Source organism: Lynx canadensis, chromosome D1 (genome assembly GCF_007474595.2).
Source record: "Lynx canadensis isolate LIC74 chromosome D1, mLynCan4.pri.v2, whole genome shotgun sequence".
Taxonomy (NCBI): Eukaryota; Metazoa; Chordata; class Mammalia; order Carnivora; family Felidae; genus Lynx; species Lynx canadensis.
This window is the reverse complement of record NC_044312.2, coordinates 84,589,860-84,661,948: the sequence shown is the minus strand read 5'-3', so window position 1 is coordinate 84,661,948 and position 72,089 is coordinate 84,589,860. Positions and strand designations below refer to the sequence as shown.

Sequence of the window (72,089 nt, the reverse complement as noted above, 5' to 3'; positions counted from 1 at the left end):
CAAACAGAAAAAGATGCTTGCTTTTTTCACCAGTTAAATACAACTGGAACTTGTGCTTTACTTAACCAGATTTCCTGAGCAGTTATCCTGGACTCAGATGAATCCCAAAGAATGGACAGGGTATATGTGCATTTTAGGGTATATATTGGGGGAGAATGCAGAATGTTATTTGGGGAAGCATTGTAACAGCATAAATTCAGAATTAATCCAGTTTATTAGTGAACAAAGGTCAAATAGGAAAAGTCTTGACATGCCTGGGTGAGGTGTAAAACCCAGAGGTATTGAGCCAGGGTACCTGCCATGTGTATATCATGGGTCAAGAAGACCCCACAGCAGAGTTTAAAGGGAGAAGTCCAAGCCATAGCCAGGGTGAAGGGTACAGTTGGGTTTTAGAACTTAGAAATGGGAATGAGAACAGAGCCATGGCCCGAGTTAGCAAGGATGAGGAGGGGAGACTGAAAATTTCCTGAGTGAAATTTTTGCCTCTGTCCATTAGGATGGACAACATACCAAGCAGCCATGGATACAAGGAGAGCCATGGTTTCCTCATATTAGGATGACAAGTAATTTCCCTAGGATCTTAAATAATCCCGTAAGAGTAAAGGGGAGAGAAGGAACACTAAATTTGACAACCCAAAAGAAAATGAGTTTCAAATGGTAGTGTTTCAGTTAAGTTCTATTTAACAGGGCAGATTAAGTTTTTGCCTCTTAAGCACAAGACACAAATACAATTACATTTGTACTTCTGGATTTGGTGCAGTAGACTCCATCGCAAAGGACAAGAAAAAGGAAGAGAAGTGCTCACCTCAATGTGGGGAGAACCAAAGGGTCCAGAGAAGGGAATTTTGAAATTAATACATTGTGGATTCTCTGGGTACCTGGGTGGCTCAGTCGGTTAAGTGACTAACTCTTGATTTTAGCTCAGGTCATGATCTCACAGTTTGTGAGATGGAGCCCTGCATCAGACTTCAAGATTACAGCACGGAGCCTACTTAGGATTCTCTCTCTCCCCCTTTTTCTGCCCTTCCCCCACTCATGTGTGTGCATTCTTTCTTGCTCTCTCTCTCTCAATAAATTTTAAAAAATACACTGTAGATTCTCATGTACAAAAGCCCTTTCACTTACTCCTTAGCTTCTCTCCTTACTTTGAGAGAGGTCTGGAAAAAACAGTTGCTAGGGCCAGTTAGTTTTGGAAGCCCTGATTAAAATTTGGCAAGGCCTGAAGTTGACTGCCCATTTTCATGGTTTGAGAGCAGTTTTATATATTGATTGCACCTTTCAAGTTTAAAATACAACTTGTAGTAAACAGCATGGCTTTATTTAAAAATCTGAACAGATACCAGTGGTGGGATGGAGATTGGCAATGGCAATGGTACTTCTAAAGCATTGAACTCCTTTGATGTTTGCTTGCATTTTCCTTTTTTGTTACCCCCATGGCCAACTGCCAAGACAACAACTGAAATGAAAACAATACAGTTCCCAGAAATGAGGTCTGCTGTGTTTTCCCTGGCAAGGGAGGGTTCTATCATATGAGCCCAAATGTTGGAATGCATCTTAAGATTGATTGATTCAAACAATTGCTTGTTTTAATTTTAAAAAAAATCATTTATATTTATTTTGAGAGAAAGAGTGCGAGCAGCGAAGGGGCAGAGAGAGAGACAGAGACAGAGAGAATCCCATGCGGGCTCCACGCTGTCAGCACAGAGCCTGATACAGGGCTTGAACTGACGAACCATGAGACCATGACTTGAGCCGAAATCAAGAGTTGGATGCTCAACGGACTGAACCACCCAGGTGCCCCTGAAATTACATGTTTTATACATTACAATATAGGTCAATTGATAAAACCATGTTTTCTGTATTTGGGGCCAACTATCAAGTTTAAGAAAAAAAAATAGAAGAATTAGGAAATTGAAGAAGAACAATAATTTAATGAGATCAATTTTATGATTTGATAATCTATACATTAAAGAGTTATATTCAAAAAAATGTTTATTTTGAGAGAGAGAGCATGAGAGGGGAGGGGCAGAGAGAGAGGGAGAGAGACAATCCCAAGCAGACTCTATGCTCTCAGTGCAGAGCCTGACACAGGACTTGATCTCACACACAGGGCTCAACCTTATGAAGACCTGAGCCAAAATCAAGAGTTGGAAGCTTAACCAACCAAACCACTCAGGTGCCCCTAAAGAATTCTATTTTTAAAATACAGAGAGCACATAAACCAGTGCTATCAAATGGAAAGTTGGGAGATAAAAATATTATAGTAGATAAAGCTTGAGGCCAGTAGGAGGTCTCTATGTATTAATTAATTAGCCCAATTTGGGGGGAACATTTATAATGTACCAGACACTGTTCTCATATTTCGTGCCCCACGTTGGGCTTTCTGCTGTCAGTGCAGAGCCTGCTTTGGATCCTCTGTCTCCCTCTCTCTCTTCCCCTTCCCTGCTTGCGCTCTCTCTCTCAAAAATAAATGAAGATTAAGAAAAAAAAAAAGAAAGAAAACAGAGGTAGCAATACCAAAAATAACAAATAGTAGACACTAGTAGCAACTTCATCCTCTGAACTGGATTGAGGGTGCAGATCCAAGAGACTGTAAAGGGCCCTTTGAACAGACTACGGTTGGTGCAAATTGTTTTAAACTTTACAAACCCTTGCAAGATTTGGTTGAATCTTCAAAGGAGGGTCCTGATTATAATAAGAATAAAAATATCATTAACCACCATGTAAATAACAATAACTGGTAGCTCATATTTAAATGGTATTTTGAGAATTAATCAAATACTCTCATATTTATTATGTAATATGATTTTTAGAGAAGGGCTACTTATGATGGTAAGAAAACGGACATTGTACCCTGACTTTGCAGATGAGGTAAGTAAGATTCACTTAAGTTGAGATTAAGTGCAGTCTTTGAAATGCATCCTGTCACGCAGCCAGCATTAGTTTTAGTCAACAACATTGCAGCAACATCCTCTTGTATTGGGATCGGATTCAAAATTTAGAACTTATGGCAAAAACTGAGTAAAGTCAAAATGACTTTGAAAAATTTTCTATAATCAATCACCAGGAGGATCTGGCTTCTTTAAAAAATATAATTGTTTTATATATGAAATTCTAGTAAATTAAATGCACGCATCATGCAACTCTACTGAATTTCTGTAATACAGCTTAAAACCAAGGCCATTATTTATTTTGCAGAGAATATATTGTCTAGTGGTCTATGAACTCCCTTAATTTCTCTTCTAGGATTGTTCTCTGCTTAAACAGAATCTCCACTGCTCTAAATTTCAGAGAAATCCGAAGGGTTCTAGGATTCAGAGCCTGTGATCATCAAATAGGTTCATTATTGTAAAGAACTAATGACTCTTGTCTTAGCTTTGTTGCTAAACAATTCTTCACAGCACAGTTTTCCCTCACATATTTGGACTTCAGCTAACCCACATACTTTCTGGGAACTTTCCCAGATCTTTGAACATATATAGTAAAAGCAGAGGATTCACATATCTATTCTTTGCTGTTAGAAATTTAATGGTAGGAAATTTATCCACGTGACTTAGTTTCAGCATTTGATGTCTTATGAGTAAGGCAGCTAGGAACAACTGCAACTAAAAGAAGACTCTCAAATCCCACTTTGCTACCAGGGAATTATAAGAAATAGGAGTTCAGGGATTTTATTTTTTTGATGGTTTCTCCCCCCTAAAATTCTAGTACCCTCACCATTTTGAATCCTAAGCTATACCATTGTAATTTATGAAAGTTTTAGTTCTAAAAGACTTTTCTAATAGATGATTAAGTTCTTAAAACCAAGACTTTTTTTTAAGAAATCCAAAGATATTTCTAGAGCAGTTGTCAACAAAATTGACAAAATTAAACAATTCGAAGAGTAATAAAATCAATTGAGGATTTTAATTGTGGAGTTCAACTCTAATTTTTAAAATGTCTCAACTTGGATCATCTTAGGATAGGTTAGTAAAAAAGTACTGGAAAAAAAATACCCAGATTTTACCACTTACTGGCAGATTGGTTTTGGCAATTTATTTAAATTTTCCAAACTTCACATTCTTTCTCTTCTTTTTCTGTTTCCTTTCAAATAAATGGGGCAAATGACCTAGTGGGAAATGGTGATTTTTTTTCCTTTAATTTCCCCCTTCATCCTCATTTTAAGGTAGTAACCATGCTTTGTAATTTCTTGTTTTTGGTACATTTGTAATATATTCTATAGAAAGCAGAAGCTGGATCATGCTTTTTCTGTTCTGTTAAACTTTATTTTTTATGATCTCAAAGCCATAAATAGGATGTTAGTGTCCTGCTAGAGAGGGAGTCAGGAGTAGGTATATAAGTCAGAAATAAACTGAGCAGGGAGGGGAGCTTCTGAGAAATTGGGAAGACAGGAAAGTTTATGCCTCCCCAGAAAAGAGGGCACCTACGCTCAAGGATTCAGTTGCTTTGGGGATGATGGTGAAATCTCAGAGGACAATGGCTGCCACCTTGTAGGCCTCCCAGCCTTACTTAAGAGTCATATGACTGAAGCCTCACAGGGAAGCAGCAGGGCAACCTCTCTTGCCTACATGGATTGGGATCCTCATGGGTGCCTGTATGGCCACTGGTATGAATGGGTGACTGAAAACCAGATGGGCCTTCCCGAAGTCTTAGTGTCATTTTGATCCTGGTATTTTGCACACTCTGGAGCATGGGGAATGATCTAACAACAAACCAGGTTACATGACCTTTCAGCCTACTAAAGTGGGGACCACAGTCAATATTTGGTTGACTGAAAACACATTTTAATGAGGTATTTCTTACAGACCTCACATTATGGGCTGGGAATCTGACAAATAACTTGATATACAGTTGAGCCTTGAACAACATGGGAGTTATGAGTACTGACTGTCACAGAGTCAAAAATTCTTATATAATGTTGACTCCTCCAAAAACTTAACTACTAATAGCCTACTAACTACTAATAGCCTACTGTTGACTAGAAGCCTTACTGATAACATATACAGTTGGTTAACATGTATTTTGTATATTATGTGTATGATATAATGTATTCTTTCAATAAAGGAAACTAAAGAAAAGAAAATATTATTAAGAAAATTATAAGGAAGAGAAAATACATTTACAGTACTGTACTGTGTTTATAAAAAATAAATTCACATATAAATGGACCTTGACGGTTCAAATTTGTGTTGTTCAAGGATCAACTGTACATTGATTTTACCCCTCCTTCCTTCCTGTCCTTCCTTCTTTTTTCCTTCTTTTCTTTTTTTTGTGGAATCTTCCTGGAGTCCATCTGAATCATAATTATTGCTGACCTTCTGGACTGATTAGCTCAGTGGATTGGGGTATGTTGTTAAATGAGTCGTGGTCGCATTTTATTCATTTATTGCCCAGAAAGCTTTAAATGGAAAAAAGGACTAACCAACCATCAGACAGTCCTTTTATTGGATTCACAGACTCCCCACATAGGAATTGATTGGTCAAAGTGAATTTTAGAAGACAACTTGACGAATAACCATAACTCAAAGAGGTGTAAGTCTTGCCAGCAACAAATAAATGTCCCTACACAGAGAGCAGCATCAAGTTTCAGAAATGACAATTTCTTAATGTTAGTTGAAATAATGGTGCTTTTCCCCCTTAGGAGTCTTGATATTAATTAAAATAAAATTAACTGTTGTGGAATGTGATAGCTAAAGTTTTAGTCAGCTCAAAGTTTTGTGCTTCATCACCACCCCTACCTTCTGCTGACAGAATCCTCTTTCTCATGGAGAATCCATTACACATATTTTGGTGCAGAAGGATGGCCACAGAGCTAATCATAAGACCTAACCAATTAATTAGTACATTGCATCCACTCGCCATAGTGATTGATTCAAGGATGGCTATAAAACTGATGACATCAATTGGAAAATTCAAAAGAATTTTACAGTTGGATCTGTAGCTTTAAGTATTATGTAAAACTAGAATTAATTGACAGTTGTCATTTTTGCTACCACATGAGGAGAATTTATCTAAAGAAAAGACAACATTTGAGTCTCTAGATCCAACCTAGCTTAGGCTGGACTCCTTAGTTACATTATCAATATAAATTATACCCTCCATTTTTTTCTTGAACTTTTTTGAGATGACTTCTCTCACTTGTTTTCAACAGTGGCTGATTCATACACTCTGTCTTCTGTTTCCCTCTCTCTCTGTCCCTCCCTTACTCTCTCTCTTATAAATAAATAGATAAATAGATAGATAAATAAATAAATAAGTAAATAAATAAATAAATATTTATAAAAAGTGGGGGGTGGCGCCTGGGTGGCTCAGTCGGTTAAATGTGTCTTGATTTCAGCTCAGGTCATAATCTCACAGTTCGTGAGTTCAGAGTGGGGTCTGCTTGGGATTCTCTGTCTTCCTGTCTCTCTGCCCCTCCCCTGCTCATGTGCTGTCTCTCTCTAAAACATATATATATATATATTTTAAAAAGTGCCTGATTATAGAAATCACATCAAGTCAGGAAATTACTACAGTAAAACCTTGGGTTGCAAGTAACTTGTTCTGCGAGTGTTCTCCAAGATGAGCAAACATTTCTAATTAATTTTAACTTGATAAATGAGCTATGTCTTGCAATATGAGTAGTACAGGATGCTGAATGTCAATGATCACAACTGAGCCAAAGGCTCTTGAAATTCTCTTTGATACATGAATTACAAGCATGTTTCCAGAACGAATTATGCTCACAAACCAATATTCTATAAGGGAAAACTTAAGATTCCTTGAAAGCATTTCAAAACATTTGTAGCAAAAGGGCTGGTCCTTTTGGTAATAGCATATTTTAAATAATATAAACATTAAATCTGTCTTTCAGTAGCATGTCTAACCTTCTTTGCTTGTAAAGACTTCCAGTAGGGATAATTCTGTAGAACACAATGGAAATTTCTCTGCTCTTCTGCAGGTTTTGTAATTTCTGAAGTAGGAATTATTTCCATGAAGAAGGCTGCTGTGGACCCATAATGGTTTTCATAGAAGAAACTAGCTATGTATCAATTTGTGGTTATAACTAGGAGAAGTTTACGGTTGTTAAAAATGCTATGGGTGTATTAAGTCACAGAACATTATGTAATAGTACACAAGCCTCGGTAACGAAGGGCTATTATTATCTGCCAAAAGGATGTTGACAATGCTCTGGGTTCTTTCACCTGAGGGGGATGGTATTTGCTTCATTTACTGGTATTGTTATATGAGTGATTGTATCAAAACAACATTTGCCAATTGATCACCAAAACCCATTTCTTGCTGCTTGGTAATAGAATAGGTGACATTATATTTGAAGGCAGAATCTTAACAGGCTCTTATTCTTGCAAGTGCTAGGATACTAATGAATTTATTCTGTACTCTTTTTGGATTAAAGGAGGAAAGTATTCTGCTTGCCTAGGAGAAAATAAAATTATTCCTGAAAACAGTACATTTAGTTATTTTAGCTTTGTATTAACTGGGCCATGGTATCAAGTTATGGAAGCTAGGTCATTCCACTTAAGCAAAAGGGTGGAAAGTCATCAGGAGGTTTGGTCATCAGAATGGACAGCCAAACTGGAACAAAGTCAGAGAATCTGTTGGACATCAGAAATAGCTGACATCAATGATGAAAATTTGAATTTTATCAAAAAACTGTATAAGAATTTATTAATAATTGTGTCTATTTTGTTATCTATACAATTTACATTAATAGATATATTATTAGTTAGAGTAGGCTAGCTTCTGCAATGAACATCCAGAGTATAATAATTCAAATACAAGTTTATTTTTATGAGGCAGAACTGGAGAAATTAATAAATTAAGGCAATCCTCTTCCACATCATCATTCAGATAGCCAGATTGACAGATGCTCTACCATCTTCAAAATATAGCTTCTCAGGTTCTAGAATCATTTCTAGTCCCACTGTCTAACCAGGAATAGGGGCATGGAGAAATACCTCACATAAGATACCTTGAAGTGGCACATGCCACGTTTGTTCCCATTTCATTGCCTAAAACTTGATCACACAGCCAAACTTAATTGCAAAGATAGCTGGGGAATACAGTTCCAGTTAGACAGCTAATTTCCACCTGCAAATATACAACATGGATAGGGGATCAAGAATTGTTAATGGACAGCTGTTCATCTCTGTCGTAATGTTCTAATATAGGGTCATCTTTGGTTTTCTGGAAGGAACCACACCTGGTAATAATGTATTATTCTTTTAAGGTACTATATATGCAAATTGACAGTTCTATTCACAAGTGAGTGAAATTATAGTTTTATTTTCCTTTGTTAAGTATTTTATTCTTTTTTTTAAAAATTTTTTTGGGGCGCCTGGGTGGCGCAGTCGGTTGAGCGTCCGACTTCAGCCAGGTCACGATCTCGCGCTCCGTGAGTTCGAGCCCCGCGTCGGGCTCTGGGCTGATGGCTCGGAGCCTGGAGCCTGTTTCCGATTCTGTGTCTCCCTCTCTCTCTGCCCCTCCCCCATTCATGCTCTGTCTCTCTCTGTCCCAAAGATAAATAAACGTTGAAAAAAAAAATTTTAAAAAAATTTTGTTGAAAAAAAAAAATTAAAAAAAAATTTTTTTTTCAAGGTTTTTTATTTATTTTTGGGACAGAGAGAGACAGAGCATGAACGGGGGAGGGGCAGAGAGAGAGGGAGACACAGAATCGGAAACAGGCTCCAGGCTCCGAGCCATCAGCCCAGAGCCCGACGCGGGGCTCGAACTCACGGAGCGCGAGATCGTGACCTGGCTGAAGTCGGACGCTCAACCGACTGCGCCACCCAGGCGCCCCAAGTATTTTATTCTTGATATCAGTGTGCATATATAAGATTTGGGGAAACACTGGAAAAGTGTAAAAATTATTTAAGTTTCTAAAAAGTCATCCATGAAATATCTTGCCTAAGTGCATTTATTAAAAGCTTTTTTTCAAATCGTATGGGTATATCTATCTCACGCTTTATCCGTTCATCCATCACTAGGCACATAGGTTGTTTCCATATCTTAGGTATTGTAAATAATGCTTTAATGAACATTTTGGGGAGCAGGTATGTCTTTGAGATAGTGATTTCATTTCTTTTGGACAGATAACAGAAGTGGTATTCCAAAATCATATGGTAGTTCTATTTTTAAGTTTTTGAGGAAACTCCATACGTGCACCAACTTACATTCCCACTGACAGTGCAAAAAGTTTCCCTTTTCTCCACATACTCGCCAGTACTTGTTATTTCTTATCTTTTTAATTTTATTTTTTTTAATTTACATTCAAGTTAGTTAGCATATAGTGCAACAGCGATTTCTGGAGTAGATTCCTTAATGCCCCTTACCCATTTAGCCCATCGCCCTCTCCCACAACCCCTCCAATAACTCTCTGTTTGTTCTCTATATTTAAGAGTCTCTTATGTTTTGTCTCCCTCCCTGTTTTTATATTATTTTTGCTTCCCTTCTCTTATGTTCATCTGTTCTTTGTCTTAAAGTCCTCCTATGAGTGAAGTCATATATTTGTCTTTCTTGGACTAATTTCGCTTAGCATAATACCCTCCAGTTCCATCCATGTAGTTGCAAATGACAAGATTTCATTCTTTTTGATTGCCGAGTAATACTCCATTGTGTGTGTGTGTGTGTGTGTGTGTGTGGGAAGGTATATATATATATACCACATCTTCTTTATCCATTCATCCATCAATGGACATTTGGGCTCTTTCCATACTTTGGCTATTGTTGATAGTGCTGCTATAAACATTGGGGTACATGTGTCCCTTCGAAACAGCATACCTGTATCCCTTGGATAAATACCTAATAGTGCAATTGCTGGATCATAGGGTAGTTCTATTTTTAGTTTTTTGAGGAACCTCCATACTATTTTCCAGAGTGGCTGCACCAGCTTGCATTCCCACCAACAATGCAAAAGAGATCCTCTTTCTCCGCATCCTCGCCAACATCTGTTGTTGCCTGAGTTGTTAATTTTAGCCATTCTGACAGGTGTAAGGTGGTACCTCATTGTGGTTTTTATTTGTGATGTTGATGAGTGATGTTGAGGACTTTTTCATGTGTCGGTTGGCCATCTGATGTCTTCTTTGGAGAAATGTCTGTTCATGTCTTTTGCCCATTTCTTCACTGGATTATTTGTTTTTTTGGGTGTTAACTTTGATTAAGTTCTTTATAGATTTCGGATACTAACCCTTTATCTGATATGTCATTTGCAAATATCTTCTCCCATTCTGTCAGTTGCCTTTTAGTTTTGCTGATTGTTTCCTTCACTGAGCAGAAGCTTTTTATTTTGATACTTTTTTGATACTAGCCATTCAGACATGTGTGAGATAACATCTCACTGTGGTTTTGTTTGCATTTCTCTGATGATTAGTGATGTTGAGCACCTTTAATGTACCTGTTGACCCTTGGTATGTATTCTTTGAAAACTGGCTATTCAGATTCTCTGCCCAACTTAATCATATTGTTTTTTCTATTTAGTTGTATGAGTTTTGTTTTGTTTTTTGTTTGCATTTTTTTTGGATATTTTGGACATTAACCTCTCATCAGATATATGATTTGCAAATATTTCTCCCACTCCATAGATTGCCTTTTCATTGTGTTGACAGTTTCCTTTGCTATGCAGAAGACTTTTAATTTGATGTAGTCCCACCTGTTTATTTTTTGCTTTTGTAACCTTTGCTTTTGGTGTCAAATTAAAAAAAAATAATTACAAAACTGATTATCAAATAGCTTAAGCTATGTTTTCTTTCTTTATGTTTTCTTCCAGGAATTTTATGGTTTCAGGTCTTACATTCAAGTTTTCAATCTATTTTAAGTTGATTTTTCTGTGTGGCGTAAGATAGGAATCAAGTTTCATTTTTTTCATGTGGCTGTTCAGTTTTTCCAATTTTTTTTAAAAAACAAAGTTCCTAATTTCTTTTCTGTTTTTGTTCCATTTAGGATAGGTGTGTCTATTTGAGTTATTTATTTATTTATTTATATTTTTATTTTAGGGAGAGAAAGAGAGTGCAAGTGGTAGAGGGGGGAGAGAATCTCAAGCAGGCTCCATGCTAACTAACCACAGAGCCTGATGTGGAGCTTGATCTCACAACCTTGGGATCATGAACTGAGTCTAAATCAAGAATTGGATGCTCAACCCACTAGGCCACCCTGGCACCCCTGTCTGAGTCAATTTTTAAAAAATTTTGTTTAAATAGTACTTACGTCTTTGGGGTACCTGGATGGCTCAGTTGGATAAGTATTGGACTTCAGCTCAGGTCATGATCTCACGGTTCCTGGGTTTGAGCCCCACATTGGCCTCTGTGCTGACAGCTCAAGAGTCTGGAGCCTGTTTCAGATTCTGTGTCTCCCTTTCTCTCTGCCTCTCCCCCACCTGAATTTTCTCTCTCTCTTTCTCTCTCTCAAAAATAAATAAACGTTAATAAAAAATTTAAAAAAAAACATGTCTTTTGTAGAATTGTGCAAAATATTCTCTTATTCTATAATTATTTTAACTTATTTTAAAAATAAACTATGTTCTTTTTCTTTTAATCATTCTTAATTTAGTATACTAGTTGTGTCCACATTAAAAAACAGAAAAATCTAGGCTAAGTAGTTATTTACCTATTTCATTGTTCCCTTACTCCTCTCATCTCCTGTACCTCCCCAGCCTGATCCTCATATACCCACTTTTGCCAAATAACCTGTTCTTAGAGTTGTTGATAAATTTTCTGTTCTCTAATTTATTCTAAATTATTTCTGCTTTTATCCTCATTCACTCCTCTTGATTTATTTGGATTAATATATTGTTCTTTCTCTAAATTTTCAAATTTAGTTTTAAAATAAGTTTTAGGAATGCTTGGCTGGCTCAGTCAGTTGAGTGTCAAACTCTTGATTTCGGCTCAGGTCATGTTCTCACAGTTCCTATGTTCAAGTCCCATGCCGGGTTCCATGCTAACTGCACTGGAGCCTGCTTGGGATTCTCTTTCTCCTCCCTCTGCCCCTCCCTCCCTGCTCACATGTACATGCACACTCTCTTTCACAATTAATAAATGAACATAAAAAAATGAAATCAATTTTAATTAAAGGGAATCAACCTTTCTTTTTCTTTCCCTTTCTTTTTCCTTCCTTCCTTCCTTCCTTCCTTCCTTCCTTCCTTCCTTCCTTCCTTCCTTCCTTTCTTTTTTGCTATGAAGTGTCCTCTGAGTACATCTTTGACTGTAGTTCATAACCTAAAATATACTATTATTGTTACATTTTCTTGTTATTGTTTTTACTTTTGATTTACTTTTGACAGGATTTAGTTAGTAGATAATTAAAATTTTCTGCTTTCTTTCAAATGTCTTAATGTTTGTGATTAGAAAATCTAATTTGTATTATTTCTACTTTGGGGAAATATACTGTTTTCTTTATGCCACTTGAGCAAAGGGTGGCTTTTCTTCATTTTAAGACCTACTGATCATCCTGACTATATTAGTTATTCCTTTATTTATTTACTTATTTTTTATCTGCTGAATTGTCTTCTAGAGTGAGAGAATGTGATAAAAACAAAATACACTATCAATATATTTTGTTAATTTTAGAAATGTTCTAATTTACTAGTTGTCTACCATATATAAATGGTGCCTATAGGTAAATGGTAGCTATATCTCATGGTTTGGATCCTTCATCATTATAAATTCCCTGTGTCTTATTTCAACTTGGTCCAAATTTTTCTGTTATAGATGATACTATCCAGTTTGAGGCATGAGCTTTGTTCTACTAAATATTTCAATGTTATCACATCTTTGCTATTTTAACTTTTTTTGCTTGTTTTTGTTTAATTTGCTAAAGGTAGTTTCTCTTAAATTTAAATATAATTTAAATCTAATTTAAGTCATCTCTCACAGAACTTCCTATAATATGATGTAATTTTAAATGAAAGAAAGGAAAACAAAAAATTACATTTTCACTACAATATATAAGAAAATGTATACATATGGTCAAAACATAGATAAGAATACGGAAAACTTAAGTGGCCACATTAAGGCATAAATGTAGAAAGGTTTAGCATATTTCCTTTGATGTGGTTAGAATGTTATCTTGGTAATAGTAATAATAACTATAATAATATAATTTTAATATAATAATATAGTAAACATTATAATAATAACATATCATCATCATCATCATCCTTGTGCCATATATGGATGATATAAATGCTGAAATGAATCAATTCATTGTCTAAAGCAATTTCCACTAATGATACTGGGGCTACATTTGATGTGAATTTCCCCTCTCATTACTCTACCAGTGTACGTACCCTGAGAAGAATTTGCTTTGGCTAACCTACCTCACATACCTCCAAGCTATGATTACTACTCCACCTGCTTTCTCATTAGAGCACCTTTCAAGAGCCCATGTGGGAGAATCATGGTCTCAGATGTCCTAGTGAGGCCAAGTGACCAGTGGAGAAGTGTGGTATTCATGCACTTATGTAATCTCACTCTTTTGTGTATGGACTGGAACTAGTGACTTGATTTGAAGGAATGGAATACAGCAAAAATGGTGGGACACCACTTCCTATGACTTCCATCTTCCTACTTGTCCTCTCTCTTGCTTGCTCTGACAAGGCCAGCTACCAGTATGGACAGGCCCATGTGGCAAGTATTCCAGGGAGGCCCACAGTGAGTAGATTTTGAGAAACTTCTGAGGCCCTCAGTTCAAAACCAGCGTGAGACAATGAATCCTGCCAACAACTACTGGAGTCAACTTGGAAATAGATCCACCCCTAATTGGGCCTTAAGTTAACTGCAGCCTGTGGGAGACCCAGAGCCAAAACATTCAATTATGCTCACTGAATTCCAGGCCCACAGAAATTGTGAGATAATAAGTCTGTGTTGTCTTAATTCACTAAAAAAATACTTAAGATGTTCCCCTGTAGAAGGGTGCCACTGTTAGTGATCTACACTTTACAATTAAGGGTTTAAAGGGAATTTTCCTCTTTAGATTTCAGGTTTCAGATTGTGGTCTGGCCCTGTTATTTCTTTCTATATTCATATGCACCTTTATTGAAATCATTTTACTTTTGGAATGTGAAAAATTACCATTATACAATTTATATACAGAGAAGAAATCCAGTATAGGCTCAAGTTGTTCATCTGTAACTACATGAAAACACCAATTAGTTCCTTGCTTCTGTGAATTCTGAGCTTAAAATCCCTTCAACAAATCTCTGATCCTTTCTCAGCTAAGATTTTATAAGTAGCTTATTTTTTTCATTTATCAATTGTGCATTACATAGAAGAACTTGGATCAGGGACTTATAGAGATTAAGAGAAAGTTTAAGTTCTGACCTTAACCCTTATCTCTAACAATTTTGTAGGGAAGAACACAGACACAGTTCGATCCAATCACATTCAAACACAGTGCTTTAGGAAGCTGAGTGTGTGAACGATAAATAAGAGGGTAGGTGTACAGATGAATAAGAACAGTCCTACTCTTGAGGGGTTGTTAAATGCTGCTGGAAGGTGGACAGACAATAAGTATTACTGAATAAAAATGTAGATCTAACTGGGAATCTAGTTAGGGAAGACTTCCTGAAGGAGGCAGCACATGAGCTGGATCCTGAGTCTCAAGCAGGATTTAATGGTTGGAGATAAGGGTAGGACAAGAGAGACAGTGTATTCTGAATATCTAGACAAGCAGGAGACAATAAGAATCTCTCCCAGGCAGCAGGAAAGAGTTTAAATTAGCCAAACATAGTAAAAGGTAAAGGTATACATACAAGAAATGATAAGAGAGATGTGTCTGGAGCTCTTGAAAGAGGTCAAAACTAGAAGTACTAAACTAAGAATTGTCTGCATGGAGGTGGCATGCAAAGTGGATGATGTCCCTGAGGAAGGAAGTAGAGAGGAACTGAGGATGGAGCCTTGAGGATCACCCACATTTAGGGAGAGGATAATAAATTGAGGCAGCAGAGAAATCCCTCTTCTGTTTCTGTGAGAATTTTGTTTTAAACCTCACAGCCTTACTTGTATCTATAACCTCTTTTCTTCAACACCCTCTGGTCTCCAACTCGCCAGTGTTCATTTCTCTCCCATCATAGATAGATCTGAGTATGTCTGTCAAATCACTTGGAATCCAATGACTCAGGTGTGCGTCTCAGAGCTGGCATGTTAAGCTGTGCTACTAAGCACAAGTGAACTCACTTCTCTGAGCATCAGTTTCCTCATATAACAAAAGCTGACAATTATGCTTTCTCTGTAGGGTAATTGTGAGAAATAAGTGAGATAACATGAGGCAGCGTCTAGCATAGCACTTGGCATATAGTAAATGTTCCTTGAATCTAAGTCTGAATTGCCAAATGAGCTACCCTATGATGGCATGATTCATCTGTAACTTTTGTCTACAGCTGAAAGATTTACAATTATACCACGTTTATTGGGGAAGAGCTATTTATCACATGAAAAATTATGCTTTTCATGTTCCAAGAGAATTAACTTTCCTCTAAATTTCATTTCCTTATTCCTTTTTTTTCCCCTTGCCTTGGCCTTAGTGTATCATGGGAAACATTTTTTCCCTTGCTTATGCTTCATTTCATGATAGGCTGTTATGAGCATATAACACAAACCACAAAAATATCAGGAGAATATGGAATTGTAAAACTAGGGTTCAATCCAATTCAGAACTTTGGTTTAAGGGGAGCCTTTATATTTTTTCTCCATGGAAATTCCATAGTGTGGGGTGCATAAGGGTGGCTTGCTGTAAGAGTTTAGGAGAGATTAGGTAATTTATTCTCTGCCTCTGTCAGCATCTGCTTTTTGTTACATTTTATTCATAAGCATTTTTTAAACACATATTTATAATCGCCAAGTTTTGTAGCCCTTTGTATACCTTTTACTGGCTGTTGAATTCACTTGAAACCTTCTTTAGGAATCAGCCTGAAAATAATGCTTCTTTATTTTTATCTTCAAGATACCCAACCCAGTTGGAAGGGGAGAAAAAGAATGTCTGTGGGATCCTGTTAAATTTCCATCCCTTCCCCTGTAGTTTCATCAAGATCAAACATTCTACATAGCGGCGGCAACATAGAGCAGAGAGCAAATCAGATGCATATGTGAAGCTGTGATAAAATAGAGCTTTATAGAAAGGGAAGAAAGACCTAGCAGGCATGCCTGGCTGGCAGCTGAAGAAAGTGTTACTGTCATTATTAAAGAGAAATGAATATACTGCCAAGGCCCCGAGAATAGAGTATCAAGTATTGCCTGTGGACCCGATGCTGAGTGACTCATTCGTTTGGTCTTTCTGTACGTCAGAAAGCCAAGTGCCCACTTAGAAAATCTGTTGATAACATGTATAATATAAAACACTTTAATAACTGTGGAGATTTGAAAGATCCTCAGTTTGTGGAAGAGCTGTGCTAAGCAACCTGACATGCAAACTTGTCTAGTCCTGGCAAGAGCACTATGAGGGAGAGGCTAGCATTAGTCCCATCTTATAGATGAGAAAACTGCCCAGAAAAGTTAGGCAAACTGCCCAAGGTTTATATTTGGTAAATACCAGAGCTGCTTTTTAAACCTAGGCCTGTTGGCACCAAAGACTATGCCCAATCATTCTGCTAAAAAGTTGATGCTACTTTTTAAAGTTTCCCATTACTTATAGACAATTCTATCCAACTAGGGTACAATGTTATAGGAAGCTAGTGCAACCATTAGAAATAGGTTATGTCATCCATGAGTTTATTAAATCATGTGTCTTAAAAAATTTATTTCAGGTGTTTATTTCATCATATTTCTAGGGTACTAACCTAGATTCATGTTTCTCAGCTAGTACCTTGTGAGTCTAAAAATGTATTTTGATTCCTTATAGATTGAGTGCAATCAGAATTATATTCGATCCTTTTCTTCCCTCCTTTCCTTCCTTCCCCTGCTTCTTCCTTCTTTCCTTCCTTCCTTCTTTTCTTTTATTTAACATTTACTGCACACTTACTAAGCTTTGGGGATAGAACACTGAAAAGCTTCCTGCATTATAAAGCTTTCATTTGGGGTGCCTGGGGGGCTGAGTTGGTTGAGCGTCAGACCGTTGATTTTGGCTCAGGTCACGATCCCAGAGTCCTGGGATTGGGCCCTGCGTTGAGCTCTGTGCTGAGCATACAGCCTGCTTAAGATTCTCTCTCTCTCTCTCTCTCTCTCTCTCTCTCTCTCTGCCCCTCCTCCCTGCTCACGTGCTCTCTCTTTCTAAAATAAAATTTAAAAAAAGATTTCATTCTAAAAAATTAAACAATAAGTAAATACAAGTATTTCAGATAATGATCTATGGCATGGAGATCATAAAACAAGACGCTGTGATGGTGACTGTGGGCAAGAAGGGCCCATGACGTTTAGCTGATGACCTAAATGATAAGAAGGAGTCAATCACCCAAAGAACTGAGGTCAGGTCTCCCAGGCAAAAGGAACTACAAGGGACAGAACTACTACAACCCCTGGGGGTGGAAAGGACTTGATGTATTAAAAGAGAGCAGCAGGTGTAAGGTCGGAGATGGAGGCATTGCCTGGTCCTTAGAACCTTGTGGGTCCTTGTAAGGAGTTTGGACATTATTCTCAATACCTGGTAAAGTCAGTTAAATAGGATAGTGAAATGATCTGATTTAAGTTTAAAAAGATAAGAGCTATGAGAAGAAAGAACTTAGGGGAATAAGAGTAGAAGCAGGGGGACACATGAGGAGGCTTTTAGAATAAGGATGGTGGTGTCCAGGTACAAGGCCACTCAATTTGTAATGCCGTTTCAATTTGTGATGCTAAAGGATGGTCAGTAAGTAACTAACAATGTCCACTTATGATAAGAGATGGTGGGAGAAAGAGAAGAATCAGATTTAAGAAGTGAGAAGGTAAATAAACTGGTTCATTCCATATCATTTATGGAGATTACTATTATGATAAGAAGGAAATTTCCTTGTAAATATCCCAATCTACCTAGATCCCTATTTCATTTTCCTTCAAATCCCCCACAGATGTCACAGCTAAGGCCAGTGGCATTATCTTCCTCCTCCTGTCCTCTCTCTTACCTCTCTTGTAGGCAACCTGAAAGTTAGGAGAACTTAGCGAGGTCTGGCTCTGAGACTCAATGCTAAGGCACACTTTTAATAAATGAAGCTCATGTTCCCTTTAGAAGCTGGGAAAATTCCATGTTTAGAAATGAACTATCATCCAGGCAATGGAATATTCTTTAGTGCTAACAAGAAATGAGCTCTCAGGACTTGAAACGGAGGAAACTTAAGTGAAGATTTCTAAGTAAAAGAAGCCAATTGGAAAAGGCTACATACTGTACACTTCCAACTATATGACATTCTGGAAAAGGCAAAACTACGAAGACAATAAAAAGATCAGTGGTTGCCAGGGGTGGAAGGAGAGAGAGAGATGAATAAGCAAAGCACCGAAGTTTTAAAGGATAGCAACAATCCTTGGTATGATATTATAATAATAGAGAATATGTATGTCATTGTACATTTGCCCAAACCCATAGAATGTACAACACCAAGAGTGAACCCTAAGGTAAACTATGGACTTTGGGTGATTATGATGTGTCAATGTAGGTTTATCCTTGGTAAAAAATGTACCATTCTAGTGAGCAATGTTGATGAGAGAGGCTATTCATGTGTGGGGCAGAGGTATCTGAGAAATCTCTGTACCTCCCTCTCAATTTTGTGGCAAACCTAAAACTACTCTAAAAATGAAGTATTAAAAATAATCTATCATGACTACGTATATTTTTTGAGCATACTACAGAAGTTTAACTTTATTAACCACCATTAATCATTAGGGAAATGCAGATCAAAGTCACAATGAGACACCATTACTCCACCATAATTACTAAAATTAAAAGTACTAAAAATTCCAAGATATTGTGGGGCAACTGTATACACTTTCATATAATAGTGGGAGTGTAAATTGGTTGAACTACTTTAGAAAAATGTATACACTATGACTCAGCAGTTCCATTTATAGGTTCACACCCCAAAGAAATGAGTACTTATAAACCATATTTACAAGAATATTCATAGATGCTTTGTCCATTGGAGCCCAAAATTTAGGGGCATCTGGGTGGCTCATTGGTTAAGCATCTGACTCTTTATCTTGGCTCAGGTCTTGATCTCATATTCATGAGTTTGAGTCCCATGTTGGGCTCCACGCTTTTTTTTTTTTAAAGGCCAAAACTTAAAATAACCCAAAAATGCATCAGAGTAGAATGAATAGTGATATCACTATACAGTGGAACAATACACAGCAATGAAAAAAACTGCATTTACAACATGAATGAATCTCATAGACATATGCTGAGGGAAATATATTTCCACTTCTATGAACAGGAGATGGTATGAGGGAACCTGCTGGGTTCTAGAATTTCATAAGTATATTTTTAAATGATAAAAGTTATGACCACTTTTAATATCTTGGGTTTGATACTAACAAAAATACTGAAGTGTACTCATTCTACTAAAGGACAAATAGGGCGAACTTTATCTTGTCTGAGGTAAGAGGTCATGTATGAATTACGCCTGGCAGATAATTTCAAGAACATTTTTACCATGCGTCTATAACATATATGGTACAGCATTTAAGATTTAGGAAGGCATGGGGCGCCTGGGTGGCTCAGTCAGTTGAGCGTCCGACTTCGGCTCAGGTCATGATCTCACGGTCCGTGGGTTCGAGCCCCGCGTCGGGCTCTGTGCTGACACCTCAGAGCCTGGACCCTGTTTCAGATTCTGTGTCTCCCTCTCTCTGTGACCCTCCCCCGTTCATGCTCTGTCTCTCTCTGTCTCAAAAATAATAAACGTTTAAAAAAAAAAAAAAGATTTAGGAAGGCATGGGGCACCTGGGTGGCTCAGTTAAGTGTCCGATTTTGGCTCAGGTCATGATCTGGCAGTTCCTGAATTTGAGCCCTGCGTCGGACTCTGTGCTGACAGCTCAGAGCCTGAAGCCTGCTTCAGATTGTGTCTCCCTCTCTATCTGCCCCTTCCCTGCTCTGTCTCTGTCTCTGTCTTTGTCTCTCTCTCTCAAAAATAAATAAACATTAAAAAAAAATTTAGGAAGACACAAAAGCACAAGTGAGATTTTTTTTTCTTTTAATCAGTGTTAACCTCACTAGCATAGTGCCCTAAAGTTTGACTATATTCATTATTTTTGAAAATAGGTTCAACTTGACAGGCCAGCCAAACATTTTCCTACCAGCTTTTGCATACTCTGCTTATACTGAAGCTAATATTGCTCCCAGATTTCATTATTATTGTGCCTACAGGAGCATGGCTGAGTTTATTTGATAATCCTCTCCAAATTCAGTTAATTAAATGGAAAAATGTTAGTAAAATCAAACATTTGTTACTATAGTGAAAAGTTTATTTGAACTGAATTTTTCTCCTTTTTGGACTGGTGGTTTTGGCATTGTAAATCTGCCTTCCAAATTCACCCGCAAACACGTTTCTGTGGAAACAGAGCCACAAATAGAAGCAGTGGTTATTGATTTTCTTTGGGGGCTACCAACTGGTTTCTGCAAAACCCTGGAGAGCATATGCCGATTTCCATGTGTATTTTATCCCCTTTCTCTCCCTCTACCCCTTCCACACCTGCACGGCTTTAAAATAATCCAGGCCTATCTATTATTTATCAAAAGGCTAGCTGATAAAACAAAGAAATTCTGATCTCTCCTTGTTATTAGAATCTCCTAGATTCTGCCTCTCCTGTAGCCTGCCTCCCTCTGTTTCCGGGAAGCCCACCCAGGCTCAGGCAGATCCTCCACCTTTGGTCAAACCCTAGTGCTCCATCCAAGATACTCTTTCTCCTATTCCCCAACCTCTCCAAACTTTGTTCAGTCCTTCATCCTTTCATATAGGCCCTCCACCTGCTTGTCATGCCTCTCAGTTCCTGTATAGGCTAACTCCTACCCATATAATTAATTGAACTTTAGACATTTCTTCCTTTAAGAAGTTTTTCTTGGAGCACCTAGGTGGCTCAGTTGGTTAAGCATTGGACTCTTGATTTTGGCTCAAGTCATGATCTCACAGTTTGTGGGATGTAGCCCACAGTTTGTGAGATGTGTTGGGGAGCCTGCTTGGGATTCTCTCTCTCCTCTCTCTCTGCCCCTTCTCTCCCCAGAGCATGCACACTCTCTCATAATAAATAAATAAACATTTTAAAGAAAGAGAAGTTTTTCTTGACCCTTCCTTTAGACTAGATGTGCCTGTTAAATATCTCTGTAGTGCCTATTAAATATTTCTATAGTAACTGTAACTGGTGATGATAACACTTATGTTGTATTTTAGAAGATTGTAGAAGGCTTAGGTTGAATAAAGTAAATGTTTGGCATAGTGTACTCATTTTCAGTGTGGCTGGGTTTTGTTTGTTTGTTTGTTTGTTTGTTTTTTATTTTTATTTTTTTTAATTTTTTTTTTCAACGTTTATTTATTTTTGGGACAGAGAGAGACAGAGCATGAACGGGGGAGGGGCAGAGAGAGAGGGAGACACAGAATCGGAAACAGGCTCCAGGCTCTGAGCCATCAGCCCAGAGCCCGACGCGGGGCTCGAACTCACGGACCACGAGATCGTGACCTGGCTGAAGTCGGACGCTTAACCGACTGCGCCACCCAGGCGCCCCTGTTTGTTTGTTTTTTAAATACCACAGCTTTGTCAAACCAATAAATAGAAAGGTATGCTTTCAAAGTTATGGGGGTCAGAAGTTCAAACCCATTGTGTCTCAAGGGGAGTTCTTGTTCCTTGCTTCTCTTAGCTTCTGGTGGTTGTTGGTAGTCCTGAGATTGTGACTGCATTACTCTAGTCTCTGCTCCATGGCTATATTGTCTTATCCTGTTCTCTGTGGGCCTCTCCTATGTTTCTCTTATAGGGATATTTGCTGGATTTAGGGCTCACCTGAGTAATCTGGTTGATCTCCTCATCTCGAGATCCTTGACTTAATTACATCTGCAAAGACCTTGTTTCCAAATAAGATAATATTTACAGATCTGGGGATTAAGACACAAAGGACCAGGGGCTATGGTTCAGCTTACTACATATAGTAACAGGCACTCAAACACTATAAGGATTATTAATGAAGATAATAATGAAAACGCCTTATTGATAAATTGGAGGATATCCTCACTGGTTCTCTTCAGACCAGTGTCTTATCTTCATAGGCTGTGTCATGCTAATTGCCACATCAGATACCTCAGTCCTGAAATTATCTTCATTTGAGAGTCCTTTTTGCTACTCTTATCTTACCCATTCTTTAAGGTTCAACTCCAGTCTTAACCTCCTCTACAAAGCCTACCACAATCAATAACAGTGATAATAAAAGCACCTAACATTTATCAAGAGCTTACTAGTTGCCAGGCATGGTAGAAAAAACATTAATTTTCCAAAGGATATCCCCACTGTTCTTCCTTCCTTTGACTTGCTATTACATTTATATCTGTGCCACCATACATATTATTTAATTATATACTCTCAGATTTGCTAATTGTAGACTATGCATGTGGTCTATATATAAATTTTTTATTCTATATATATATATATATATATGTACTATTTTACTACTACTGTGACTAACATTTCTTAGAGTACTTACCATGGGCCAAGAACTGAGCTAATCAATTGAATTTTCTCTTTAATCCTCAAAGCAATTCTGCAATGTGTATACTTCCTTTATTCTCGCTTTTCAGATGAAGAAAAGGAAGTTTACAGTTAACTGCCTATTGTCTATCAGTGATAGAATCAGAATCTGAACCAAAGGACTTCAGAAACCAGAGAAACTTATATATTATGTTATATATTTAGTACAATGTCATGTAAAGGTTGGCTTTGTCTTCTCAAGCATTTAGGTAGATTTGAATCTTCTTATGGCCATACTCTTCTTTCTTATAATCATCTGTTCTGATGCTCAGTTCTTGGAATAAAAATTTTGTCTTGTTTTTAAATATACTAAATGTACTGGATGATTTCAAGAGCTCTTTAGCTCAAAGCTCTAAGTTTGGTCCACTTAGTAAACAGGTATTACCTCTAAAGTCCTTTGCAATGTGGATGTAAAGTGCTTGAGAGACTCAGCTCAGAATGAGAAAAAAAATGCTCCCTCATCTCGCCATCTCCCCCCCCCCTTTTAAATCTGTCCTCATCACAGGTAGGGAGTCAAGGAAATCAGCATAAATTATTTTCCTTCTTGATATTGTAAAGGTCATTAAATTAGGTAGCATTAATAGCATCAGTAGGAGGCTGAGAACTGAAAGAGATACAGACTCTGAACCCTGTGACAAAGCTCTCCAAGCTCTAAGTAGAGGAAGAGAATTGCCTGGTCATTCAAGAATTTGTAGGACTGCTTTATTTGCTACTCTTCAACAGGAAAACCTTTGTCCTTCCATAGTCAGTGATCTAGCAAAATTTCCTTACCATTAATTTCACTCATTAAAAGGAAAAGAAGATGACAAGAAGTTAAACATTATCTTTCTCAAACTACATTCAATCAGTTCTAGCTTACATCAGCTCAGTTGGAGAACAGCAGAATTATGAATTTTAACACAACATCATTAGCGTCATTTAGTTTTCTCCAACTTTGATTTTGGTTTAATTTGTTAAGATTCAGTTAATTATTTAGGGAACAGCTTATCTCCTGCTTCCTCTACAGTAACAGAATTTTTTAAAGAAATAAATTCAGGGGCGCCTGGGTGGTGCAGTCGGTTAAGCGTCCGACTTCAGCCAGGTCATGATCTTGCGGTCCGTGAGTTCGAGCCCCGCATCAGGCTCTGGGCTGATGGCTCAGAGCCTGGAGCCTGTTTCCGATTCTGTGTCTCCCTCTCTCTCTGCCCCTCCCCCGTTCATGCTCTGTCTCTCTCTGTCCCAAAAATAAATAAACGTTGAAAAAAAAAAAAGAAATAAATTCAAAATTTCCCTCTATCTTAATGAAGTGACAATAATGTTTAAATATTATATTAAGAAGTACCAAAGTTTCCGTTAAAATTACCAAGCCAATTGGGAAAATAAAAAAGTAAATCCTTATGCTTTAGAAATGTTTACTTCACCAGGTGGATTTTAGGAAAAAAACAGTAACCTCTTGTTTTACGGCATTCACTCAGTTCTAAGTGGTGATGACAATGATAGTTAACCACTGTGAGTGCAAGCGGTGAAAACCTGGTCTTTGAATTTTTCGTCTTTGTGATAATTGATCTTCACAACAGCTTTACGAAGAGACCACTACTTTCTATGCCCAATAAACTGATAAGAAAATTAAAAACCAGAGAAATTATGTAATTTCCCCAACGTCCTACAGGTAATAAAGGATAGTCAGTATTTGACTCTATGCAGAATGTGTAAATTACACTGCCAAGTGTACTGTGCCCTCCAACAATAATTGCTGACATTTTCCCCCTTATATACATTTTATAAAACTGACAATGTGATAATGCTGAACTTTATCTGAGCCCTTTCGGTTCTGGAAAATAAGAATGGTTTGGAAATCTTCCCACCCTTTAAGGACCACTTTGCACCCTGCACTGGTGTGTCTTGAGAGAAGACCCATTTCTGTCCTCTCTCAGGACTCCCATAAAGTCTGAGATGACTTTCTTGCTTACTTGCCACTAAAAAGTCCCAGGTCCCCTTTTGTTCTTTGAGACATTCCTTATTAATGAGTATTCTTGCTATTGTAATACTTTGCATAAAATAATCTCCTTGGCTGGTGTATTTGTCTTTCACAGTTTGGTGCTGTAACTCAGAGAGGACCAGATCTCGTTTTTTTGGGTCCCTGTTTACATATCCAGGTAGAGAAGCCTCTGGTACTCCTTTTGTGCTCTGCTCCTGAAGAATGATTGGAGACCCAGTGGTGAGTCTGATTCCTGTGCTATGGACTCATGTCCACAGGTAGCAGGGTAAGGTTCCAGCTTGATTTCTGTGGCCAGCTTCTTATGATTTTGTGGTCTTCTTTTGGTGGTCTCTGTAAAGGAATTAATGATTTATAGAAATCTTGTCTCTTTCATGTGAAAGACTAAGAGACTCTGGTTTGTTAGTCTTTTCTGTTTGTCTATTTGTCTGAGTTCAAATTAATTAAGAAGTTATGCCCACTGGGAAAGGAATAGCTTATTAATGTGGATCAGTGAATTTTGTGTTTCTGTGTTTCTGTTTGACCTGTGACTGAAATTTTATTCTATTTTATTAAAACATTTATTTATTTTGAGACAGAGAGTCTGAGAGGGGAGGGACAGAGGAATAGGGAATGAGAGAATCTTAAGCAGGCTCCACACTCAGTACAGAGCCCCAACACGGGGCTCAATCCCACAACAATGAGATCACATCCTGAGCCAAAATCAAGAGTCTGATGCTTAACTGACTAAGCCATTCAAGCGCCCTTATGACTGAAATTTTGGAATTAAAGCTATGTTTTCTTTTCTCTCTTTAGATATTTATGTCTGTCATTTAGAAAGGCTTTTGCCTTTCATTATATAATATTTCCTATTTTCAGATGAAATTACTGAATTTGATTATAAGATCTCTTTAAGGAGTTCTATTCTGATAGGCTTAGAGGTAAATTATTGCATATATAATTGAATATCCCTAAAATTCCCAGAAATTAAGGAAATTGAATTACTAAGACTTTCAATGTGCTAGATTTAAAAAGTACCTTTACAGAAATAAAATCAAATGTTTTACGATTTCAAGCTCACATAATTTAGGCAAATCTTTGGCAAATGACAGTTACATAATATTTTTGGTTTAATAAAAATAGCTATGTTTTCTCTGAGTTATAAGTGTTAAGTATAATAAACAGCAGGTGCAATTCTCATATTGTATATGAGAATGTTACATTTAGAAAGTTTAAACCTAATCAAACTCATACATCTAATAATAGATAGATATCTACTGATTTTAGAGGCTGTGCTTTTAATCTGTAACCTATATATCACTGTAAGCAAGTGAAATTATTTTTTGCATATATCACATTCATTTAGGAATGAAATATTTAGTAACTTCCCCAAGTGGAAGAGGAGATTATACTAATGTTTTCTTTAAGCTTAATACCAGACCCAAAGTTTCTCACTTGATGGATGTACACTGCCTTACAAACAGGAAAATTAATTGTGTTATTAAATATGTTATTAGTGCAGGGTCTGTGTTGAGCTAAGTTTGGAGCATGTGACCAGACCACTAACTATATATACATTAGTGATGGTAAAAAGCTATGTGAACTGGAGTTCTCTTGAAAGATTGTGCCAAATACTTTGAATCCATCCTGGATGGAATAAACTGTTTCATATAATCATATATCAAGCCCACTCTGTATGGTGATTTTAAATTTTGGTTAGTAGTACTATTTTAACTGTTTGCAAAGTTTGGAATGCCACCTCTCCTAAGAATCCCTAATTTCCTTTCATCTTCCTTGCTGAAAACTGCAGCTTTCTGACTATTTCTGCAATGTATTCCCAGACTATAATGAACTTTGTAGCTCTAGTTTAGTCTCCTTTTTTATCCTTTTTATTTTTATTTTTTTATTTCATGTGAACCCGAACAAATATAACACTAAGCAATCATGATATTATTTTGAAGAGTAGCCCTTACATTTTTAGCAATTGTAGTATTCTAAAATAGTTGCTAATATAATTGCTAAAAAAATTGCCCTGGCTTTCAGAAATGACTCTCTTCGTGCTTTTAACTAACATAGAATATGCATGTGTAAAGCTATTTTAAGATGAAAGCGATGGTTTGATATTGTCTTAAAAATAACTCTAATTTGGAGGCAGTCAATTTTATGTCACTCTTATTCAAATTATCTGCCTTTAAGTACAGAAGATTTAGTACACTTAGTAAAATTAAAAAAAAAACATATCTTAAAGAAATCTGCTGTTGTTTAGAAAACTGCATGAACAATTCCCATCTGCAAATGGTTATTTATTACTTAGTTATTTTTAGATTTTTTTTTTTTTTGGATGCATCGCTCACAGTAGCCTCTGGGTGCGTTTGCAGACTTTAATAATTAGCTTTCCCATTATAGCTTACACACAACATAGAAGACAACATAAACACAGGATGCATTCACATACGTCAGCATATATTCATACGCAAATAAACAGGTGAAAGAGGATACTTTTCATCCAGACTTTATCAGCCAATGAGATTAGTGAATAATTCCTTAAAAAGCCAAAAATCTTAAAATACTTGATACTAATCAAGGAGCTACTTCTTTGTTCAGGGATTATAGTTTGTTTCTGGGCCATGACTTGTGCCTATAAGCTTTTCACAAGGTTATGAAGTGTTTATGCTCTGAAAATGAAATGATTAGCTCTGAAATACAGTGGGAAAAATACTGTGAAATGTCAGTATAATACTGTCTACTAGTCAGTTGCAACTCAATTGTAAAATAGTTGACATAACCTTTAATATGGAATGTGTAAGCATTTTAAATATGCTAGATACAATGCCAGAAAGGTCCTGTAAAAGTAAGAGTACCAAAGATTTCCCAAGACTTTAAAAACAATCTGGCAAGATGCTGTTAGAATTAGTGTGCTGGAGGGGTGCCCGGGTGGCTCAGTGGGTTAAGTGTCCTACTCTTGGTTTAGGCTCAGGTCATGATCTCATAGTCATGAGATTGAGCCCTGCGTTGGGCTCTGCACTGACAGTACGGAGCCTGCTTAGGATCTCTCTCTCTCTCTCTCTCTCTCTCTCTCTCTCTCTCTCTCCCCCCCCTTCCCTCCCACCTCTTGTGCACTTTCTCTCTCTCTGCCTCTTAAAATAGGAAAGGCTAGATTCTGCTGTAAGAGTTGACTCCTTCCCCTACTCCCCCAGTTTGATTTTGATCAACACCATTCACTCCCTAGAACAGGCATCACCAAAGCTCATAATAGGCCTCTGTTCTGCATCATAAGAATGTTTACACACCTCTTCCAAGATGCCATCACCCTGAATACCTCTCCTTCTGATTTGGTTAATTGTCAGAAAGCTCTTGTCTAGCACATGCTCCCCCAAAGGGCTAGGGAATGGATAGTAGGGGACTCTTCTAGGGGTTAAGAAGATAGCCCTGGGCAGAGAGAAATGTTCACAGTTCTACAATCTGAATTCCACTCACATTTACATAAAAGGCGATGATGATTGCTATCCCCAGGTGTCCTGATTTGTAAATGTAGTTCCCAGATTCCTCCCCAGGGTCTGACACTCTGCTGCTTATTCTCTAAAAGGCAGGATGTGCTGTCCTCAGTTACAACTTCTGTTTCATTATAGATTCTCTGGTAGCAAGGAATAAAAAGCCATCCATGGTTATTGACTGAATTTAAAAGGGATTCTGGGGGTTTGGAACATAGTTTTGGCAGGAAGTATGCCATGACCTCTTATTTTTATGAAAAGGCCTATATGTAGGTATATGGAAAAGTTCCTTGATGTAAACTAATAGAAGTTACTACAAAAGGCATGGTGGTGGTAGTATCTATAGGAAATAACACCATTCTATAACTAAACCTCACTTGATTCACCTCTGCCCCAGGTTTGCTCCTGATTGGTGCCAAGACAAGGTTGTGGGTGATTTTTATTTTGCACCTAAGTTTAATTGTGAGTCTCCACAATTGCCCTATTTTCCACTTAGGTATAAGGAAAGCAGAACAAAGAGCTAAAAGGAAGACTGTACTTCACTGTGGAAGAGTAGATCTGACAGAGGGGATGTCACCCCACATCAGTGTATCACTGTTCAAGGTGGGGTGCTTTGCTTCAATTAAAGGACATTTTTGATGGATTTGCATTTAGAGAACTATTCAGAGATAATTTAGACTATGCCAACTCAATTTCACTCACTTGGCCTCCGAGATGCATTCATAGATGGAGAGAAAGGGATACCATTGCAGCCAGGAAGACCAGAAATGCTTGTAACTCAGTCTATTTAGTAGATGCTGCCACTGCTGATCTAAGTTTGCCTAGGGCAATGCACTATGCATATAAACCCCATCTGTCCTGCATGTAGAGATAAAAGAAGGGTTGTGAATCCTTTTATGCAGTATTTTGTCATAGCCCCTAGTTCCAACTCTTGAGCATGGCATATCCACGTCCACCCTCACTTTCCTTTCCTAAACCATAGTGTGGTCTGCTTATCTTTGCTTATCCTCACAAGTGCCATTCTTGTCCAGTTAGCCTTTGCCTTGGGGCTCCTTCTGCCTTAGGACTTTTCTTTCTAGCTTCATTTACGTTACTGCTTCTCTCTGCCCCTTGTGTGACTTCTACCAGACAGACCCCTACCACCTAAGTATGTTGACTCATCTTGCACCTTCTAGACCACAGGCGTCCTCCCCAGGCAGGTGCAGGATATCCTGCTGCCCATTGTGCCTGGGGCAATGTTGTGATCATAAAGTCAGGAAGAAAGTAGTCAGTCTTCCTCTGCAGGGATGATGTTTCCTCACTGTCAAAAAAAGTAAATATGCTTTTCTTACATCTTAAGACCTCACCAGTACTGATATGGATAAGATGGAATCAGGAATGGGGAATGGTAATGGACAGTCATTGAAAATCCATATATAAGGAAAAACTGGCTGAGTGATCTACATTTTATAAGGAATTATATGGGCAGAACAGAACATCCACATCCATAAATTTGGGAATGGGAAGCATGAGATCAACTTTCCTAGGACTTTATTTTCACATCCTTCAGAATTTTAAAAGTCAGATAGTTGAGAGGCTGGGAGTAAGCAGGCAAAAACCCATCTTCTTTTTTTTTTCTCCCAACACATGCGCTGAACGTTTTTGGCAAACGAAAGCCAGCCTCTTCCATTATTCATTCATTTTGTTACATTCTTATCCAGTGCCTACTCTGGGTCAGGTATTTTGCACTGGTTGCTTGGGATACAGTGCCTATTTTCAGGGAAGGGTTGAAGGCTTCTTAGGGAGAGAGAGAAGTAAATAGAACATTGCAATTCACTGGGGATCACAGTCCCCAAAGAGAACAAAAACATTTATAATGGACTTAGTTTGTATCCCTCAGGGCCTCCTATCTGCTTTGTACAAAGGAAGATCTAATGCCCTTTGCCCCTTTCTATATAAACAAAGACTTCATAGTGTGGTCTGGAACATATGTACCACCACTGAGAGAATTCAAAGCCAGGGAGAAATTATTTGTGGTAAAAGGTGTATTTGGAGATGGGGAGCTTAAAGAATGTTGACTAGTCAATGACTAAGAAAGGTTAGAAAATGAGTTTTTCCTCTCCAAGGAAAATAGATTTCGGGGACTGAGACAAGGTAGATTTTGTTGGTCACAAGCAAAAAATCTTTCTGCTACTGTGTATGTGAATTTCTGGGACTCTTTAAGAGAATTTCAGGGAGAGAAATGGAAGGTTTCTCATTTGCTTTATAAAGAAAGGGCAAAGAGGTGTGTGTGTGTGTGTGTGTGTGTGTGTGTGTGTGTGTGTGTGAGAGAGAGAGAGAGAGAGAGAGAGAGAGAGAGAGAGAGAGAGATGGGTGAAGGCTGGGGAGCAGAATGTTCTTCCCAGTTGGACCCCACCTATCAATCAGATTCTAGTTACTCTTTTTTTTTTTTTAATTTTTTAATGTTTATTTATTCTTGAGAGAGAGAGAGAGAGAGAGAGAGAGAGAGAGAGAGAGACTGAGCATGAACAGAGGAGGAACAGAGAGAGAGAGGGAGATACAGAATCTGAAGCAGGCTCCAGGCTCTGCTGTCAGCACAGAGCCCAACACGGGGCTTGAACTTACAAACTGCAAGATCATGACCTGGGCCAAAGTCCGAAGCTTAACCAGCTGAGACACCCAGGCGCCCCATATCCTAGTTGCTCTTGGTTCACCCTGATGACACATGCCTGCATAAACTTTATTCTCGCCATTGTTCAGACACATTTCCCCTTTCCTGGTCAATCTTTCCTTGCTTCCCCCAATTAGATGCTACTCTATTCTTTGTATCCCCGGAACACCACTCTCAAACCTTCATCATAGCACATACCCCCTTGTTTCATAATCTATGTATCTGAAACAGCCATTCCTTTGTGAGGACAAATGGGCACAGAACACATGGTGTTACATCACTAGCACGGGGTCCATCCTGCTTGCTGAGTCTGATGTTAAAGGCCCAGTTCTGTTACATAGTTAGCTATATAACTTTTAGGCAAGTTTGTTAACCATTGTAAACCTCAATTCCTTCTCCGTAAAATGTAAATAAAATAGTACCTACCATATAACGTGTTTCCTTATGCAGATAAAATTAGACAATATGCATGCAAAGAACTTACACAGAGCCAGGTATTAGGTGGGTACTCGATGAGTGTTACTTGCCTCGATCGAGTCCTCAATAAGTCCTCCTTGTATGACCTGAATGACTGTCTTGGTGAGAGTGGTTTTCCGTCAGCTGTGTTCTCACTGTGGTGCTTTAGTAATTCAGATTCCCGATACCTAAGAAGTACAAAGTATTCATAAAGTCCTCAGACATTTTTAAATCTTAAAATTCTCTGGGCCATGAAAGGAACAAACAAAAAAGGGCACACGGAGACATAATTCATAAAGTTTTAACATGATCCAATTAAAATACCCAAACTTCAATATAGCTGTCATCTTTTGTACTTCATATCGCTCTCTGTTTTCATCTCTCTGAAAGCATTCCACAGTTGCTCTGGATAGGTCTCACAAATCGCTTTTGGGAAACCAGTCCCAAGATCTTGTGTTCTCAGTCCTGCTTTCTACCATCCCAAGAAACATGTTTCTCATGAGACAGCAATAAGCTCAAATATCTGCTCTTGGTATGTGTGAAACTGTACAGCGTCTACATCACATTATAGAGGTACAGAGGGAGGGTTCAGGCCAGAGCACGTGATCACTTTTACTTTTGAGGCAATCCACCCTCCCTACTTGCCTTAATGAAACCTCACTTGAGCCAGTGTGGAGGTACCTTTCTCTCAGTTCCTCCTCCCCTGGTTGAGGCCAGAAGATCACAGGTAAATTTATTCAGGACAAAAATTCAAGGTGTACTAGCTAGAAGATGTTAGGAAAACCACCATGCACATCAGTTCTTTCTCTCTGTCCCCCCTTCCTTCCTTCCTTCCTTCCTTCCTTCCTTCCTTCCTTCCATCCTTCCTCTTTCTTCTGTCCTTTCCTTTTCTTTCTTTCTTTCTTTTCACTGATTATAATGTGAATTTTTTAGCTATTTTATTTTTATTATTTTATTATTTTAAAAGATTAAAAAAAAATCAGACAACGAAAAGAAGTCCTCCAGGTGTCCTTCGCTGAGCCAACAGCAGTTAGGTGAGAGCAGAGCATATCTATAATTCAGCTCGGGAATATTTCTCTTAATAATTAATCGAGCACCACAAAAGGAGGAGGCCCAATAGGGCCATCGAACAAAGCTGCCAGCTGAGGCCGACAGTGGCCGCCTCAGCGCCAAGTGACCCGCCCAAGGTCGGATTTACTCCAGCAGTCCTGGTGTGCGTCCTAGTGTTTGTCTGGTCCATCAGAGGGAGCTGGAAAGGTGCCTGGAGACTGGGTGGTTATGTGTGTGTAAAAATTCGCACTTCCACCGCTAACCTTACTTTGAGTGGATGTATGGGAATTACAATTTTACATCCTTGTCTTGGGGCATTTCATATGCCTGATACCTAATAAGCAACCTAGGAGTCCATGCCCCCGCGAGGGCGAGGACGCGGCTGTGGGCGCTCTGGCTTGTCCCGCGGGGTACTACGTTTGTTTTTTGCTGTTCAATGAAGGTAGGTGGTGTAGAACTCCGACCTCTACCATAAAGATCTCCCTGGAGCCAAACCTCTGGCCGAGTTGTGTTCTTTTTGCAACAGGTTCGCCGAGGGCTCCTGCACTCTTTCCAGGGGCCTCCGCCCCCGGGCCGGGAGCCCTCTGAGTCTCTTCCACTTGGACTCGTGCCTCTGGTGCGCAACTCTTAACCTGGGCCTGATTCCAATTTCTGCAATCCACCCCTCACCCGGGTCAAGCACACTTTTAAAGTCGGCCTCCTCTGCGCCCTGAGGCCCGACCCCCCACCCCCACCGCCGCCGCCAGTCGAGGCAGACAAGCGTGCAATGGAGGGGGAGACCAAGGGGAATCAGCGCGTGCATACGCGACTGGGGGGCTCCCGATTAGCGGCCTAGCTGGAGATGCACCCGGGCTCCCAACCCCACAAACCCACAAACCCGTTATGCGGGTGCGTGTGTGCGCTGAGCTGTAGAGAAAGCGGGTCAGGGAGAGAAGCCGCGCAGAAGCACCCGGTAGGCAAGCCTGGACCTCCCGTCGAGGTCTCCCCTCCCAACCTCCGTCTTGGGCTCCTGCTCTGCCGTGGGGACCCCGATATCAGCTCCAGCGAGGACACCTCTCCCTCGGAAACTAGGGCTTCGCCTTTGGGGGAGGCGGCCAGGGGCTCCCGGAACCGCTCCCTGTTGCTCCCCGAAGCCTCGGCGTCGGGGTCCGAGCTTGGGGGCGGGCGGTGCAGGCGTCGTGACTGCGCCCGCCCCGCGGCGCGGGGAGGTGCCCCAGGCGACCGCCTGCACGCCACACCCTCGGCACGGCCCTGGCCCCGCCCCCGGCCGGCGCGCGTTCCCGGCCAGGGGAGGCGTGTGCTGCTTCTGCAGCCAGCGAGAGAGGGAGAGGGATGGATATTGGAGGAGGAATTTGGGCTTAACAAGTGATCGCTGCTGTCTAGGATTTTCTTTTTCTGGGGAACCTTGACTTCCTTTCCCAATCGTGCCCACCTGTGCTGAACTCCAGAGGAACCAGAAGTGTTGGGGTCTTCCTCGGGGCAGCCCTGATCCCCACCCTGGGCTCCAGCAGCGAGGACTCTGTGCCCCCAGGCAACAGAACTTGTTCCGTGGATATTTTGCAGCTTCCACCTGCCACACCGGAGTGATTCCTTCTACCCCTAAGAACATTCTTCCCCTCCTCCAGCTGTTGCAGCTTGAGGGGGAAAGACAAACCGAGCGGGGGTTTTCTTTATATTTATTTTTCACTCCGCCTGGGAACGGTGAGTATGATACCTCTCTTCTCTTACCTCCACTCTTCTCTTTTGGCTGTTAAGAAACAGTGGACATTTGAGGGATAAATAATATTGGGGGATGTGGCAGAAGGACATGAATGGAAGGCGGTTAAAAATAAACCAGGAGGTGGAAGAAGGGAGGTGCAGATGCAGCGCGGCGCTCCGGGGGGCCAACAGTTGTTATTTTCCTAACCCCGGGGATGGGGTGCGTGCGCCCTGCTTAATGTGCCCGAGCGGGAACCTAGGTCTGGAGGGGAGGGCGCGATTAAACATGTCGTTTCCCAACGAGGTGGGGTTTAGATTTAGCATCCTTTTGCCTCATCCCAGACTCACCGGTTCTGTTTCTTTGGGAACAGCTGGCGAACGGGTTTGAATTGCTGTCTCCCCCAGCATTTGGATTTGCGTGCCTTTTCCGAGCATTTCAGCAGCACATAGGGACTGTATAAATGGCGTGCGTTGAAGTGTATATTTCTCACGGTGTTGGGTTTTTGATTCAATCTCTCTCTCTCTCTCTCTCTCTCTCTCTCTCTCTCTCTCTGATAGGTTCAGGTACCACCCTAAGCCAGTTGCAGGAATTAGCACTGAGAGAGGAAAACAGCCTCCTTGTTGGGGGGTGAGAGGAGGAGGGGAGGCATGCTTGGCTGTTGTTTGGGGGGGCACAGGGATTCGGGAATAGGTAGTCTGCTAAATCCTATTAGTTTAATGGTGTTAAAGAGAAAAGGAAATTTCCCTGCAAAGGTCTCCCCCATCAAGGCTCCTGGGAGTCGGATTGAATAGATTCTCCGAAACAGGAATACCTTGGAAAGGAAGAGAGATTTTTAAATGAGTTTTGCTGTGTGGAAGGTTTTTTTTTTTCCTTTTTTTTTTTTATTCTTTTTCTTTTTTTCTTATTCTTTTCCTTCTCCCTCCTGTTCCCTCCTCACCCTCCTCTTCTTCTTTTTCATCATCATCATCATCTTCTTCTAGGTTAGGGATAGTGAGGTAACTGGTAGCCAATTAAAAGGGAGGTAATTTGCTTTTTGTAAGGTGGGGGAGGAAGAAAACAAACAAACAAACAAAAATAAATAAATAAATAAATAAATAAATAAATAAATAAATAAAATAAATAGTGTAGAGCCAGATGAAGGCAGGTCTCTATCTCCTGCAGAATTGATGGGATATCAGAAGACCTACTAATTCATGACCTTCTGGGAGTCAATTAGTTGGGAGAGGGGTGTGCATAGTACACAAATATACAGGCACTTTGGTTCTATTGGGGTTTTATTTAAATAGTGTATTGTAACGGCTTTGAGGGAGTTGGGAAAGAAACTGAGCAAACTCTCAGGCTCTTCGGCCTGTGAAAGTCTTTAAAAGGTGGTGGCCTGACCTTCCAGAATAAATGTAACCCCAGGGTAGTTTTGTAAGTAGAGATTTGGAGACCTTCTGAGGGTAAACATTTCAGAGTATTTGATGATGTTAGGAGTCAGGCAAAGGAAGGGGCTTGTCATTTGAGATACCTTCAGAAGTGTATTTTCTGGGTTTTATGTGTCCCAATAAAGCTCACTTTTTGCCCTAGGAGAGTGTGAGATGATTGGGAAGCCCTCTGTTTGCCCCTTCTCTGCTTTGTCACTTCATAAAACTCTGGTAGGTTTAGGCTTCTAGCCTGACAGGATTCAGCAAGAAGCAGCAGGTGGTCAGGAGCTGAATCCTGTTCATAGCTCCAGAAAGCCATTTCTCTTGCTTCCCAAGTGCTTCCAGTAACAGAACCTGGTAGTTGCCCTGGATTCTGACTGGCATTATCCTCCCCAAGTCTCTGGGCTACTGTCTGCATTCTTGGAAGTCCTGTTGGACACAGTGAATGCAAAAGCATAGGAGACAGGAGATTGGGGCAGTTTTTACAGGTCTTGGCTGAGGAAATGAATTAGCCTGACCTAGAGAGAGCCAACTGAGAAGAAAGGCCAGGATTACCAAGTGACAGTGGAGCCAGATTGGGGCTGCATGGAAGACATGATCAGCAAGTGGGCACGTTGGAGATAAAGGTGGGCAGAGAGAGTCAGGGAGAGGCAGAGGGAGTTGGGAGATGGGAGATCATGGATGAAATTATGGGGGGAAGTATGACAGGCTGAAAATGAAGTCCACACAAACTGGGATTTAAAACATAAGGAAATAGTCTCTTGAGAAGAGTGTAGGAGGAAGCATTGAGGTGAACACGGAGGAAGCAGCAAGGAGAGAAGATGATTATCAGAGAAGTGGAAACTGGGATTAGCTCCTAGGCTGTGGGTGGTAGAGAGTGTTCTGGAGTCTGGGGAACAGAAAAACAACAACAGGGACATGCTTCAGGGAGTCAAGAAGTGCCAACTTAATACAGGCCATTGATGAGTCTCAAAATGTTTTGGATGTCCTCACATTCTGTCCTCCCCGAATTCAGACAGTATGGTATAAGGACATATACATCTGGGGGTGTGTAGATAGATGATAAAAGCTTAGGTTACTGTCCAGTGTGTATTGATACTCATTATGTCGGTGCTATTCTATCAACATTCATTGTCTCATTCAAACCTTACAAAGTGGGATGGAGGAGGTTGTATTATGACCCACACTTCATAGATGAGATGATTGAATCTTGTGGAAGTGATGGAGCCTGGATTAAAGAGAACTGGTTTTTCCAACTGCTCTAATCCTGAATCAAGACAGAGAGGGGTGGAAAGGCACTAAATTCAGAAATATTTGATGAGTGGAAATTTTAAAAACTGCCTTGAGATCACTGAATGATGGAAGCAGCTATAAAGTGACAGCATTATTGTTGTGACATGAAGAAAATGACAGCGAAAATTAAGACCTGGCATGAGTGAAAGGGAGAGCTGAAGGAAGAGCCATGTGGGTCGAGAGTGGAGAGAAGAAAAATAATTGAGTTGCCGTGAAAATAGACTGAGCCGAAATAATAACCAAAGAAGAGAAGAAGGATGGTTTAGTGAGGGAGGAGATTTAACAACCTGCCCCATACTCCTTGGAAATTTGTGGCCCCTTGGTGCTTTATATGGTTTGCTTGAGGACAAGAAAAAGAAGTGTATGGGAAGGAAACACTGTTTGCTCTTTATGATTTGATTCTTCTTTTTATTTTTCTCCTATGCTTATTTCCCTTCCTTTTTCAGGTGAAGTGCTTCTTCTGCATGATTTTAGCTGAAGGATGCTCTGCATTTCCTTGATTTCTATGGAGACCTCAGAGCTGGGTTTGCTCCTGCTGACACCTCATCTTGTACCTTCTCTACCTCCCAAGGTCTTTGCCTCTTTCAATAGCTTGGCATTGCCCCTGGGTCCAGGAAGCCTATGATGAACCCAAGGGGAACACCTGGAGAATCATCCTGATAGGCTTTGAGCAGCAATGGCTGGACATACTTCAAGCCACATGTTAACATGGGTCAAGCCATCACTAGAAGGCAAGTGCTAAGACTAAAGGCTTATTTGCATTTTATTTAAATTTGATGGACTGAGCTTTGGACAATTTCCATGGCAGAAAAATATATTCCATTTTCTAGGCACAACTGCTGGCTGTCAGACACTTGCTGCCTTTGAATCTTGCAGCATCATCACCAACCACCCTAGACGTATTTCCAAATTTGAACAGCCACCCTGAAACAGGTGTTTGGGAGACCCCAACATTTTCTGACTTAGGCCTGAGAGTGCTAGGTTGTTTATCTAGACCAGCCAAGCTCCGGAGAGCAATGTTGAATCCCTGGGAACAGAGAGCATGGGGCGTGCTGATTTAAAAACAGAAAATGCAAAGTTGGACTGAAAATATCCTTAGTCTTCCAAGCAATCTGCTTAAGGGTTCCAAACTTACCTTCATTTGGTGACAAAAGAAGCTGCCCTATTTTTCTTTCTTCTTCTTCTTCTTCTACAACTGGAACCAGCCATTTCCAAAAACCACCACCATGGAGGTTGCAATGGTGAGTGCGGAGAGCTCAGGGTGCAACAGTCACATGCCTTATGGTTACGCGGCCCAGGCTAGGGCACGGGAACGGGAGAGGCTTGCTCACTCGAGGGCAGCTGCGGCAGCCGCCGTGGCAGCTGCCACAGCTGCTGTGGAGGGCAGTGGGGGTTCTGGAGGGGGCTCCCACCACCACCACCAGTCGCGTGGGGCCTGCACCTCCCATGACCCTCAGGGCAGCCGGGGTAGTCGGAGGAGGAGGCGCCAGCGGCCTGAGAAGAGGAGAATCCACCACCGCCAGAGCAGCTTTCCTCATTGCTCCGACCTGATGCCCAGTGGCTCTGAGGAGAAGATTCTGAGGGAACTGAGTGAGGAAGAGGAAGAGGAGGAAGAGGAAGAGGAGGAGGAAGAGGAAGGAAGGTTTTACTATAGTGAGGATGACCATGGTGATGAATGTTCCTACACGGACCTGCTGCCCCAGGATGACGGGGGCGGCGGTGGCTATAGTTCAGTCCGCTACAGTGACTGTTGTGAACGTGTGGTGATAAATGTGTCGGGCCTGCGCTTTGAGACCCAGATGAAGACTCTGGCCCAGTTTCCAGAGACTTTGTTGGGAGACCCTGAGAAGAGGACTCAGTACTTTGACCCTTTGCGTAATGAGTATTTTTTCGACAGAAACAGGCCTAGCTTTGATGCCATCTTATATTATTACCAATCAGGAGGCCGCCTCAAGAGGCCAGTCAATGTCCCCTTTGATATCTTCACTGAGGAGGTGAAGTTCTATCAGTTGGGAGAGGAGGCCCTGCTCAAGTTTCGGGAGGATGAGGGCTTTGTGAGAGAAGAGGAGGACAGGGCCTTGCCAGAGAATGAATTTAAAAAGCAGATTTGGCTTCTGTTTGAGTATCCGGAGAGTTCCAGTCCAGCAAGGGGCATAGCCATCGTCTCTGTCCTGGTCATCTTAATCTCCATTGTCATTTTCTGCCTGGAAACTTTACCTGAGTTTAGGGACGACAGGGATCTCATCATGGCACTGAGTGCAGGCGGGCACAGTGGGTTGTTGAATGACACCTCGGCACCCCACCTAGAGAACTCAGGGCACACCATCTTCAACGACCCCTTCTTCATCGTGGAGACAGTCTGTATTGTTTGGTTTTCCTTCGAGTTTGTTGTTCGCTGCTTTGCTTGTCCCAGCCAAGCACTCTTCTTCAAAAACATCATGAACATCATTGACATTGTATCCATTTTGCCTTACTTCATCACCCTGGGCACTGATCTGGCCCAGCAGCAGGGGGGTGGCAACGGTCAGCAGCAGCAGGCCATGTCCTTCGCTATCCTCAGGATCATCCGTCTGGTCCGAGTATTCCGGATCTTCAAACTCTCCAGGCATTCCAAAGGCCTGCAGATCCTGGGCCACACCCTCAGAGCCAGCATGCGGGAGCTGGGACTTCTGATCTTCTTCCTCTTCATTGGGGTCATCCTGTTTTCCAGTGCTGTGTATTTCGCAGAGGCAGATGAACCTACCACCCATTTCCAAAGCATCCCAGATGCGTTTTGGTGGGCCGTGGTGACCATGACAACTGTGGGCTATGGGGACATGAAGCCCATCACTGTGGGGGGCAAGATCGTGGGGTCCCTGTGTGCCATTGCAGGTGTCTTAACCATTGCTTTGCCAGTGCCAGTGATTGTCTCTAACTTTAACTATTTCTACCACAGAGAGACTGAGAATGAGGAACAGACACAGCTGACACAGAACGCAGTCAGTTGCCCATACCTCCCTTCTAATTTGCTGAAGAAATTCCGGAGCTCTACTTCTTCTTCCCTGGGAGACAAGTCAGAGTATCTAGAGATGGAAGAAGGAGTTAAGGAATCTCTCTGTGCAAAGGAGGAGAAGTGTCAGGGAAAGGGGGATGACAGTGAGACAGATAAAAACAACTGTTCTAATGCGAAGGCTGTGGAGACTGATGTGTGAATCTTGCTCTCCACCTGCCACTGCCTCCCCCCACCCCCAGCCCCAGTATCTCCAAATATATTTATGCATAGAGAGTGGAGTTATGAAAATGAAATATGCAAACGAATCTAATGCATATAGTAGTACACCATTTAATGGTTATACGTGACATAATTGTTACTCAACTTGTATTACATATCAAATAAATGATACATCTTGGAGAAGAGGGAGGCTAAAATAGGAGCAAATCTTATCTTTATATTTTTTATTAGAATGCAAGAATTTTGCACACTAACTGGAAAAGATGTTAAAAGTAAAGGTGGTTCTGTGGAGAGAAGGTATATGTGTGTTTGTGTGTGTGTGTGTGTGTGCGCACGCACACGTGCTGCGTGCGTGTATGTGCAAGTAAATTGTCAACATTGTTAGTAATTGTGCAGTGATGGGAAGAGTTGGCATTTTGAAGTATTTACTATGTAAGAACTAATGAATTTGAGCAGTCATTTATCAGTGCTCTGATAGCATCTCATGTCTTTGGATTCCATAGTTGTTTTTTAAAAATTGTAAGAATTACTGTGTAGGGGGAAAAAAAAAGGAAAGTGAATTATTTAATAGAATATAGGTCACAGTTTTATCTTGGATTTAATTAAAGTTTATTTTTAACTGGAAATTAACTTTTAAAAAGGCTTCAGGGGCCTTTAGAAATTGATTATATTTTATTATTAATTTGGGGGAAGATATGACAGCAAATGCCTAACAATAATGGAAGAAGTGAAATCGGAGAAAATGTAACAAGTTTTGTTCACAGATAACAGGACTGGAATTTTTTTTTCCTTTGCACTACTTTATATGATGGTGATTGAGAGAGACTTCCTACTGTGAGTGTTTACTAATGTAACAGTTCAGTGACAATCATTGGAAGAATGATTTCTTAGTCTTATTTTATGTTCTCTTCTTTTCTTTGTGTGAGTCTAATGGCCACGCAGATAACAGCACATGGTTCCCTTCTTTTAAAATCTAAATAACTGATCTGCAAAGGGACTCTGAAGTAAAATTTAGCAACGGAATCTTTTAGAAATTGGACTGTGACAATGATGCTTCTGAAACCATACTATTTTAATTATTCTTCTGCCTTTTAAATGCAGAATAATTTAACCAAAGTTAATGCATGCACTGAAAGAATTCTTGAAGAAAATAAGATGCCCAGCAGCTACAGTGATTATGGCTTAAGAGCTTTCTATTAAATGTGCAACGTAAATGCTAGATTTATTAAGTTTATTTCTTTGTGCAGCTGCATAAAGGCACAGGGTGGGGATTCACCTCAGAATTTAGCATTCCACTTGCTAAAAATGATACAAAGAAGGATTGTGTCAAAACATTTGGTTTCAATATCACCATCGCTATCAGTTTTGTAAAGGGAACTTGTGACACATGTAACTGCACTTAAATCATGACAAGATGTTCTAGAATGTGAGGTAACAGCTAGTAATCGGACTTACACTAGTAAGTCATAATGAGATATAGAGTAGCAAATTTAGAATGCATAAGAGGCCTTATTCTCTAATGTTTCTTCAACATCTATTCTTTATAAAATGGTTGTCCTGAGGTTTGGGAAAAATATACTATGTAGCACGTAATGAACTCTGACAACTGTGAATTAAAAAAAAAGAAAGGAAGAAAAGAATGATCAAGAATAGCTTTTCTCAAGCTTTTAAATCCCAGGCCATCATTTGATAATAACATAAATCTTAAATGATATTTGAAATTCAAAATAAATCCATGTTAGATTTAAAAGCAAAGCTACACCCTTCTCCCCACCCCATCCCCACCACTTAAAGAAAAATACCTTTCAAGAATACCTGTTGGAGAATGAAAGGCAGTAAGCGGGGGAGTTGATTGAATGTTCTGACCAAAGATCTCCAGTGGACAATAGTGAATGATAAAACAAGGATATGCAATCTTGTAATAAGATTTCAAAGACGTCATTTTAATATATTTTGGATTTGAAGCAAAAATATAACAAACAGACTAGGAGTAAGGCTATCTGGGTTAGTCACTATTCATTTGAAAAAGTCACCATTAATCTCCACACGCCAATTTCCTCATTAGTAAAAAAAAAAAAAAAAAAGGGGCACATAAAGGCTTTCGTTACTTCACAGAATTGTTATGGAAAGCAAATAACATGTGATAACTCAGAAATGCCTAGTTCCATATAAATGCCTGATGTTATGTCTACATTGCTTAATCTTCCTCTGGAAAGAGAAGAATTAGAACCCCTGTGTTATGGGGCACCGGGGTGGCTCAGTCCGCTGAGCTTGGGACCTTGGCACAGGCCATGATTTCCTGGTGCCTGAGTTCAGGCCCCTCATGGACTCACTGATGTCAGTGAGGAACCTGCTTTGGATCCTCTGTCCTCCTCTCTCTGCTCCTCCCCCACTTGTGCTCTCTCAAAAATAAATAAACATTAAACAAAAGTTAAAAAAAAAAAAAGAACCCAGGAGTTACATCTGCTTTATTAGGATGTCGTGAAAATCATGGGTAATTTCTTTAATTTTGAGCTCCTTACAGGAAGTGGGTATGCAGACACAAGATAGCCTCTCATTGAATAATTGCTACAGTTTCTTCACTTGGGGGAAAGAAAGATCCCGGGCATGCCCTGGTGTAAAAAAGTTGACTCTGTGAGTGAGGTACCATGTATCTTTTTCTGTACCCAACTAGGTCAGATTATATTTTAGATAATTTATTTATTTTTTATTTTTTTTTCAACGTTTGTTTATTTTTGGGACAGAGAGAGACAGAGCATGAACGGGGGAGGGGCAGAGAGAGAGGAAGACACAGAATCGGAAACAGGCTCCAGGCTCTGAGCCATCAGCCCAGAGCCCGACGCGGGGCTCGAACTCACAGACCGCGAGATCGTGACCTGGCTGAAGTCGGACGCTTAACCGACTGCGCCACCCAGGCGCCCCTATTTTAGATAATTTAAATGCTATCCAGCATTGGATGTTTATTGAACATTCAATAATCCCAATGGCAATGATTTGGCTATGCTTGGAAGGGAAAAGGTATTACATTTCTACCACAACTCCTTTTTAAAGCTGAAAGTTATAATAAATTTAGCCGATATGTATTAGATTTGATAATTCTGTGAATTCAAGAAATATAGTCCTTTTGGGATCCTGGGATTTTCCTATATCTTACATAGTTTTTTTTAAGTGTAATACAGACAAGAAGTGACAGCCATGGGCTTCCAAAGCAAATATTAGGTTATCACTACATGTATGTGTGTTGGTTTGCATTTTCTTTCAAGATGCATTTATTTTAGGATGTCTGAATCTTGATTCTACACTAAGAAGAAAGCATGTAAGCCCTCAAGATTTGTCTAGGGCACTTTAGTATGGAACACTTCTCTTGTAGAGAATGTGTGAAGGTAGAGAAAGTGTCAATTGCAGCTGTGAATGTATAACATTTTTCCAAGTTAAAGCTAGCTAAGCAAGGTGCTTTAGTACCATTTGTAAAAATTTTATCTACTGAGTAATATGCTTTCAGAAGCTATTTGTAACTGACATTTAGGAAACTCTCCTCTCAGAGGCCACCACACACATTTGGCTGTAAGATAAAAGAGAAGTGGCCCCATTTAGAGATTTGAATTTTGGGAACCTCGGATCCTCTAGTTGCTTTTCAGATGATAATGTTACCAGAAGTACAATATTTGAAGGTCATCCTAATCAGAGTTTTTTCAAGGGTGGATACATTGTTCTCTCTTTTAAATGTTTGAAAGGGAAACAGTTATGCAGACCAGTTATGGAGAAAAGAGGACTAAATACTCCTTTTAATTTCTGCAAAATAGAGCTTTTGGGTGCCAAAGGAATGATGGGTGGTCTGGGAGTGGAGAGATGGCTCATTGACATTGACACATCATTTCATCTTGACTCTCAGGTGTTTTGTTTTGTTTTGTTTTGTTTTGTTTTGTTTTGTTTTTAAGTGTACAACCAGGCTGTTGTGCTACATTATCGCTTGATTCCTTTTAGCACCAAAATTCTCTGGAGTGGAAGGAAGTTATTAGACTAGCTGGATATTTTCTAAGTATTCAAATCATATCGGTCTTGATTTCATAGGTAATAAGAGCAAAAACAGTTTAAAATCTCACTGTTGGGTTAAATAGAGAACCAGAGATTTTGAGATTGAGTTTTTAGAATGTAAATGAAACTGAATGAATAGGGTGTATTTTGAAGCTCTTTATTCTAACAATGAAAGGGAAGGGATTCCCTTAATAAAAAATAACTCAGTCTCCAGTTGAATACATGTGAAAGTTGGTAAGTAAACATTTTGATTTCTTGCTTTGTTATAGTACAGTCTTGTCAGTAAACGAGTGTTCCAACCTATGCTGGGGAACTCATTTTATGCCTAAGCACATGTAGTATTTCACAAGTGTCACTGCTTTCCTTGTCAAATTAGTTTTGTTTTTAATGTTTATTTATTTTTGAGAAAGAGAGACAGAGCATGAACAGGTGAGGGGTTACAGGGAGTGGGAGACACAGAATCCAAAGCAGGCTCCAGGCTCTGAGCTGTCAGCACAGAGCCTGATGTGGGGCTTGAACTCACAAACCCTGAGATCATGACCTGAGCTGAAGTCGGACACTTAACTGTCTGAGCCACCCAGGTGCCCCAGCTTGTCAAATTAGTTTTAAACAGGATCACTGAAGCTTTGTGAAAATGTTTTCATAAAACATCTGTTGAAATAGAATCCAATCTATGCATAAGAAATAACTATGGAAAATACTTTTGAGTTCAGATATATATCCAGTTTTTAGAAAGTCAACATTAGCCAGTAGAAAGTTATTTTTAATTGCACTGGAATCATAAACAATAGTATCTCCACATCCCAACAGAATCAGAAATGGTGTTCTCTGTTGTTGATTTTGAGGATTGTGATGCACCTTTAGCCACCACATCGCAGCTGTTCCTAGGTAAAGTGGCAAATACACCTAGGTTGGTTTTACAGTTTTTGGTGAGCATGTGATGTGCTCATGTGCATGATGCAGAGTGTAACATCCCTCTTTATGTGTGTGTGTGTGTGTTTTTTTATTGATACAGTATAGAATGATTACGGGTTGTCATTCAGTGGCAAAGGGGCCTGTTCCAGGAAATCTTCCTGACCCAAAAGTCATTCTGAATTCGGCAAGGGACATTTGGTGTGGACAAAAGGTACTTCTTGGTTTTCCTGCCTGCAAAGAAGCTTGACTCAAAACACAGGGTCATCCAAACCAATGTAACTGTTACAGGTTAGAAAACAATCCTACTTTCTAGTACGAAGATCAGTATTCCTGTTTGAAAGAATGTTGATGGAGTGGTTTGTGTTCAAGATTGAAGGAAGCAGAGCTATTTTTGCGGTAAATGGGAATGTGTACTTCTGAAATGTAAATTAAGATTAGGACTGTGATATGAGTTTTATTTCTGACTTGGTTCTCTGTTTCCATAGCAGTCCCAATTTCTTACAGTATCTTCATAAAAAAGTATGCTAATACATATCAGACCATATGGCCCAATTTGAGGTACAGAAAGTATGGTTACTTTATTTACGGATAAATAAATTAATCCCAGGGTATGAGTTGGGTGCTTTGAAAAACATAGCATATAGTAATGAGCTATGGCTCTAAGTGAGGCTACAACATATTCCCTTTCAGGCCTGTAGGTAATATGAAATGGTACCAGAATAGATATATCAAGGAAATAAAATGCTAAAGAAGGCATCTTAATGTTGTCTAGGGAGGGATTTTCCCACATCCACTGATCATGGTGTTGCTGATTTGCAGTCAAGTTTTTGATTTATTTAACATTATTGGTATCTTGGAAGGAGAATTTGTATCCAGAGTACCAGGAGCTAAATGATTTTGATCACTGATCCACAGATAGTTAACTTCTGCTTCCTGATTTGCAAATTACCTGTTGTACATATTGTCCAAAACTAGTTTCTCATCTGAGTTGGCTTTACTCAGGCTCAAAACCATGGTCTCCCTTTCAATAGCCAGGCTAGAAACATGCAAAATTGTAAACAGAAAACAATATACTACAAAGAAACAACAAATACCCTGAAACTAGATAGCCAAGTAAACTATTTGGAAAACCAAATCTGTTGTTCAAATTAATGTTTATGTACCTCAGAATGAAATATGAAGGATTTAGGAATAACCTTTCCCCTATCTCCTTGCCATTAGCAGAGTTAACCAGGAGTGACTATTGTGTGTTGTAAAGCAGAAATGAGCTACTGAGATATTATGCAAGTTAACATTTTCTGTGAAAATGGCAGAAATGCTAACTTACCTTAGAAGTGGTCATGATAGTAATTATTAGGAATAACTAGTGAATATGGAAAATATGCTGTTTTTTCCCAGTTATTGGTGTTTATGTGCAAATGTACTTCGATTAATTTTTCATGACTTTGTAGACCAAAGGCATATTTTTAAAGCTACAGAACATGAAGGCATTTTTATACACAGCTTCTTAAGCTACTGACTGTTGAAGAATCAGTCACCTCTTAAATCAGTGAAATAGCCCCTGTGGATATTGACTACAGTTGTACCAATGCTGAGCCAAATATTTATATTTGTTTTAAAATAATTAGATTAATATTTATTCATATGTTTATATACATATCATATATTTAATATTCTGCCTTTATTCTGGCCAAAGATATATAAGCAAAATGAATTGTCTAAGGCATTGCAAGAGACTTTTTGAAATGAAGTAAAAGTGTATAATTCTTTTGTGTTTGGGGAAAATGGTGAGACCTAAGGATTGAAGAACCTTTCTTTACACTCTAGGTTGGATTTTGTGCCATACAACCACAGTGGTATTAGGGCTAAGCTCTGAGATATTCCATGCGGTAAGGATATATGGGGTTTCATTCCCAGGAAGGGTTGATTTTTATGTTTTATGAAACATTGCAAAATGTTTGTCTTATTTTTCATGGTCATTATTCCCATTACATAAAGGATACATAGAGCATGGAAACTGGACTATCTAGCCCCATAGAGCTACTTTGTGCTCTCTAGAAATCAATTAACTTAAAGCCATTATTGTTCTGCATTTTTATCGTAGCTGTTGTTTGATGTGACTTCCTTAATTCTCTTAGGTTCAATTACAGTATTAAAAAGTCTCAGGTTGTTTTTGTTTTGGGCAAGTGTTTCAATATCTCAGCCTCTGCAGGCACTCACACACAAAACTGTAAGATAATTAGAAAATCTCATATCTCTTAGAGACTAGGGCTGTATTATCTGAGCTCCTTCAATGATAGGGACACATTAGTTAACATAGAGGATGCATGTTATTCTATTTATAAACTTAATTCACTCATACCTGAGTAGATTGATGGTTCCCCTAGAGAACACTAATGTGTTCATAGCACTTGAACAAGTCGTTTTTTTCTTCTTCAATTGGTAGGGATCATGATCCAAACGAGGCTTTCATTCGCTAGCAGATAAGGTAGGAAATAATTAATGAAGCTCCCACTGGACTGAAATATAGCAAGGGGTATGGAATCTCTAGGGAATATAGTAGGATTTATATTTATTTGTTTATTTGTCATTCCTAATTGGTGTCGTTGACATTACTGTTGGGGGAATGGATTTTAATTTCAGGGTGATTTACCTAATATTAAAATGAATTTCGATAACAAAATAGAGATCATAAGTTCCACACTATCTCATTAGCTTGAGGAATAACTCTAGTTAAATATTTTAAGATATTAATTTGAGATTTGGAGATTGCAGTTCATATTTAGAGCCATTTATTTGGAGAGAGATTTAGCCCATAAATAATGATTCATTTATTCAGGTTTCTTGAGAGGTTAATGGAATCTCTTTATTTTTCTTCCCTGTCTCCTGACTTTTGAAAACTATATTTAAATTTATGGATTATACTTAAATTAGTGGTTATGAATTTTCTTTTACCAAACCAAGTGATAAGCTTGATTACAAATTGATCAGAGGATGACAAGATCATTTGATGGTTTTTTTTTTTTTTTGCAACATTTGCTATTAATCAGTCTGATTTCAGTATATATGGAAAACAACATAACATAATGCGTATACCATATTAGAATCTAGATGACCGAGAAGGTATACTCGGAATAGATTTTCCTTCTGGGATCCTAGATGTGTTCTCAGAGTTCTTGACCTGTTTCCTCCAGATCTGAGCCAACTGGTGTGAAGCTAGTAAACTGCTTTTTTCCTGGTATAGCAACAGGGTGTACGAAGGATCAAGGGCTAATTGGGGCATTGGGGAATGGGAGGGAGGTAGGCAAGGGGTAAGGAGTTTTGCCTAAGTGAAGTCATTCATTTGATGGTGAAAATAGGTAGATCAGACTGAAACTGCTTCATTTGGTAATGCTATTAATTTTTTTTTAATCTAGGAAATCCAGAAAAGCAGATTGATCACTTAGTATTGGTACCAGATGTAGTAAGCATGTGTATGTATATGTACCAATATTCTAACTCCCTTTGCTGGTATTCTGAGAGCACTCACATACCATTAAACCAAAGCTGCGTCTTACTAAGGGTAAAACTCACTTTTCCCTTCAGAGCAAGAGTCACATTCTTAAAAGATTACCATGCGGGCACTTATATTTCACAGAGGATAATCTCCCCCACCCTTAATCCAATGCAGAATGTTAATGTGGTAGGTGTATTAAAACTAAGAATTAAGCATCAATTGAAGCCCTAAGAGTGCTTGTCACTAACACAGAGCTGAATGATGTGTTTATGTTGGTTATTGCTGGTGTGCAATTCTTAGAGGAATGGAAAAATCATAAAATCTGTGCAACATAATTAGAACTTCTTGCTGTCATCGTATGCTCCTTGCTGATTTAGTTGCTGCTGCTGCTCAACCAAAGAGAAGACATGTCATTTCACTACTAGAATCTACATACTTCACAGGCTTCAAGGCAGTGTGAGAAACAGTGGGGGAAAGAAAGGGTTAGATTAGACAGATAAGGGTGAAGCAACATACAGTATTTTAAGGTGTGAATCATCTTGTGACACCAGACTATTTTTACTCACTCAAGGGACTGAGTTGAATTTTTGGATAGGAGAGGCTCTGTTTAGGAATTACTGTTCCCTTTTTGTTTGTGGTATCACTGTTGGAAATCAGTCTAGCATGGGATAAATACTGCCATCATTGTTAAAATAAGCTGAAGATTACATACCAGAAACATGTTTTTATTTCAGTTGTGAAAAGCTGTAGTTGTGTTATAAGCTCTGCAAGAGGGATTAGAAAGTCACTCAACTTTTAAAAATTTTACTGCACCCCTGAGAAGATTTGAACGGGAAATTAAAGTAGAAGATTCTAAGTTCTGACCAAATATAAACTTGTTCAAAGGTCTCCTTTTTAGTTTCCTGTTTCAATCTTTTCCCTCAGTTACTAAACCTGTTTTTTTTTTTTAACTGCAGAAATAGACATTAAAATGCTTGGCACCCCCATCTTCCCCATACCCCGCTGCACCCCATTCACATTTATTTCCGTGAAAGCCCAGATCAGGAAGGCTTCTGCTATCCCAAGTTCACAAATTTCTCAGGGGGAGGTTTTTTTGTATGATCCAGGTAGACATTTTCCCATTTTATAAATCAGGTCATTCCAGTGCAAACCCGGGAAGCTTCTACAGTCACCTGCAATGTGAGTCTATTATGTTCTGTTATTATGTTGGGTATTGTCTGCCTATTACTGAACAGCTGGGATTTTAAAAACAGCTGGATGATTAGTTGTGTATTTTGCATTTTTCACTCAGATGCTTTATTACTGTGTAGAAACAGCCTCAGTGTAGAATGAGCTGGGACTATAATAGCGGAAATCTTGTTCTGTGCAACTGTTGTTATTAGGAATTTAATCAAGAAAATTCAGGGCAAACAGTTTTGGCTATTGTTTGCTTTGCAAACATGTTGTTAGATACAGTGTACTCATTTCCACTTTTAGGTGAAACAGTTGATTTACCAAATTTTAAAATGCCTCTTGCGATATTACTTAGGCTACTGAAGCTATGCTTTGGCTGTTACATTTATTTGCTTCAGGGGAAACGTCTACACACGATGAGACATTACCTGAGTTTTGCATTCACTGCTGGCAAGAGGAGCTGACAGAGCAGGCAGGCTTCAGTCCTCTCATGCACCAGAATCTATTTTTAGGTTTGTCCCTTTGTGACTAGCTTCAACCCTGACTAGATGGGGTTGAAATTTAAAGACAAGGCAATGCTTTATTATGATTATCTGTAGGTTTATGAAACTGTTTGGTATTGTGAACGGGACATATTTAATTCAGGTGCTGTTTGTCGGTTCCTCACCCAGGGCTAAAATTAGAATAAAAAGGGTGTACAGACTTCTTTTCTTTCACCAATTATTTTTTCAACAGATGTTTGTTAGACTCATGCTAGATGACTGGGCTGTGCCCATGTTCCCAGTCTCCAAATGTACTAACACTTCAAAGAATCACAGTCCATGTAGAAGGATTTTTGAGTTACGGAAAGATTCCTTTTTCTAAATAGCAGGATTCTCATTTATTATTACTATTAGTCCTCCCTCCCCCCAACCCTGAATCTATATATGTGACTAGGTCTTGTTTCTCCTTGGAGAGTGAATTTCCATGCTATCATGCTTTGATAATAATTTTTATAAATTATATCTTGTGTTCTGTAATGTGCTTCATTTTCTGTAATAGCTTCTATATAAACTGCATAGTAAATGGGACTGAATTCCAACTTGCCAGTTTTTTTATGATTCTTGCATGAATAATAACAAGTCAGTGCTTTCAAATAGTAGAGGTGATTGTACAGAATATTTACTTCTTTTAATCCCCAGAACTTCTATTTCTTCTATTTAATAGCATGTGATTAAATTATAAGTGAGAGAAAGTGGATTTGACTGAAATAATAAACATCTATGAAACAGTAAATGATAATAATATTTTTTATTCTAAAGTAGGTTTTTTCCAGGACCATGGTTCTTCTGCCACTCCTCCCCATTTAAAAACAAAACAAACAAAAACACCTATATCTTTGTCCTTGGGAAAGGCTTGCTTGCCATTGATAGTGCATTTACAATTTTTGACTTGAATAAAGACCTGGGTTTCTTTTTTGGAGAGATGTGAAAAAGATAGTTCTTTTTGTGGACATTTCTACTGAGACAAGCCAAATGAAATAGCATCAATTACATGGTTAAGTCAGGGCAGTTGAGGCAGACTTTTGGGATTTTTCTGAGGTGCCTCTATCTACATTGATCAGATCCCATAGGTGTTTGCTCAGGTTTCCATTTGCTTTCAAGATGATGTCTGATTTCTTTCTCTTGGATTTCAGGCTCTCACATTTGAAATGCAGTCGCAATAACATTTTCAGCTCTCTCTAACTAGCTTTAACTTCTTAACAACTCAGACTTTTCCTGTGAAATATATCTAAAGACTATCTTGTTTATTTTCCGACTGTTTCAGAGCATAACATTAGAGACACTGGCTTTTAGTCTTCATTCACACCAAACAACCATTATCTTTAATTGAAGCCACTTCTACTTGAAGCCAAAACACTTGGTGGAGTCAGTGAAGGGAAAAAAAAAAAAAAAAAAAAAAAAGCCAAGGCACTGTGAAGTCAGACATTCAATTCTGCTTCATTAAAGCCATTAGTATCAAACACATCCTGGATTCTCTTTAAATTTGAGTTTTCAATTGCTATCTATTCTGTCAGGGAAATACCTTTAATTGTAAAATCATTATGTTGTAGGATTTTTATTCTAACTTTAGCAAACTGCAACTATTCTTGTGCCTTAGAAATATGACATTCTGTAATGAACCCATTATTTATGTGATTTCTTAAAACTAAGATTTTTTTCCTTTGCAATTTTTCATGAAAGTATTTGCAAACTAGAAATATATATTTTAGCCTAAATTAACAGACGCATAGTTAATATTTGAAGGTCTTTGGGCAAATAGCTGAATTGCTCATTGTTATAGTATAAAGGAGGAACTAACTTTATATATATTTAATATATATAAACATATATGTTTAACATATATATGTTAATATATAATATATAAACATATATGTTTATATATATTTAATATATATGTGTTTATATATGTATTTAATATATATTTATTGTCAAAACATTCTGTGTGGTTCATTTATAAGTATTTTAATGGAAGCCAAGTGCATTTAAAATATATCAGAATTTTTCTGTATCTATTCAGAGTGTATAATTTAGAAATGTGGTATTACATTAAGTAGATTACATTTCTGAGATTTTAAATAAATTCATATCATATAATGTTAACTCTATTTAGGGCCTATTTTTTTAAAACATACTAAATAGCCTCACAGGCTATGTGTGAATGTTCTTAGAATAGAGTTTGGCAATTTGAAAGCCTGTCTCCCTAGAAAAGCAATATGTTTTCAGAAGAAAAGTTCTCTTTATGTACACATTTGAATATAAATATGTTAGCCTAACTATCTTTAACTTTTATTTTGGATCTTGATCTTACAGTTTGGTTCTAGGTTTTACTCTTTCTGGCACCAAATGGGTGGCTTCTATGGCATTAAATAATCATTAATTATTTATTTCCATTAAAATAAAACTTTGCCTTAAAAATAGGAGAGACTAATATTTGTGCAGATTGACTCCTAGAGAATTAGCACATAAAACATATTTTTCTTTCTTTATTAGTCATGTAAAGCAATTTCATAATAATCTTGTTTTTCTGCCTTTTTTAAAATTTCAAACTCACATTATTTCACTAAGTATTTATTGCAGCCTTGTCATGCTATTTATCTAAACCTAACTGCTTGGCATAGAGAAGTAAACCTCTTGGTCCCCATAGAATAGTATTAAAAGCATCTTGTTATAATCTCTCACCAGAAAGATGGTTCTATGGCAGATATTCAAGGAGAGTATTATAGGTAACTCCAGGGCATTTAATAGAAAGTATGGACAACTTAAGTGATTCAATTTCATTAAAAAAAAAAAAAGTTCAGATTCTCATAGCTCCAATTGTTTAAATGATATTAGTTGCCAAATGTTAATTATTATCGAATGGTCAAATGAAAACCTGAGGGATGAGGTGTAGAGATATGGAGGGTTTTGCTATTAAATAAAATAATATTTTTGTTTTTATTTTTATTATTTTTTAATATGAAATTTATTGTCAAATTGGTTTCCATACAACACCCAGTGCTCACCCCAACAGGTGGCCTCCTCAATACCCATCACCCCCCCCCCCCCCCCCCCTCCCACCCCCATCAACCTTCAGATTGTTCTCAGTTTTTATTTATTTATTTTTTTTGACATCATTGTTACCCCTATAAGCAAGTCATAATTATTGGTTGCTAGTTTTTCTATAGATAAGAACAAAAAGGTTAGATTAACCATGAAGAAGCAAAATTTGCCTTTGTATGTTTCTGCTGGTGGCTATAACACAAATCTATTATCTTATAATTTCTATCATTACCATGTTAATATAATCATATTTTGGTAATTTGTTAATTTCCAGTGAAGCCTAGGTGGTAAATCCAGATTGTGTGCTTCGCAGTCTGTTAGTAGTTAGCGGATGGGGAGACATGGTCATAGAATTTGCCACTATCACTACTAACTAGTACTATTAACATATCTGTGCTGAAAGTTTTTTCTTATTTTTTTATTTCTTTCTCAGATTCTCTTAGGAGAATAGTATTTAATTTTATTTTATTTAAGGAAAGTTTTATTTTTTAGGAGAGTGTATCCAATCCATCTTTGAAATACAGATCACATGGCAACAGTATTTGGGAGAAGCAGTAGTATGTGTTTGTGGTTTTGGCCAGTTGGGTTGTTTGTCCATAACCAAATGAAGACATCTGTGCTTTTCCTTGATTAAGTGGCTGATATATGCTTTGTATATATGTGAAGTGTTTTCAAAGAGACTCCTACACACCTGACAAAAGGGTCTTCATTTGTATTCATGCTAGTGGAAGAAAGCTTCCTACTTAGCTTGGTTTGTGCTATGTAATGACATTCGAAATTCAAGGTTGTGTGGTATGCTCCATGAATTCCAGCAGTTTGTAAGAGGCTCTGAAGCATTTGAATTGTGCCTTTATAGTGGTGAAGATGACCAAATTATCTACTCATTGCTTTTGTGGGTTCTGTGCATGTGTTTTCATATTTTTTTTAAAGCACCATTAAAGCTTGTTTATCTCATTCTAGTATTTCGGAGTGTAACATAATGATTGCATGTAACAATGATGGCATGTGATCATAATGAAGAGAGTTCCAATTAAGGCCAGAGGAGTTATTTTAAATATTTTTTACCTAAATACTTCTCTATTATGTTCTCAATATGTAAATAGAGAAGGGAGGGGGGAGGAATTTTGTTATTGTAATTGTAACACCTTTTTCCCTAAGCATTTTTATCCTACCTCAATGTAATTATAACATATTTATAATTTGAATTGTGTTTTCCCTTGAATGTAATATCTCTACCTTTTTCTTAGTGTTGCTACATAATTTTTTATTTTCATTTTTTTGCCATGATTTTGTGTCTGCACCATATTCCATGGAATCAATGCATGTCATTTTCTTGTTCATTCCAGTATGATGGATATTTTCTAAATTGCTTATTTTTTTCATTATAAATAAAACTGTGATGAATATTTTCATGAATATAATATTTTAAAATATCTTTTTACTATTTTTAAAGCTATTTTCCCAGAGGAAGTTGTTTTTAAATAAAGGGATTTTAATTTTAAATGATATTGCATTGTTTTCCAGTATAATGCAATATATTAATAATGAATCTAGTGGGGCAAGAAATAAATTTTGAAAATAATTCATTTTATGTTCTCTGCCATTTAGCAAGCATTAATCATTTAAATATCAATAATGTAATGGCTATTTGTTGACCTCAGGTTTGCCTAATCATATAGCAAATTGTTTGAGATGATAAATGTTGCTTGAACAACTCCTAACAAAGTAGTTCACATTAGTTCTCTGCTGTCTTATCGTAAGCAGACTCCTATAACTTTTCTTTGGGTTCAAGGTGGTCAGGTTAATTCTCTGTCTGCATCTTACCTGAAGGGCCTGCCTTCAGCTCTCATCTCTCTTAACTCTACCATCACAAGTCCTTCATTTGCCCTTAAGACAACGTATTGTCCTGAACCACCTAATCTCTGTGTGGCTTGTGAATGGTCTCCTGCTAATTTCATCACAGGATATTTAATAACAGGACACAGGTTTTACTTCTAGTTTCTCTGCTTTCTCTTTGTTCTCTTCTTCCTTCTTCTCCTTCAATTTCTCCTCTCTCTCTTGATTGAATATCTAGCTTTTCACTGATGTGATGTTTCAATGTTATGGGACAGATTACAAATGAGAAACTCTGCCCACTTCTCTCTTCTCACTTATATGGAATTGGAAGGTCCCTTAGAAGAGCTTAAAACTATTCAGGTCAAAGCCTACCAGCCCATCTTCTGGTTAGAGAATTGAGCTGCATGGACTATTGGGTTGTACATAAACCTTATGGGAATGAATCCTATATTCTTGTGGAAGTTGTCTCTGGCAATAATACAGGCTATTCCTAGGAATTCTAATTCCTGCTCTCCAAAAATAATCTCTCTTTACCTAACTTCCTGAATTCAACACTTCAATGAAAAGAGGCTGGGGGTGGGAAGGCAGAGTGTCTAACCTATTTATTTATTTATTTATTTATTTATTTATTTATTTGTAGCTAAAAGCATATTTTTAGCTTTCTTTCTTTTTTTTTTAAGGACTTCCCAAAAGGATTTTTGGAATCTTTGAAAATCTCTGCTTATTTTGAACTTTGAGCCCATAATTCTTTCCTGTTTCTTATTATCTACTTATTTTTTGGAAATGCTAGTTTGGGGGAATTAATCCAATTAAATTAGAGGTGTTTCCAGTTATTCTTAGAGACTACCTCTCATGTTAGGAAGAAATGATAGAAATAAAGAAGATTGTTTGTTTTTTCTTTTCCTTTTAAAGATTTGAAACAATTTGTAATATCTTGTAGACAGTTTGCCAAATTGCATCTTGCTTTTCAGAGAGAGAGGGGGAGGTCTTGGTATCTTAAACTGTAACAATGGGCTTTTGAGGTTCAGTCATGTCAATGAAGAGATGATAAAGCCAGGAGCCAAATACTAGTTTCTACAACAAATAAGCAAACAAAGATATTAGAACATTTTAACTCTCTAAGTGAGACAGTGAAGTTATGAATAATGCTTCTATTTTTGAAAACTCATTGGTTATATTTGGAGCTGAGCATGGCATTGTTGGAATGTATCTGTATTGATTAGTTACCAGCTGATGCTCTGGTTGGTGCCCAGTAAATGCCCCAGGGTCTGCCCCCCACCCCTTAGATCTGTTTAAGAGCTATGGATTAAGGTACCTCAAGGGACCTCCAAAACTTAGTACAAGTGCTAAGGCTATGATTCATCTTAATTGTTCATGCTTTACCAGTTTCATGTATATTTCAAATATCATTCTTGATATGTAAACAGACTTCAGGCAATCCAGTAGTTCTAGCATTTCTGGATTTGGTTTCTATTTTTGACTTTTGTTTCAGATCTTATAAATCTATTTATTTTTTTGTGTCTTAGTCTACTAAGGTGTATCTGCACCCTGGGTCTGATGAAAACAGATTCATAGAAATGATAGATAAATCCCAGTTTGAATTTGTAAAGTGCTTAAAAGTTATAATTATAAATTGGTTTATATGGTAGCATGTATATAATTCGCATTTTCCATATATCAAACTACTCCAAAGCTTTGTGGCTTAAAAAAATAGACTTAACAACAGCATGTGAGCAGATTTGGTCTGATAAAGAATCTATTCCAGAACTAATCTTTTAGAGATAGCTGACCCTGTCTATGGATAGAATGCATAGAAAAAAGAATATTTTAATTTAGCCTACTTTTCAAACTCTCTTCTGTGTAGTGCATCTTGGGAAATGGACTCACATTATGGACTCTGGATTATACGTGTCTGTAAAGGTAGTAGTTTGTAGAAAGTAAAATGATTTTGTCTCTATTAGGTTTTTGAAATTCTTTCCTGAGAAAATTGTAAGTTTCAAAATATAAAGGATTGTTTGCTTCTTCTAGTATTCTTTCCCAGGCTAGTGGCCTACACAGTGTTATTGGCTAATCTATAGACTCCACTGGCTAGACAGAGACAAGAATTTCACATTAAGCAATGAGTACATCATTTTGTTTTCTTGTGACTCAGTACTTTTAGCAGTTGTTTCAAACAATCTGAAAAAATAAATCTTTGTGTTAACGTGAACTCTTTCTTTGAATTTAGAGCCAAGAACATTGCTTTCCATTGTGAATTTAAAGCTTATCTCCTGTGAGATTTGATTAGAAAGTGCATGTCCAACTTTGGATCTTTTTATATGTAGCACATGCGAATTTCATCAAGCAGTGGATCAATTCTAGTCAGTTGTCAATGAAATATCTGGTATTGAAATGTGCTCAATTTGATATCTGGCGAGTGTATTATCAATCTTATAACAAATTTTCAAGTGATTTCAGAATATTCATATTGGCTCATTACTGACATCAATAATGGTTATGTTAAACTTGGTATTTCTCTTGCTTTTAGTAGATGTCTTGCATCATAGGCTAAAAAGCGAATTTTTTTCTAATGTATCTGTGAGGAAATGCTTTGAGGATTTCTATATTTTTTCTCTTCCTTATGGTATAAAGATGTCTTCCAAATGCACGTGATGGCTTTATCTATCAGCAAATCATTAATTTTCAGGGACTTTGGAATTGGTAGAGCAGATCGATCTGTTATTCAGGAAAATTATCATCACTATACATAGTAATATAATAATTCTCTCCCTTGCTATTGTTGTATAGACATGTATGTGATTGTATCTTTTCCCCTTTGGCTCAAAACTCTGAATTCTTTGTTTCTATCCATAAGAGATTTTGAATGATTCCTTTGTCATGTTTAAATTTCATACCTGAACATTACCTTTTCATTTCCACATACCCATCAGATGGCAAAGTCAGTGCTTTGGATAACATTAGGATTCTTTAATAACTAAAGACAATTCTTTTCTGTGGATATCTCCATCAATTATATTTCTTGCAGCTGTTACTTCTCCACACACATAAGGCAGCAGAGCTCTTGTAGTATTCTCTGTGTGCATATAGATTAAATTTTGATTAATAATAAGAACAACAGAAGGAGAAGGAGAAGGAGAAGAAGGAGGAGGAGGAGGAGGAGGAGGAGGAGGAGGAGGAGGAGGAGAGCAACAACAAGAACGACAACAATGACAATAACAAGGGTTTTCTAAACATTTGTTAGCCAGAACATAGAACAACAACAACAACAATGACAAAAACAACAAGGGTTTCCTAAACACTTGTTAGCCAGAACATAGGCATATCCACTGCTTGATGAGGGTAGCTTCATTGACTACTCTATTTTTAGGGATTTCTATGGGAAGACCACAAAAAAATATGTGTGTATTTAATGAGAGAAGATAAGAGTAGTCAAAAGTTATTTCCTGAATTTACCTTCTATTTTCTTTTAGAACATTTATTTAGCTTTTCATAAAGGAACACATAGTATATTTATAGTTCACTTATTGTGTGTTCTTCACCTAGTGGTATGGTTGCTAATATTAAAAAGTGAAAGAAAAAAATGCCAAGAAAGAGAGGTTACAGGGACCCGTACTGAAGGATCTGGAGAGAATTTGCAATGTGAAATATTTGTCAAAAACAATTGGACAGACTTTCACTTATCTTCTGTATCCTTTGCCATGTTGATAATACTGTTAGACATCTTTTCATATCACCATGAAATGTGAAAAATCACATTCTAAAAGCAAAAGGGGAGCAGGAAACTGTTCTTTTGGACCACTTATTGTCATAGTGCCTTCATCTGCATGGCTGTCCTATTCATGAGCTCTTCCATGCCTCAATCTTTCCTCTCTGATGGTTGAGACCATTGAATTTTGATCATCCTGTTTATCCAGTGGTGGGTGAAGTATCTGAACTGATACTAGAAGCTCTGAAGAAACAGGCCCTGACATGCAAATCCAACTCACTAATCCTGTTACGGTATATTTAAACCTTTGCTAATTTATTTTGGAAAATGTGGCAAGATTGGACCCAGACCCTATTCTTTTCTATTTCTTGTGTTTTCTTTAAAATCATCCCTACAGAAGAATAAGTTTTGTATGATAAACAGTATTCACTTAAAATGTACACGTCAGTGAATTTTGACAAATGTATATACCCATGAATCCACCATTACAGTCAAGGTGCAGACATCTTATCCCTGACTCCAGCAACAAATTAAATCTGCATTTTGTCACTATGGACTACTTTGGAATTTCTAGAATTTTATATAAATGGAACCATACACTATGAACTCTTTTGTTTCTGCCTACATTCACTCAGCATAATGCTTTTGATTCATGTTGTGGCATGTATCAGTAGTTGGTTTCTTTTTATCGCTGAGTACTATTTCACTGTATGGATATGCCACATTCTGTTTATCCATTCACCTGTTGGTGGACATTTAGGTTTTCTAAGCCCTATTTTGATGTTTTTCACCAAGTTGTTTTCAGTGCCACCTGCTAATTGTTTCATGTCCTTAGAACTAAATTTCATCTTTTGTCATTTACTATAATACTTGGATATGTATCTTCTCTGTACACTACAGGAAAATAACAGATGATTAAAAGTTAACAAGATATGTATATTTAAATTGAATTACTTAGTATTCAAAAATTCAGTTCTTAATGATTTATTTCCCAAAGGAAATTGGTTCTAATCAAGAATGCACAATCTTTTCTTCCAGAGGTCACTTTTATCTCTAGGCCATTTGTCACTTTGATGGCAGCAATGATGAGGATTTCTGTAGAAATACATGTTGACGTATAAGTAGACCAGCAGTATGCTGACAGAGCACTTCTTTGTTTGAAGAAACAGTACATGACATTTAAATGGATTTTAGTTACAAGAGTTGATAAGTGAAATGCAGAGTTTTCTATATTCCCCATTTAAAATTAAGCTCTTTGGGACTTTCATTAGATTTCTTTTTCTTTCCTTTCCTTCCTTCCTTCATCCCTCCCTCCCTTCCTTCCTTCCATCCATCGATCCTTCCTTCCTTCCTTTCTTTTTTTCCTTCCTTCCTTCCTCTTTTTTTTCCTTCCTTCCTCCCTCCCTCCTTCCCCTCCCTCCCTCCCTCTCTTTCTTTCTTTCTTTCTTTCGTTCTTCCTTCCTTTTCTTTCTTTCTTTCTTTCTTTCTCTTTCTTCCTTCCTTCCTTCTTTCCATCCTTCCTTCCTTCCTTTTCTTTCTTCTTGTGACAATCATTTCAACCAGAAGTTGCATTCACCAGGGGAGCTGCAGTCTCTCTTCTGAGGCAAATGTATTCTGAGGCAAAAAGACCATTTTTATCTCTGTCAAACTTAGTATAGTTACTTAAGTTAAGAGCAATGTGAGTTTAGGAGGCCTGTTCTTTTAAATCTTTCTTTTAACATCTCTTCTTTTAAATCTCCAGACTTATCCTCTTAAATCTAATATTAATGTCTAAGTACATTCACATTTTTAAGTTCTTTGGGGCCTTCTTCATTTGTCCTCTCCTTTGAAGTTTTCTTCGTCTATTTTCCATCTGCATTTACATTTCTCTCTTTTCTCCTTTTCCCTCTAGCCACAAAGATTCTCCAGGGAAGGACTGACTACCACGAAAGAAATTCTTTTGGCTCTACTTTGACCATCTTGCCTATGAAATTTTGCTTTCCTAACACAGAAATCTCAATGATATTGCTGGAGCAAATTCTCTATCCTATACCCTGGCAAAGCTCCTAGAACCAGTCCCAGTGGGATTTCTGTTTTAGAAGCTGCCTTGAGATCTTCGTAGCATTGTTCCATTTGCTTTCCTAAAAGAATTTTAGCCAAATGCTGTCCTCAAAATGTTTTGCCAAAATACTTGACCACTTCATCAGTATAAAGATTATGTACATAAAAATACAAACATATGTGTGTTTGTGTGTATTCAGGTATATACAAACACACATATGTATATCTCTACACTAATTAAGCTCCTGGAGGTATCTTCCTCTTCTACCCCAGAAACATTTTCTTCCTCTTACTCCATAGTTGCTTTGGCTGAACTGACTGTGAGGCTCCTGGGATTCTATCACATTCCATCTCACATTAAACTAATCACAGCATTCTTTAGTTTAGTTGTCATGATATAACAATTAGGCAGTTCTATTGTGCTTTCAAATGCAGACTGGGACCCTTGTGAACCAGTTGGCTAAGTGGATGGGTGAATGGAGAAATGGGAGAAGTAGAGAGAAGAGGTATTGATACCCTGGGATGGGTTGTCATTGAGCATTAATAAAAATTGCCATTTATTATTTTATTTACAACCACTCCAGCGGGGAGAGAATACATCAGACTTGGCTAGGGGATAGTTAAGGGTCTTGAAATATAGTTATAATTTGATGTCACTGATTTAAAATTTTAAAATGACATGGATGGCATATGGTGTAATTGTTCATTAATTCTGTCTTCAACCAATATTTAGTGAACCTATTTTATATGCAGAAACCTGTGCTGTGTCAATAGCATAGATGAGGCATACTCTTGACTTCAGTGTATATTCAGGTCAAAGTCTTTGGTATTAACTTGTTAATTTATCATTCAAAAAACTCTTAGTGAGTATCAAGTGGCATTACCCAGTGTCATGGGAATTTTAAATTCCTTGTTGACTTGGCATTTCTTTCATACCAGAGCTTTCTGGAAAACTTATGGGGGAAGAAATGTAATTTTGTTGCTAAACCTATTCTGTTGCTTTAGTAAGACTTAGTTTGAAGAAAACACACAATTTTAACCTTATGGTTATTTTTATTTTAAACTCTTGCAAATATGTATTTAGAACTGTAGTTTTCATATTCTTTTACTAGTGTCAATTTTATTTTGTAACTTATTTTTGAAATAGTGTTTCCTATTGGAAAGAAACATTTTATATCCCATATTTAGAGAGATACTGGTCGAAATTGATTAGGATCAGGTGAAAGCAGTGATATTTTCACAAATGATGACATATTTTCTCTGCATATGATTGTAAAATTGGATATTGGGGTGTATAATTCGGATGTCTATCTTTGTTAATTGTCATGATTTCTTCATGTACCACTAACTTGTTATTTCATCAGCTGATTATTATGTTGTTTATAGAGATATGGCTGTGGTTGTTTCTTAACATGTATCCCTTACAACAGTGAAATTTGACTTCTGGCCTTTTGCCTTTCCAGGTAATTGAATTAAATGTGAAAGCACCTAACCCATTGCTGTGTTCTCTCTCTCTCTCATTCTCTCTCTCTCTCTCTCTCTGTCTCTCACACACACACATACACATACACATACACATACACATACACATACACATAATATAATGGGCCCCAGTTAGGTAATAATAATATGACTCTTCTTATGGGAATTTCTAGGTAAGCAGCTCAATTAAGCATTCATTTTTAAGTTTCTGCTCTTGGCTTCCAGGGGTGGATTTTGAACAAAGTATTTAGTCTCAAATGGAAGAGAGGTTTTCTGGTACATTGTAAACTAGTGTCTGACTGGTCTGAGAGGGTTGACTCATACTTCATTATTATAACATGAGTATTCTCTGAATTAAATAAGAAAAAATGACCCTTAGTTCTTCTTTCTGAAGACTATTACCTAGTACTAACTAATCTTATCTTGCCTTCCTACTCTATGGTTCCCCACCTGCAGGTATCAAATGTTGCTTTATGGAGCAGGCAAGAATGCAGTGATGTATAATCAGTGACATCGGAGCATGCCACAACAAAGTTAACACATGCAAAGTGATGAAAACGGTACCTAGTGTATAATAAATGCTCAATGCTTATTTATTATCATAATTATTCTCATTACTTCACTTTGCTTTTACATGAATGTCTTATGATTATGTAGGATTACATAAAGCATTTCTCTACCATTCCCCATAATCATTAGCAACACAAAATTTTCACCTTTGAATATATCCAATTGACGCATGTAAGCAAGAGAACAATATCTTTTCATATTTTTATGGCATATCTGATACAATCATACTGAAACATATTCAGGTCTGTGTTAGTTTCCAATTGCTGCTTTAAAACATTACCACAAGTCAAGTGGCTTGAAACAACACACAGGTATTATTCTACAGTTATGGAGATCAAAGGTCCTTGATCAGACAGCAAGCTATCAGTAGAGTTGCATTCCTTCTGGAGGCTCTAGCAGAGCCTTTTTCAGCCTTTAGGGCCTGCCCAAATCCTAGCCTCCTGATCATCTTGCATCTCCAAAGCTAACAATCACATCATTCCAACCTCCACGTCACATTCCCTTCTCTGACTCTGACCCTTGGTCTCTCTCCTGTAAGGATCCTTGTGACTGCACTGGGCCCATCTGAATAAAGCATGATAATCTCCCCATCTCAAGATCTGTAATGGAATTACATGAACAAAAGCTCTCTCACAAGTTCTGGGAATCAGGATGGGAATATATCTGGGGTCCATAATTGTGCCTGAAAGAAGGTTCATTGGAAGCCATGGCCATTACTTGGTGGGTAGAATCACAGATTTTGGATCTGAAAAGTACATTAGATCACTAATTTTAGAGATGAGGAAAATAAAACATAGCAGAGAGGATTATACCATTTGGAACTAAAAACCCAGGTCCTGGACCGCTAATCAGGTGACTTTTTCAACTGTTTTCATATAACATTTCTTTTGTTTCTTTTTTTTTATTAATTTTTTAATGTTTATTTATTTCTGAGAAAGAGAGAGAGAGAGAGAGAGAGAGAGAGAGAGAGAGAGAGAGAGAGCATGAGCAAGGGAGGGGCAGAGAGAGAGGGAGACACAGAATTTGAAGCAGGTTCTAGGCTCCAAGCTGTCAGCACAGAGCCCAATATGGGGCTAGAACTTGTCAATGTGAAACCATGACCTGACCTGAAGTCGGACACTTAGCCAACTGAGCCACCCAAGTGCCCCTTCACACAGCATTTCTTAAAAGTGTATCCATTAGCCAATTAATTGGTTTGTGATTAAGAGGCCACATTATAAAATTCCCAGTAGTAGTTTTAAACTGAATTTGAGGCCACTTTGAAATCTGAAGATAGTCTAGCCACTTGGACTTCATTTGTAGACACACTTAACAGAATATTCAAAATTAGCTCAGTCGCATTAAAAAAAAATTTTTTTAAGGTTTATTTTTGAGAGAGAGCGAGAGCGAGCGTGCACAGGTGTGCGTGCTAGTGGGGGAGGGGCAGAGAGAGAGAGAGAGATAGAGAGACAGAATCCAAAACAGGCTCCAGGCCCCGAGCTGTCAGCACAGAGCCTGATGCCAGGCTTGAACTCACGAATCACAAGATCATGACCTGAGCCAAAGTCCGACACTTAACCAACTGAGCCACCCAAGTACCCTGATATTTTTTTAAGGGAAAAATACCTTAAGGCTTTCCCAAGAAGCTTATAAAATTTATAAGTGTGGTTCCAGTTGAAATTGTGCCGCCTAGAATTCTTAGAGGGGAAAATATGATCTTTGTGAATACTTCTCATTTAGGCCGCAACTAAGAAATTTACATACTAAAAATGGCAAACATTTGATTTTTATGAAAAGAGGGCACAATTAGAGCTTAGTCATTGATTGTTTTTATAGACTACTTAATGATCTGTTGAGAAAACTCGGTACCATCTACTTTCCCACGTCTCATCTGTGTAATGTACCCGGATGCTATAGTGAATTAGAACAGTGTGCTCTTATGTACAATATATGTAGTTTTTATGGAGCTCTCCCAAGAATAAATTAGAAACTGGCTTGATGCCTCTATTTCATTTTCTTTTTTATTCTTTTTGCGGTTTGAATTTTTACAGTCTGTAGAGGATACACATGGTCATTTTGATGCTATTTTACATTCTGTGCTGCATTTCAGAAGATGACGTGAATTATAGACAATTGATCTTGTCATTTATATTCACTAGACATGTCTAAATTATCTAACCAAATAAGCAAGGATATTGAGTATCTCCTATGTTGAAAAAACTGTACTGGGTTATCAAGATGAATTAGCTACAACTCTTTATAATGGAAAAGCCATCAACTTCAGATGCAACTTTAGTTTTCATTTCCTCTCTAGCCCTTAGTAAAAGAAAGACTGTGAGCAGATGCATAACCGCTTTGAACCTGTTGCCTGACCTCCAAAAGTAGGAAAACGAGACCCATACTACAGGGGTGTTAAAGGATTAAATTGAGATAGTGCATGTGAAAACACCAAGTGCAGTGGCTCATGCAGAGGTGCTTCATAAATGTTCATTTCTATTTTCAAAAAGCTCACAGTCTGGTAAGAAAGATATCTATGAATAACTGATATCTACGAATAACTGTATACAAGGCAAAGTGCTATGTGGTACAAGAAAGGTCCAAATAGGAAGCCGTTGGAGTTCAGAGGTAAACTATGTTGTGGGGACCAGAAAAGGCTTCTTGGAGCATATTCATGGCATTCAGCTAAAGGAAGGGGATTTAGATATTTAGAGATACAGGCCCTGTAATTTATGCACTTGTCTCCTGAATGATCTCCCCATGAGCTTGCTTTCTGTGCCCTATTTTGTGCATTATCCAGTGCTCGAGTTTTCCAGTTTTGTCTCTTGTAGTCCAACTTCTGGCTATGTTCATATATCATCAAGGATTAATGTCCTTTCCTGCAAAGGCACTCTGGGTTGATGCTTCTATACTTGTCAAAGTTATATGTAATTTAAATAGGATAAATTTATTAATTTTTTAAAAGGCAAGTCATGTTTTCCCCTGAAATAATTTCTGATAGTGAGATGGGTCCAATTAGAGTAATCTCATGTGGTTGGTTTGCAGAGATTTAGGCTAGTTTTGGGGAAAGTCCTTGATAGAAATTATTCATGGCCTGTGGAACCAAGATTTTCTTTCAGAGAAGAAAGAAATGGTCAGATTCATTTTTTCTTTTAGGTATGTGATGCTGGAAATCCTCTGTTTCCCATAGTTGCCCACACAGCTGTTTCCATCTGTGTGACGGCATCATAGCCCCCCTTAAAAGCAGTATAACCTCCATTGGCCTCTACAACTCACTGAAGACCTGATTTAGAAAACTGACTCATTTTGCACAGGCTACTGAGCAGCTGTTTGGAGGTCCTACCTTCTAGCAACTTATAGCTTGAACTAGTTTGAGAGTCCAAAATGTGGCATTTCCTCCTTATTTACCTCTGAAGTCATGCAATCTTTACCAAATTTGGTTCAAGATATTTCCCATACTTCTACTCTTGTTAATGTTAGAGTGACCATATTTTCTGAATTGAAAGTTGGAATATATTGTATGACATAGGATCCAATTTGGGGGCCTGATGTACCTAATGCATGTGTGTGTTTGTGTGTGTGTGTGTGTGCGTGTGTGTGTGTGTGTGTGTGTGTGTGTATAGCTCAAACCTGGTTGGTTGCTCTATCTCTATTACTGTCAAATGGACCCTTTTCTCCTCTTTCTGTCTCAAAACAAAGTTTAATATCTTTAAATTGCAGCACTGAAGTTTTGGTCCTAAGGTGGGCAAATCTGAGTATAGATTTTAAGAGCTCTTAATTATTAATAGCTGTTAATAAGATAGGAGCTTGTGTTTACATTTTGGGGGAATGTTCAGATAAGTGGTTGTGTGGTTGTTTGTTCCTGGTTCATAATGAAACATACCCTGAGGGCTCTATTAATTTTGGTTTGGGATCAAAACACTTGTCTCCTGGTGTGGCTTCGTCCTCCATTCTTGGCCTGGCACCCTTCACCCTTAAAAAGAATCAGTCTCTGAGGTCTTGGTGGTGAGGATTCAGAGGGGAATATCTGCCTCCCCAGACAGTAGCCTGTGGCATTATTTTGTTCCTGTCTTTGTATTTAGGATCTAATAAGCAAGGATTTGTGAGGAGAGAAGGGACTCTATCCTTGATCCTATGATCAGGTGTTGCTCATCTGAGTGATGCATGGGTTTACAGAGTATACGATTTCCCTGGGGTCCCTCAGCTACTCTTAACAACAGGTTGAAGTTTTGCCTTACACTAACTGTCCATAATATAAAGTTAAAAAAGGGTGGGGATTGTGAAATTTTAGACCTACTTGATATATCTTTTGGAAGGGAACAGAAATTGAGAACTTAACATGAATATAGGTATATAAGTCCATATAACCAGGTTTTGACATGTGTATGGGTGGAGGGGCTGATGGGGAGTGTAAAAACCCAGAATAGTTTTCTTCATTCTGTTGTCACTGTATTTTCTCATTCAGCTGTTGTTTCTCTGTGTCTTAAGCTCTATCTGCTTTCTTTAAATATATGGATTCAGGTGGTACTAAATGGTTAGCCTGATTCAGTACTGGGTAGTACCTTATATTTGACTAATTTATTAATCACCGTTTTCAGGGAGCGATGATGTTCATATTGTGAATCTACTCATAAATGAAGACACAACTCTTTGTAGTATTTGTGAATCATCTTGGGCAATGTCACTCACTCTAAGAACTTCTAACTCTAGGGCATGCGGCTGATTCCTGGCTGCTCAGTTAGAAGAGCATGTGACTCTTGATCTCAGGGTTGTGAGTTTGAGACCCACACTGGGTGTGGAGATTACTGAAAAAAATAAATAAACTTAAACTAAATAAAGCATGGGGCTTAGAGCATCAAAACCTTTTGTTGTCAAGCTTTTAGATGTGCTGGTTTATTGACATGAGTCAGTTTCAAACTCTAGATCTTTATACTTTGGCTCCAGGCAAACATAAGGGAGCCTCACGAAGCCAAAATTCACTTTGATGCAAGTTATTCTGGGGCTCTAGCCAAGATGTTCATTTTTCATTTATTTCTCAGTTTTAACCAGACATGCCAAAAGGTCCTCACTGTACCTCATGTCTGCATAATGTAAGGTGAGATAGTGGGAGGCCTACATGTGCTACATATTTTTGTGGGTTGAAATAAATTATAATCTATAGCAGTTTTCCCAAACCATCTCAACAGTAGTTAATAGTTATTAGTTGAAAAGAAGAGGTCATTTTTGAAAGATTGAGTTAAAGTAGAACTGGTTTCTTTGTGATGGTACTTCTCAGAGCCTACAATATGCTGATGTGTATAGTGAATTCTAAGAGGATGATGTGTGGACTTTCTCACATTTTTAAAGCAAACCTTCCTCCTCTACTCTTTTTATCTTTTTGCAAAGCATCTCATTGATGTTTTGTTTCACAGAACAGAATTTGGCCAATACTGTTTATAGAATCTGGAAAAGAGAATTTTTGACAATTTTTATTAAAATTCTATAACCTATCTCTTGAATCTGGATTTCTAGGAGTCTAGATAAAGTGCTCCTAAAACTTTAATTGCATGCAAATTTGCTGGATAGTCTGTTAATATGCAGAATTGGATTTGGTCGGTCTCAGTGGGGCCAGTGATTTTGCATTTCTAAGGTCCCAGGTGACTGATGATACTGGCCCCTGCAAAACACTTTGTGTTCCTGGTTGAAAAATGTTTAAATGGTTTCTGTTGCCTGGAGCTTGGCAGTGAGCTGGTTAGAGGGGCATTTCCTTACGAAACAGGGAGTTGGAGCTGAGTAAATGGTTATTGTCCCGTTTATTTTTCCTTATGATTTTACCAGGTTAGGACGGGTACTCACTCATTCACTCACTCATAAATTTAGAGTAAAATAGCAATAGCTATGTGCATTAACACTGCACTGTGTGTGTTTGAAGTATTCCAATTTTTTTTTTTGAGAAGTCCCTAGTGGGAGAGTTTGAGTCTCTGTTCTGTAAACAATAACTTTGACTGTTAAATTCCACATCTAGAGTAATTCTTCGTTTGACCCACCTGTTTAATTGTTTACCCATATCAACATTCATGCACCCAGCCTAGGTCAAAGTCTTAACTGACTCTTTGTGAAAGCTTATCAGACAAAGTTTTAATTATTTAAGGCTAAAATAACAAATAAGGTTTATCTCTTAGGTTAACTCCATTTATTTGTTCTTTGATATCTGAAGCGATCTCTGTAGAGAGGTTCTAAGGCTACTGTTTGAGCTTGATGAGAAAGAGCAACAGAAATGATTAGTGGGGGGTGGGGGGGGAAGGAAATATCCTCACAGAAGCTGAGCTCCTTATTTGACATCTCTGATAAAACATTAGGTTATGCTGACACCACATTGACAGCAGATGGTCTTTGCACCCTGTGCTTTGGTTAGCATCCATTGTCAAATACTTAAATATTGGCTAAAGCTATTATAAAAATAATTTGTTTCAAATTCCATTCTATTTTTTTATTTTTTTTTATTTTTTTTATTAAAAAAATTTTTTTTTTCAACGTTATTTATTTTTGGGACAGAGAGAGACAGAGCATGAATGGGGGAGGGGCAGAGAGAGAGGGAGACACAGAATCGGAAACAGGCTCCAGGCTCTGAGCCATCAGCCCAGAGCCCGATGCGGGGCTCGAACTCACGGACCGCGAGATCGTGACCTGGCTGAAGTCGGACGCCTAACCGACTGCGCCACCCAGGCGCCCCCATTCTATTTTTTTTAATACTAAGATTGCTTTTTTAGGCTGTATACTCAGAGTAACTGGGCCAAGATTCCAGTGAAGTATCTGGATTGTGCTAAAAATAAGTGCAGTGTTATTCCTTCAATCCCCTCTCAGTGCTTGGATTGATTACTCCTCAAATTCCTTGCTAAGAAATTCTTCCTAATAGAGATTATTTGTATGTAACCCAAAACTCCTATTTGCAAACAACTGATGGAGTTATGAAAAGTCTTTCTTCAGTAGGTTAACATTTCCTGCAGTTGCTTTACAGACACTTTGTCATTGTTACAAAGTAAATCTTTAGTTTAATCCTTAGTCATATCAAAATTTTAAATTAATCGAGTCTGAATCATGATTTTATAATATTCCTAGATTTGTGTAATAAAGCATTAACAATATTAACAATTATGATACTTTTTTAATGTGTTACACTCAATTTGTTGGAGCAGAAAAGATACGACAAACTATAGATGCCAGTGGAAAAGAAAAACAGATTCAAATTATCCAGTGATGTACTCAACTATAAACTACATTTTTAAAAGGGGGACATAAAATATCCTGGGCACTTGTGCATATTCTTGTGTATATGTTCTTGTGTTGTTGTTGGTGGTGTATATTGTTTTGGCTTTGTTTTGTTTTTTTGTTCCCTATATTAAACCAAATAAGAGCTTTTCTGACTTGGTGTAGAAAGTCAGGATAGAGAGCTGGCTGATCTGTCCTCCATTTCTAAGTTGTATATAATCTGTTGGGCTACTCTTGTGTCCCCCTCTTCATATGTTTAGATGGCTGGTGCTGACCGCCATAACAAGGTCTGTGTCAATAGCTATGTAATATAAGAATGCTAAAGTTATCACACTTTATTACTGTAAATTCAGCGCCTGATGCTGACAATTACGATACTGCATTTGAAGAAAATAAAAAAGCGAATTCAAATTTGTGTACAGAATATTGTTTCTCATTTGTGTATTAGGAAAGATGAAAATGTAGATTATTAGAGAAAGAATGGAGAAATTTTGTTGTCAGAGCTCCTTGTAATCTCACACTTACATTCTTATGTTTGTGTATTTGCGTTCATGTAGCTTTATATAAATCACACTGCTAATGCATGGGGGGGAAAAGAGATCAGAGCATGAGGGATTAATCCTCTTGAGAGCAGGGACCATGTCTTATATTCCATCCCTGCACACCCTCCACTGGGCTCTCTGCAAAGCAATGTATTGATTGTGGAATCCCCAAATCATGGCATTTGTCCTTTGGGCTGTAAGCAGGCATAAAATCAGATAAAGGCAATAAACAGGGTCTATAACATGAACCAATTCAAGGGAAAGTGCTAATCACAAGTGAGTTATGGTGGGGGAGGGGCAAAGAAGGAATCAAAAGTATCGATTTAGTCATCACGAGTGCAAAATCAATTATTGTAATAAAATGTAGGTTATTTTAGTTTGTTAAAAAATTTCAATCTTACCTTTAAAAAGTTAATACAATTACCTTGTTTTAGTGTGTCAGATACAGATACATAATTTCCTTGAGTATGTTTTTCCTGTTTGTGAATCGCTCCTCTGGGCTCAGCTTTGCTCTTTCTAGGCAGCACTGAGAATTAGGGTTAAGACAAATGTTTTATCCACTCATAGAGTCAACAGTCAGTTATCAGAAGTCGTTACCACATGCAAACAAAATGGGAGTTTTTAGCTTTAAAGAGAAATAAAAGGGAGTTTGAGTTTTAAGTATCATTATGTAATACTTTATATAAACAGGAAGGTATTTCACACTGCAACTTGATGCCAGGCAATTGATTATGCATATATAATTGGTGCCTATGTTCAACCCATAATATGGTTGTCTTCTGTTTGCTCCAAGAGAATGATGGGAAAATAACATTAGAATGTGGAACTTTAGCAATAAATCTTAATTGAGTTTGCTTAAGTGCTACTTAAAATGTTTGCAGTAGATTTGAACCAGTGCCACAGCATTAATTGAAACATAAAACTCAGTCATTTAAATATCTTTCTCCAAGGTCAGAGAAAGTCTTCACTGAATTAAAATATGCTATTATTCACCAGGGAAGATTATGTATTTTTACTCTCTGTACAAAATAAAGGTAATGGATACTGTGATTATTGTGCTGTTAAGTCCTGGAAATTTATGGTTGACCTAAACTCCTCTAGTGTATGAATTTTTTGGTTATCCACCAAACCCCATTTTGTAGGGTGAAAAATCAGTGTCCTGGGAGATTTTCTTAATTTGCTCCAAGTCAGTGAGTGGATTTGTGTTAGTAAACATTCAATTCTGAATCCTGTGTTTGCACCAAGCAGCTTCTCAAGGCAACAGGTGAGGTTAGCAACTTACTAAAAATAGCTAACATGTATTAGTGCTTATAATATGCCAGAGAGTTTGTGAGGCATTTTATATGCATTATTTCATTTTGTTCTCTGAATGATATAACGATTATATTATTACCTACATTAATTTTTTTTACATTTATTCATTTTTTGAGAGACAGAGAGACAGAGCACAGGTGGGGAGGGGCAGAGAGAGAGGGAGACAGAATCCGAAGCAGGCTTCAGGCTCTGAGCTGTCAGCACAAAGCCCGGCGCTGGGCTCAAACTCACAAACCGGGAGATCATGACCTGAGCCGAAGGTTGGATGCTCAAGCAACTGAGCCACACAGGGGCCCAATATTATCTACAGTTTAAAAAAGATTACAAACTGAGGTTCATATCTTGTCCA

General features: G+C 38.2%; 1 protein-coding gene across 1 annotated transcript; it reads left to right on the top strand.

Annotated features, from left to right (window-relative positions):
- The first annotated feature begins 37,077 nt into the window (after positions 1-37,077).
- On the top strand, positions 37,078-40,468 carry KCNA4 (potassium voltage-gated channel subfamily A member 4). The gene has a single exon (XM_032594844.1). It carries the CDS (start codon positions 37,842-37,844, stop codon positions 39,804-39,806), a length of 1,965 nt encoding a protein of 654 aa, XP_032450735.1. The 5' UTR covers positions 37,078-37,841; the 3' UTR covers positions 39,807-40,468.
- The last annotated feature ends 31,621 nt before the right edge of the window (positions 40,469-72,089 follow it).

Excerpts from the sequence above, each read along its gene's own strand:
- KCNA4 (XM_032594844.1), top strand. The coding sequence starts at position 37,842 with ATGGAGGTTGCAATGGTGAGTGCGGAGAGCTCAGGGTGCAACAGTCAC.